This window comes from Lygodium microphyllum, chromosome 21 (genome assembly GCF_053477565.2).
Source record: "Lygodium microphyllum isolate KBCC chromosome 21, Lygodium_microphyllum_v1.1.10, whole genome shotgun sequence".
Lineage (NCBI taxonomy): Eukaryota > Viridiplantae > Streptophyta > Polypodiopsida > Schizaeales > Lygodiaceae > Lygodium > Lygodium microphyllum.
In genome coordinates this window covers 84,156,655-84,228,743 of record NC_141155.1, presented here as the reverse complement: position 1 = coordinate 84,228,743, position 72,089 = coordinate 84,156,655, and the positions used below count along the sequence as shown (strand labels likewise).

General features: G+C 40.3%; 1 protein-coding gene and 1 pseudogene across 2 annotated transcripts; one reads left to right on the top strand and one right to left on the bottom strand.

Annotated features, from left to right (window-relative positions):
- Positions 1-28,135: 28,135 nt before the first annotated feature.
- LOC148018226 (uncharacterized) lies at positions 28,136-56,269 on the bottom strand. Of its 2 annotated transcripts, XR_015687626.1 has the most exons (6): positions 56,136-56,269; positions 55,553-55,642; positions 55,326-55,410; positions 33,435-33,555; positions 33,250-33,323; positions 28,136-28,486 (listed from the first exon to the last, which is right to left on the bottom strand). XR_015687626.1 is itself a non-coding variant. In XM_087661198.1 (4 exons), exons 2-4 carry the CDS (start codon positions 55,639-55,641, stop codon positions 28,412-28,414), a joined length of 249 nt encoding a protein of 82 aa, XP_087517324.1. In that variant the 5' UTR covers position 55,642; positions 56,136-56,269; the 3' UTR covers positions 28,225-28,411. The 2 variants fall into 2 exon arrangements, 1 of the variants encoding a protein (XP_087517324.1); XM_087661198.1 differs by lacking the exons at positions 33,250-33,323; positions 33,435-33,555 and having other exon boundaries at positions 28,225-28,486.
- Positions 39,243-40,046, top strand: LOC148018227 (uncharacterized; annotated as a pseudogene).
- Positions 56,270-72,089: the final 15,820 nt, after the last annotated feature.

The following is a 72,089-nucleotide window of genomic DNA, read 5'->3' as shown; positions in this document are numbered from 1 at the left end:
CACATGTGCAAAATGTCGCTACTACACAATGTCCATTCTATACTATTGAGATTCGATATGTGCATAGACTCAAGGGTTCCATATTCTCAACCCCCCTTGGGCAATATGTACTTGAAGTCATAGAAAAAAACAAGGTTCTCTACGAGCTGCTTAGTTGTATGCCCCTCAAAGAGCAATCTACCAATTTTGAGGTGGTAACGCTTAAAAGAACATGTGAAACTCTCAACATTTTGCCACTCACAGCAATCCTAAGGGTATACTTCTGTAAATACGAGACAACTAGTTACATAAATATCATGAAATTCCTAATTCTCAATGAGTTGCAAATACACACTGTTTGCAATGTTTCGTTGAAAGGGCTCAGTGGGTGCAATATGTATTTGTTTTTGCATGAATACATGTTGTACAAACGCCTCTATTACAAGGTGAGAATCAACATTCCTTTGTCTAAGAACTAAAATTTTTCCCTTCCAATGCTTTGATACATCTGCAATTGCAGATGCTTTCACCATGAAAGCTCCCTTCATACTTGGATGCATATGTACCCAAGACGAGCAATGATATGTATCAATGATCCAATTTCCTTCTTCATCTTTATGTTACATATTTCTATCAAGAGAATGCTTATTCTTCTCTCAGGCATTATAACTTATGCATTAGATGTAAAGAAGTATGTATTAGCCCCTAAATAATAAGCATTTTTCAGTCTATCTAGTAATCACCAATATGCCATACAAATCAACATGGCATTAAGAGATGTTTACACTTTTGTAAACAGACACAAACATCAATATCGAAATGCATATGGATATGTACATCGACACAAACTATATATTCAATTTCAAGGCATCACTTTAATCATATCATTTACATGAAATATAATGAAAAGAATAGCACAAGAATACTCAGAGAATTTTGCCAAAATAAATTTTATTATAATGAATAGGAGTATGATTTGACTCAATACATTGTATGAAACTTGGGTATTCTAGAGTAGTTGTTACAAAGCCACATGGCATGCAAATCTTAATAGGCACATTGGATTGACACCTGAGATATTCTAAGACTCAACACATTGTGCATTATATGGATGATATGATACAAGATTTTTATGGATCATTGCCAATTGGCCTGGAGATCCGAATGGACACATAGGACCAATAAAGCAGAGGATTTTTGAACCATCAACTTCCAGCATATCCATATCATCCAACACAAAGGAATCACTCACCACATCAAAATAGTCGATTGAGAATTATGTGATTCACCTAAACCTTATACAATACCATGCATGCACAAAAAAATACCTGCATGAATCCCTTTTAACAAAAATACTTGCATGAATCTTTTTTAACAAAAAATATCTAGATAACTGCATGAATAGAAGCAATGCAAAATAGGGCCAATTTACCTATAAGCTGATCTGCTGAGACAATAAGATTGAATCGCTACTGATCAAAATCCATTGCACATGATGGACATAAGAAAACATCAATCCCATCAAACATAAAAGTTGCTAATTAAATGAATAAATTTTGGCACCACAAAATATGGTAGATTTACTGTAAATTGAGCTACAGAATCTCTGCTCTACCTTGTGTTAAGTGCTGCAACAACAATTGATCGTTAAGTTAGAACTAGCATCAAACTCTATTGTAAAGATAGTAGAAAAGGGATAATGCAGAGAGGAAGAAAGAGAGTGTGTGTGAGAACACAAGAGAGAGAAAGAAATGAGCACCTATCCAATCTTTCCCAAATTGATCTCTGCAAAAGACAATAGTAATAGTTAGTATTTACATGAAGGTATACTGAAAAAACAATAGAAAAGAGAAAACATAGAGAGAGAAAGAGAGAGGGAGAGAAAGATGAGCACTTATGCAATGTCACCCAAAATGATCTCTGCAATAAAACAACAAGGGTTAGAACTAACATCATGTTGTATTGAAAAGATATCAACAAAAAAACAAAAGAAACAGAGAGAGAGATTAACACCTTTGTCTCTTCCTCCAAATAGACTCTGCAAGAAAACAACAATTAGAACCAACATCAAATTCTATTGAAAACACAACATAAAAGAGAAACAACACATAGAGAGAGGGAGGGAAAGAAAGGAGAGAGAGAGAGAGAGAGAGAGAGATAAGCACATTTGCCTCCTACCCAAAACAACCTCTGTGTTAACCCCAACACAAAGAAAGCAAAAGGAAATAAAAAAGATGCAGGTCAAAGGCGGAAAAAAGGTAGCCCGACTGAAGAAAGAAGAGGAGAAAAGGCCAGAAGTGCAAGGGCAACCTTAAAAGTCCAAGGAAAATGCAAAAGGGGAAAGGCGCATTTTAAAATAAAAAGGCGCACCCTAAAATCTTGTAAAAGAGTGCCGAGCTCTCACCCGTGCAATTTGTAAATGTAGACGGGTGGTGGAAAGGAAGCTAGGAAGATAGAAGGACAATGGGGAAAATGGCCTAGGCTATGACCAGCCATGTAAAAAAGGGGAAAAGGGGATGACCGCCCAAAAGGGATTTAGGGTTTTGTATATAAAGTTGAAAAGTGAATGAGAAGGTCATTCTTGTGTGTGGCCAAAAGTAGCTCTCCTCTTCTTCTTCTTCTTCTTCTTCTTCTTCTTCTTCTTCTTCTCCTTCTTCTTCTTCTTGCTTACTTGAGCTTGTTCTTGAGAGAGGGAGTGTGAGAGTGTGAGGGAGTGAGTGTGTGAGGGTGAGGGACCGAGGAGGAGAAGCTCTCCATCGTCTCCTCTCTTCTTCTCTTCTCTTCTCTTCTCTTTTCTTGCTCGCGGCAATGGAGCTTGGAGCGTGGAGCTTGACGATGGAGCTTGCTTGAAGCTTGCACTTGGATCGTGGAGCTACCGAAGTGCGCAGGAGAGGAGGTAACTCGAACGGCATCAAGGTAAGCTCACTACACCTGTAAATATGGATGGCGTGTCGGCTATGTGAGAGGTAGCCATTAGTGCTCGGCTTGGAACGCTTGAAACAATAAGTAGTTCGAGGGTCTTGACGGTTGAGCGAAAGCTCCCACATTTTGGTTCCGTTTGCCAGGACCAACGGATTCAAGCCTTGAGCGCTTGCGTGCTTCGAATCGAGCATTGAAGTAGGGTTTTCCCCGAACTGGTGCTTGAGGTAGATAGGTAGGAAGCGAGGGGGTTGAAGATGGTATTCGATCTCCTTGGCAAGTAGGTGTTTTGCTTTCTTGAGATTTATGTTGTGGAATGGAGTAGTGTAGGTATTTAGTTTGTGATTTGGATGCATTTAGGATAGGAAAAAACAAAGAAAAAAAACAAGCAAACAGTACGGTTCTCTGTTGCTGTATAACAGGCTAAAACAGGGAAATAGGGGACCAGATTCAAGTTTCTGGGTGAGACAGGGATAGGGAACTAGCTGTAAGGTTCTGCAGTGCCGGGAAAGGACCTTAAGAGGCCTGGGAGGCGAGGATAGACCTCAGTTCCTTGGGTTCCCTTGTGTGTGAGAGAGGGAGAGAGAACTTCTGGTTCACAGCACGAGGAAGCGCTACCCCGATTTCTAGGTGCCGGCGATTCGTGCTGCTCTAGGTGAGTCTGGTGTTTTCCAACAAGTGCCCTAATCAGATCTAGAAAGTCTGTCGTGATCGTGTGCAGCAGACAGTGAGGAGGGGTCAAACGCGCGAGAATCGCGCCCGCCACCGACGCAGTCGGACTAACTCGCAGTGGTCCGATTCCTAGAATCGGACCACCCGAGTTCTAGAGTCGGACCACCCGATTCCCAGAATCGGACCACCCGAGTTCTAGAGTCGGACCGTCTGACTTCCAGAATCGGACCGCCCGACTGAGAATGAGTCGGACCAGTCTGGTCCGATTCCCAGAATCGGACTAGCCCGATCGGACGTGCCATGTGGCACTCAGACCACTCAGATTCGGACCAACCCGTCTGACTCGGACACTCGGACCACTTAGACCAACCCATCCGATTTTGAGAATCGGATGCTCGGACCAATCCATAATCGGACCAGGCCGTCTGAGTCCCAGAATCGAACCAGCTCAGAATCGAACCTGCCAGAATCGAACCACCCTGTCCGATCCGATTCCCAAAATCGGACCACTTTGAAAATCGGACCACTTCTTGATCCAACTCCTAGAATCGGACGTGACCAAAATCGGACCATTGGTCTGATCGGACCAACCCAAAATCGGACGTTCGATTCTGATAATCGGACTCCTGAAAATCGGACATCTTAGAATCGGACCAAAAACTGTCAAAATCGGACAGGTATCTTGAACACAAATTCTGACGCATCTAAACCCCAAAGTTGACCCAGGACCACGTAGAGCTAAAGGCACATCACCAATCCATCACTAGGCTGAAATTTAAAGCAAGTAGTTCAAAATTTGGCTATAAACGGTCCTCCAAATTATGTATGGCTTTTACCGTAATGGCCCTGTGGGCCGGGGGGGACTGCCCCCCCGAACCCCCGCAGAGGGGTCTCTACCCCCTCCGCACCTCCCTCAAGAAGGTTGGAGAGAAAACGCGCGCATTGACAGGTCTTCCAAATTGGACCCTAGTGAAGCAATGGCTCTGCACCAGCACATGGAGTCTCACTTACAATAGAGCAACCAAAAGCCCATACCCGAACAGAGAGAAATAGAGATCCTAGAACCTCAATGGGCCAATCTAGCCATCAAGGGCAAAAAGGCCACACCACAAGTACACATGTACATTGTGTTCAAACCGTGTTTAGTTAGAGCAAAATGCAACTTCAGCAAGCTACAAATGCGAAGATGACTAGACATGACACTCTTGACGAGAGATGTACCTTGAATAGCACTGCACTGACAATCCAAGACAGCAGTGGAGAATCCACATTTGGTCATGCAGTCGAGAACTCAAGGGCATTTGTCAGAAGGCTTAAATTTACAAGCCAGGACCCGGAAGATGAAGACATAGTACCACTTGCTTATCTTAGGGTCAAACTCACCACGAAAAGAGAGCATACTATCGATGCTCTGATTGATGAAGGAGCAGATTTTAACATCTTTACCTATGAATCATGGACCCTACTAGGCCAACCAGAGCTCACACCGACTAGTGCAACTCTTAGCCCTTATGGGGGACACCCACAAGCACTCATAGGGAAGTGCAAAATCCTTGCGACAATCGAAGTGGAAAGCTTGCCTATCCTATTTCATGTTCCTCCAAAAAGTGCTAGCTGCAGGAAAGAAACCCTCCTAGGAAGACCCTTCAAAAGGGCGACCAAATGTGAGGCTGACTATGTAGCACAGAGGATACACCTGACACTACCGGGGGTGAGGATAGTCACCACCTTTAGCAAGGGTGACCTCATCGAACCTCAAGGAAAAGGCAAGGAAGGTGATGACATAACAGTCAAGCCTACAAACGAGGGCAAGGACTTGTTGGAAGAGTTGATACAAGCACAGGTCGAACAACGAGAACCAGTGAGTGAGGCCATGCCCGAAACAAGAAGGTCAAGAGACAAGGCCAAGGACAGGGTTTGGACTCGCAAAAATCGTAGAAGACCACGAAAGAAGCCCAGGCCTTATAGGCAAAGGTATCGATGGAGAGCTAGCACAATGCCGCGATGGATATCCAAAACATTGCTTCGTGCTCAAGGGTATTATGCAAGCAACCAATGGATTTGGGTACCAAAACCCCCTGCTAAACCGCCTCTATCAACTGAAGGCCAGAGTGCATCAAAAGCACGGCACAGGAGGAAATCTAAGAAAAACTCTAGGTCTCAAGGCAAGGAACCAGACATGATTGTTCGAAGGAAAGAGCCCCAGCCTAGCATGCTAAATAGAGAGATGTCATACGTAGCCATTGAGCAGGCACAAAAATTGTTAGTGCCCAAGGAGCCTTTGCTTTCCCAAGGGGAGAGCAAGCATCATAGGCACAACATTGCTCAAGGCAAGGCTGATCGCTCAACAAAGCAAATGGCACAATCATCTAATAGCCTCGAGCAAATCATTCAGCCAGTGCCAAGTCCACCTAAGAGTCCTAGATCTCCTACATCCTCTTTTTCCAAACAGACACAGGAAGCACAACAGCGGTTGTCAAGGGAAACTGCTTGATTCCAATCTCTATCTCCATCTAAGCTTCAAAATGTCCAAGAGGTGGGACATGGCTCCATCTGTAGCTCTCGACCCAAGGGTATGCACGAGCAACCTAATGTGACCATATCAACTCATGCTCGATCTACACAGATGAGTGCTCAAAGGCCAACAAAAGACACAACCACTTCTGATCGCCCTAGGGACTTGACACCGCAATCCACCAAGGGTAGCCAGCCCACTAAACTAGCTACTACTACTTCCAATCAGGGACCACGGTAGCCGCAGCCCTTGGCTATGACAATGCCCCTTGTGGAACGTATCCTTAGTAGTTTACCTGTGGAGGAGGTGTCGCAACCAAATCCCTCGACAACTCCAGCACTTTCAAAGTGCCTAAAGCCTAGGACGGAGGAGTCAAACGCAAGGGAGTTGGTTGAAAAGCTAGACTCTCCGAAAAGAGCGGCAGTTGTGCCCTCACAACCGGGCAAGGCTATCCAGCAAACCATGGCTATGTCCCATAAGGACACACTAGAGAAGGGAAATGCTGAGGGCCGACCAAGCACATCAACGGTCGATATAGCCCAGGGTCCTGAGTCGTTGAGAGAGGCACCTTCATTGACCAAGAAAAAGAGGAGAAAGCAGAGAAAACAGCAACAGTTGCAGGTGGTTGTGGACCCCAAGAACATTGAGACGAAGGGCGCTGGAGAGCTGATGAATAAAGCATCGAGTCCATCCACCAATGAACCCACTGATGCGTCTCCTAATAGCGGTGAAACCTCAGACATATCCGTGTGTTCTGAAAAACCAAAGCAACCGTTGCCATCAACAGTTGCTTGCAACACTCTATCCACTGACAATAGAACTCACATTGATTAATCAAGAGTGGATACAATGTCATCACAACAAGGTGACAAATCTATACCAATCACATCCAAGAAGAACCATGACAAAATTGCAGCAAAACCTCAGGAGAAACGTGAGAACCCCAAGAGCATGAGAAATCCTAGTGTTGACCAGTCTTGCTCATCTAGGCCTGAGCCCCCAGCCATGCTAAAGCCTAAGGAAGCTCTTAGAACTTTGCATGAGATAGCAACCGAGCAAGCCCTCATTGAACATAAAAGTGTCGCAGAATGCTTAACTGAGTTGGAGGCTAAGCTCAAAGTGGTCGCACATGTCTACGTCCTTGCGAACATGGGCACGATCCCCAAGGAGCAACTTGGAGATTACTTGACCTTTCCTCTATCATGGGAAGAACAAGAACATCTTAATGGGCACTATGACAGGCTCATGCATGAATAGATGTGACTCATCCCTGACGAGGAGGCTAACAAACTACGCTTAACCGTCACGTTCAATGAAGTGCTCTGCCGACCGAATCTCGTAGACATAGAGCTACTAAAGCGACTGTCAGCAGGCTAGAGTCAATTTGAGCAGCGTTGGTGCGAAAGCCGCGTTGTAATGGCCGAACTAGGGGCTCAGATCATGATAGTCTCAGAAGAGCGATTGGCCAAATGGTGGTCTCAAAGAGACCCAACCTACGTGGCATCAACTTCCCTTCGAGTGCTCACTGACATTCGGGGTACGGACTTAGCTAGGACTAGGCTACAGGGCCCTTTGATTGATAAGGTTCTCACTGAGGAGGAATTACATATTGCCAATAGACTCGGTCAAGGTTCCATGCTACTCGACGTGGCAAAATATCTATCAGTATTAAGTCAGCTGCCACGAATACTAGATGCGTGTGCCACGCTCCAGTACAACCCCGAGTTCTACACTTGGTTCTTATCCTTGTAAAGTGACATGGATTCATAAATATGTATATAAATAAACAGTGCTTTTTGTGTCACCGTGTATAAACGATGTCAACACACACAAGTAATGATAGTCAAGCGCAGGGAGAAGAGTTGGTTCTAACAGGCTAACCTCCTCAAGTCCTCTTCTCATCACACATTTAAAAGTTGTGTGACCATTCCCACCTCCAAGTGAAGGGCATGCAACCCACGTTACCGCCATAGGAAGCCTTGACCAACAACACTGATGGTGTAGGCAGGGTGCAGCCCCTTTCTATACACCTTCTTCCCTTTTTGTTCTATCCTTCCGAGGATGTGCCCTATCCCACTCCATGACAACCGGTCCACACAACTTAGCATAAGCCAATATTGGCTAATGGCTGGAGGCAAAACGAACATCATCATGGGGGCCATCCCTTTACGACAAAACACTGCATGCCTCACCCCTCCCCTTCTTGTCATATGCGCTTCATAAACCACACTAAAATCCCTTCCATGCAAACAGTTGTATCATGTATCAAGGTCTAAACCCTTGGATTGCGTCTTCCAGGTTTCGTTTTGCGGAAAAACGCATGGAGAATCATGGAGATCTAGCATGCAAAGACGCTCTTCGCAAAAGGCGGGATCATGTGGCACGCGTCCCTCCACTGGAGCGCTATGTGCCCACCATCAAGAGGTTAACCAAGAAGCGAGGCCCTAAGCAACACTGCCCAAGGTGAAGGCCGAAGAATCCTCGAGTCAAGAAAGTCGAGACTCGAAACGAGCAACAGGTGGTAGCACTAGTGGCACAAACTCCCAGCTCCCGCTCGGGCCCCAGATGCTCAAAGGCAAAAAGGGCAGCTTGGAAAAGAGAAGAATTTAATGAATTATTTAAAGACATTCTGGAGACGGTAGCGGGCCGAAATTACACCATTCATGTCCCGACCGACATGTTCCCTGCTCACCCCCACGGAAGCCCCACACCAGCAGAGCCCCAATCACCCGGCCACCCAGACTCGCCCCGCCTCGTACAAATCAAGTAGCCCATGATGCATAAAGGGCTTATCAAATGATAATTGGCCATAACTTTTTGTTTTTAAATGGTTAAATGTTCCCGACTTGTTAAGTGTTGACATGTTCCCGAATTGTACGAACTTTTCATATCTGCGTTTAATATATTTCACGTCTTTAACAAAAGAAAAAGCTAATCAAGCGCAGGTGATAAATATCTAAGTCAACACCATAGAATTCCGATAAGTGATGTCTCCTTGCATTGCACTGGTTTATTATAGTTGCGGCATATACAATGCATGTACTCTCATGAAGCGACAAGTGGATGTAGGATAATACAGGTCGTGCGAAAATGTTCAATGCCCAATCACCGCAACACCAACAACCCCACAACAAGCCGCGGCAAAGCCATGCTGCCGAAAGCACCCTTGCCAACCGCCCCCATCGCATGGTCCAAAGCACATTCATGGGACACGCTCTCCTTCTGGGTAAAACTCTATAGTTGGCTCACGATAGTCGTTACCTCACTTGTACCAACATCGAGTGTGTCGCAAGGAGGTTTGCAAAATCTCAAGTGTATCTCTTCATCTCAACAACAGTTCCTCTAGCATCAAGGCTGGTGACACAATCATCTCTGTAATATCTATCCTTCATAGCCTTTGGATCCCAACATTTCTCAATCCAAATGAAAGGCTAACAGCCTTAATGTATGGCATTGATTGTATTCATTTTTTCCACCAAAAAAAAAAGAGAGAGAAAGAAAGAAAAAAAAAAGAGGGAGAAAAAAAGAAAAAGAAAAAAAGAGCACACACGATCACGGCACCGCACCTAGGGGTCCTCAAATTAGGTACCTCTAGTGACCTTGGTCAGCTGGCATCCGTCCCTAATCCCCTAGCCCTTTGTACATCCCCCACAATTGTTCACGGCACATTAAGGGCAGGACATACCTAGGGAGCTAGCCTCGCCTATGGTTAGACCTGTCACCCTGAACCACTTGCACAATTCTTTTGCACTAATCTCAATGCCATTACAATCCACAGTGGTAAGTAAGGCATGAAAGACAATGGAAAAGTACACCATACCTTTCACGCACTATAGGTAGTCCCTAGCTACCAAGCGCTAGACATCAAGGAGCTCACTTATGCTACATGGCCTTGACAAGACCATAATGATGTCTCAAGCAATCGTCAAGTGTACTCCCTGTCTTCATCGACAAATTTTTCCATCAAATTAGCCCCTTGCTTCACTGATTGCTATATAAGGAACTAAGCCGATAGTCTTCTAACTAAGTAATACCTAAATATGCACGTGTACACACTTAATATTCACACTATAACCTATACACGGTTTGGGTCCTCAAGTGCAGGACAATACTCTAGGCTTGCTTAGAGTTTGACCTATCTCCCAAACTAATCCAAATATGTCTTGTGCACGATAAGAAGACTAGCACTACCCCTTAAGGAGAGACCACATGCGAGGTTTTCCAATTGCATGTATAAGGTGTTGTTTGCTCTTCATCAAACTCTGACTACTTATCCCTTACCATCCGACAAGCCCGCAAAGAATCGTCATGTGCAGAATCCCCAACAATCTACCACTTGTGCTGGCCATCAATGCAATCCCCAACACAAAATAGCCCTACTGCCAACTCCAACAACCTTCCACCAACCACCTTGGCCACCACAGGCCCCCCGGACCTTCTACCACACCACCACCAACACTCCTCCACGAAAACCACCAGCGTCCTTGTCACCCACGTCTTCGGTGCATGCCACAGCCTGCTACCTACGACGGTGAGTGCCATGGGACTGGCACTCGTCTAGGAGGGGGGTAATGTTAACCCCAACACGAAGAAAGCAAAAGGAAATAAAAAAGATACAAGTCAAAGGCGGAAAAAAGGTAGCCAGACTGAAGAAAGAAGAGGAGAAAAGGCCAGAAGTGCAAGGGCAACCTTAAAAGTCCAAGGGAAATGCAAAAGGGGAAAGGCGCATTTTAAAATAGAAAGGCGCACCCTGAAATCTTGTAAAAGAGCACCGGGCTCTCACCCGTACAATTTGTAAATGTAGACGGGCGGTGGAAAGGAAGCTAGGAAGATAGAAGGACAATGGGGAAAAGGGCCTAGGCTATGGCCGGCCATGTAAAAAAGGGGAAAAGGGGATGACCGCCCAAAAGGGATTTAGGGTTTTGTATATAAAGTTGAAAAGTGAATGAGAAGCTCATTCTTGTGTGTGGCCAAAAGTAGCTCTCCTCTTCTTCTTCTTCTTCTTCTTCTTGCTTGCTTGAGCTTGTGCTTGAGAGAGGGAGTGTGAGAATGTGAGGGAGTGAGTGTGTAAGGGTGAGGGACTGAGGAGGAGAAGCTCTCCATCTTCTCCTCTCTTCTTCTCTTCTCTTCTCTTCTCTTCTCTTGCTCGCGGCAATGGAGCTTGGAGCTTGGAGCTTGAGGATGGAGCTTGCTTGAAGCTTGCACTTGGATCGTGGAGCCACCGGAGTGTGCAGGAGAGGAGGTAACTCGAATGGCACAGAGGTAAGCTCACTACACCCGTAGATATGGATGGTGCATCAGTTATGTGAGAGGTAGCCATTAGTGCTCGGCTTGGAACGCTTGAAACAATAAGCGGTCCGTGGGTCTTGGCGGTTGAGTGAAAGCTCCCATACTCTGCAATAAAACAACAATAACAGTAAGAAATGACATCAAACCCTATTAAATAAATAGCAAACAAGAGAAAATGCAAAGAGAGATGGGCACCTGTGTTTTGTCCAAAATCTATAGCTGCATGGAGAAGAAAGTGCAGAGGTAAGCAGAATGCTCAAAACCTCGATTACTCTCAGCAAGGAGCTTCAATGGATACAAGAATTCACGAGTATAGAGAAGAGAGGAAAAGTGATATGTTGCTCAACTTTTGGGTCAAACTGCTTTTGTGAGAGGAAAAAAAACCAAAATTGAAACTTCTCCAAAAAAGGGGGAAATACGAGGTGAGAGAAACTTAAATTTTGTGTACTATTCATTCTCCCTTTTTTTAATCCCCCACTATCCCTTTTTTAATAAAAACCCAAGATTTGGAGAGAGAAGATTCACCCTCCACGGATGTCAACATCTAGCCTTCCTATTGGACAATCCAAAAGGCCCACATCTTAAACTATATTATTTTTAAGGGCCTATTTGTGAGTTCATTTTTTTCCTAATGCCACTTGAATGGAGCATAGCAAGAAGAAGAAATTAATCAAAACCCACAAAAGGGAAGGGGCAACCAAGCTTGCAAAAGAAAGAAAGTAGCTAGTGAGGAAAAAGAAGAATGACAAGAAGTCCACTATCAGTGATAAATTAGAAAAAATCGAGGTCAAAGCTTCTCTAAAATAATCAAAGAAGGAAATCGAAGTAGAGGAAGAAGCACATGCCAATGAACATAAAGATATCTTAATGGCCATAAGAATGTCCCTTGAGGAAGACATGAGGTGACAAAGGAAATCACTAGCACTATAGCCAAAAGAAGAATCGTAGCCAAAGCTAGACAATGTGAAAATTCTAGCAAATGGAAGGAAAAGATAGTGGAAGAAACACCCCTATGAGTTGCATATGGTGATCTACAAAGATTACTAACAACCTTATGGGAGATATGGAAGGAGATGATTAAGATAAAAAAGAAGATAGCAATCGAAGCCATAACTACTTTTCAAGTTAGGAGATCCACTATATCAAATTTTGACTCTCAAGAAAAACCTATCATGATTTATTGCACACAAGGTAGTGTAACTATGCTGAACAACCTCCACAAATAGCTTAAACAAGATAAAACTAGAACCATCAAAGAGCAATAAGAACTCCAAATTCTATTAGATGAGGAGAGTAGAACATATCAATAATAAGTACATTCATTCACTAGAGAGATCTTAATAACATAGACCAAACTAGAAGAAAGAACCAATGAATTGGAAACCATGAGGAAACTACAGCAGTTACAAAAGAAACTATAGAGAGACTAGATATTCAATGGTAGAACACTCACAGTGCGAATGGAGTAGGAAAAAGCCAAAATTGCCACTCTAGATATAGGACTACAAGAAAATTGACAAGTCCATGAATAACTAAAGGTAGCCTTTATAGGGTTGCAAAATGTTGTGAGGATTTTTTGGGAGTTAAAGTTGGGCTAGAAATACCATAATGAACTCTATGTTGAGGAACTATCTATCAAGATGGTTTTGTGCTTTTGAAGCAATTATTATGGCAAGGTTTGAGTCCTTATGTGGTCTCCAAGGGCACCATATATTAGTGGATATGAGGGTATTCATTATGGATACCTTGAATCAGGTCTTTCCAATTAATATTAGATGTGCTCAATTGATGGAGGGATAAGAGTGTCTTTATGATTCACGAGGAGAAGAAGACATGTAATAGTATGTGCATATGAATATATGTTAGTGATTTAGTGTTTTGTGATGAAAAAGGATTATCCTTATTTTTTATAATTGGTACGGCATGAGTTATACCTAGCACATTTGGAAAAAGAAATGGGATGATGATATCACTCCAATTATAAAATTTGATGCCATCACCATGCACTATTTTTGGGAGCATGTGACTTGCAAGGCAATGCTCTAGTTTGAGGGATATGGGGATATCATGCAAGCTAATATCAACCTAGAAAAGAGATCGTGAAGGTAATCATGGTTGGATGGAAGAAAATCGTGACATATACTATTTTTGAGACAAGGCTAAGTTTGGGGGGGGGGGGGGGGGGGGGGTTGTATATATCATGGTTGGATGAAAGAAAATCATGACAAATACTATTTTTGAGCCATGAGGCTATAGATTAGAAAAGAGGTCATTGATTTGTAGATGCATATTGGGAGAAGAAATCTGTTATTTTAAAGGGATATAAAGAAGAGACATGGGGAAGAGAGTATCCTTGTAAAGGTGCTCCTTTGTTAGGCCTACATGGCTATTTTGCCAAGAATAGAACAATGAAGATGATGATGTGAAGAAAATTAATATTGATATTCCTATTTCAAGGGCATGTGACTTGATCAACATCAAAGTATACAAAGCCAATTTTCTAAGAAGAGGAAGAGTTCATGGTAATCAAGAGATAGAGGTATTATTGTTTGAAAGTCTAAGTTTATGTTCAATGGTTGGATGGTAACTATAGTTGTGGAATCAATGAGTCTTCCTCCACGTGTAGGATGTCTGCTCTATTAAATTCAAAGGATCCCTCTATTAGTTCACCAAAACTTAAGTCCATGCAGATTACACTCTAGTCTCCCCTCACATCAACACAATTGATGTTTACACATGCTCGCACCTGCTTGACTTGCCACATGGCCCCCTTGCCTTGTGATTTTTTTGAGTCTTAACTGTGCATTCTTCAAGTTGCATATTTCCTCACACATGAAGTTTGTGTCTCCTATCTCCCACACAAGGGGGGTCCCTAGGGTGTACACTATATTTTTGTCTACATAGCAAGTATGTGTAACATGATCTAGACAAACCACATCATCTATTCCTTTTGGCCACCCTTCCTTGGATGTTGACTTTTAGAGAGGAAGCTCAATGCCACCGCACTCAATGAAACATTTTGTAGTGTCTTGCCATATTTATTCTTTCCTCTAATCAATCACATACACTTTATTGTCATATTAGGTGGAGTCTTGCATATTTCCTGCAAAGCTAGATTGATGCTATGCTCTATAACTACAAATTCTTCCATCAAGGGAGTTGACACATCATTTTCTAGCACTATTTTGTGGTGCAAAGTTTGTTTATTCTTAGAGCCTCCACATGTACTATCACTCACCAAACATGTACTAATTGCTCCCACCCTATCAAAAGAAATTTTTTGAGAGTGGCCTTTTTGTTTTTTATATGTTGTTTCCATGACAAGGCTAGGCTTGTGAGAGAAAGTTCCTATTTATCTACCAACTTCCCTCTTCTTACGTTGCATAGTCCCCTTGTTGCCTTGTAGATTTGTGGGTTTCTAAAACATGGAAGTCTTGACTCCCTACCACCATCACTTCATGCATCCAATGAGTAACGTGGTGGGCTAGAGACATTCCTTGCTACAATGCACTTCAAAACTTCTTCCAAGCTTGGGCTATCATCAAGATACCTGCTAGTGGTATATGCATGCTAGCTTGCACACTTTGAAGCACAACATTGGCCATGTTAGACAAACAAGCATTATAGAGCAATACGAACTACAAGCCATAAATCTTTCATACTCTCTAATGGATTTTTTATTGGTGTCTAGATTATCTCCATGGAATTCCTTGATACCTACAAGTGTAAGTGATTGCAATGAAACTTATGGAACTCCTAAATAGCAATGAAAGAAATCACATGTACTAGAATTCATATAGTAGAAATGAGGTTTCCCCAATGGGAAATTCCATTATCCTACCAACTAAGCCAAATATCCATCGAAGCTATGTCACTTTCTTTCTTGTTTCCTTTCCACTACCACTTTCTTATCAACATTGCTTATGTTGTGGCATTGGCCTTTTTTTGCTCTAGCCTTCATTGCTCACATATGGAAAGTGCTTTTATTGCTTGCCCTTCTTAACAAACTTGCTTGTATGTTGCTGTAGTCTTTTCTTCTAGGGGAACATGCATGACCTCTCTCTCCCTTCAAATACATTTTTTGGGACCCCATTAAACACAGTATTAACCAGCAACCAATTTGTCCCTACCTCGTCAGCCAAGAACCCATAAAAATTAGCACATGGATATCCGCATTGTTGCATCACATGATTCAACCACTCCCCTTGGCTAATAGTATCCCCATTCATCTCGCATGTGGCTATGGTCATAGGTTCTTGCACACTAGAGAATATTACAACCAAGAGTGAGTCAAAAAGCCTTGCATCATATGTCATTGCACAATAAATGCAACAATTTTACCTTGACACATATATCTAACAAACCATTTTACCCCATCCATTGATCTAGCAGTTGTGATCAAATTGCACCTATGTGTTGCATAGATATCCATTGCTAGACAACCTTCTCGTGTGATTCACCAATTCTACATAAGAAGCAAGGCCTTTTGTACACATCCTAAATACAAAGAATTCGTCTCTTGTTGGTAGACCCTCGCCACCAAGGAAACAACTCTCATAAAAGAAGGTATAAATTTATCTCTACTTGAGAAGCAATATTTCATCATAGCACTTCCTTACAAGCATAGCACTCTTTCTCTCATGCTACACTATGCATTGGAATATGCAATACACTCAAAAAATCAATACTAAAAACCAATGTGGGTGATTAAAAGTACAAATTGTATGCCTTTGATTCTCAACAAGAGGTACCACCTCATCAAGGTATTTTATAAATCCACGGTCCCCCACAACATTGCTATCAGCAACTTGCCCCTATGCCATCAATGACTTCATTAGAAGATCCCTTGCTACGTCCATCTACACCTTCCATGGCCCTACACTCCTATCAATTCTCAAAATCTCCAACAACATCTTCTTTATTTTTTAAATCATTGATTTTGATGTGTTGTACCACATGACATTGCTTGCAAATAGGAAACATTATTGTAATATTGGCATCATGTGACATGACATAGTACACCACACATTTGCAAGTCTATGTGCAATTGGCCAACTTCTTGTGATAGTAATGGCATGCAATAGGAGTGTTGTCATCCTCAACATAGTGCTTAAGTTCTACTTTCTTTAGTAATACAGTTCAACTTCATCGGTGAGAATGGATTTTGGATTTTCATGACCATCATACACATCATCATGTTTGAAAAACAAGTTCTCATCAAGCAAAAGGATAGGCCTAAAGAAGGTCCTACTTGTTCAAAAAACATTAGCATACTCAAAAAGAGATTTTCCACTTTTATTTTCAAGGATGAAAAATATTCCATAAGAGGGGAGTAATGATAGGAAAAGGGTCCTAAGCAGCATGATCTAGAGGATAGCTCGACCATATTGATAATAGTAAGAAATGTGCCAATATGTTAAGTTGTTGTTGATAGGGTTAAGGGGTCAAGTGATAGCCTACGATAGGGCATGAGGGTATATGGATCAAAGGGTCAAAGGATGGTTGATCATTATGAATGGACTACTAAGGTCAATCTAAATATAGAGTCCATGGATCTACCCAAAGATACGAATGTAGTGCTAAAATAGGCTATTGTCTTGAGTGGTTGGTAGGTCAATTGAGCTTTTCCTAACTTTTGTGCTTGTTGAAGGCAAGGTATCCACTTGTCCTTGATAAACCATGTGATCATTACTCTTATCAACATGTCATCTCCTAAGCTAGTTGAAATTGAAGCCTTCCTTCTAGAAGAAGAGAAAATATTGAAGTCCTATTAAGAAGTCAATGCAACACCTAAGCATTAATCCCTCTACATCAAATCCAAATTCAAGGGAAAGCTATTGTAAAAAAGATGATCGTGCTACCTGAAGCTTTGTATGTCATGAGTTCAAAGGGTGTATTTAAATATCAAGTCCATGGCATGCATTGAGGGAATGGACAAGAGGCATGTGTTATATTTGATTATTTTATCAAATATTTATCATATGCTTTGTTTGTATCAATAAAGGGAGAGTCTCTCTATGCCATTGCACCATAGAAACCCACCTTTCACCTATCATCTCTACTTAATTCAGGGAATCTAGCAATAAACTACTTAGGTGAGATGGCACCTACCAAAACCATCTTGAAATACCACTAGGTGTAAAGTCTATATAAAGGTTCCCTATCTCTTTGTTAATATAGTTCATTTCCTTTTGTGCTTCAACTTTTCTACTCTTTTGTTGTGCCATCACTATCTCTCTCTTCTCTATCTATCTTTCAAATCTAACAATATAAATAAACAAGGTATACTTGTGTTAGCACTTTGGTTAATCTTGTAGGAGCTATACATCAAATTATTTTTGGAATTTAAGGAATTGAGGGTCCTTTTAGGATGAGGTGATTGTGAGTCTATAATCTTGTTTGGGAAGAGGATTATTCTAGTGAAGGAAAAGAAATGAAAGAAACAAGGTTGGAAAATGAGTTGTAATGGCTTAAGGTGAGATCAAGCACCTTTCTGATTGAATATATTAGGCTAGCTGAATAAACATGAATAGAATGGAAATTGGATTGAAATACTACCCTAAATCTTGTTGAGATGAGAACATCTCAATTTTTTCAAGGGAGAGGGGATCCAATGTACCCACATTTCTACCTTAAATGTTATGTTGAACATATTTGAGAAACCTACTTAAAGATCGGAGATATAGGATTTTAGAGCTCATTTCCATGAGGCCAATCCATTGTTCAAGTGTGAATTTGAGTTCCAAATCAAAAGTTATGGTCATTTGACTTTTTATCCCATGTGCAAAAATTACGTGTCCCATGCTAAATGAAAAAAGTGCAATCTTTGAATTTTTGGACTGTTTTGAAAGGCAAATGTCTTGATGTTCCTCCCTCTCACATCCCATGAGCTTTGTAAGCCTCGAATACATCCAATCCCAACAAATTGAAGTAAGAAAATTTGAATGAAGTGAACGACTCTTCCAATTTAATTATTATGAAAGATGTTTGAAAAATACCAATTCATGCATGGAATGGGAAGCATTCACCTTAACGATAGGGGAAGGATCTTCTCGAGCAGTTAATTCTGCTCGAGTTGAGGCAAAAGTTGAATCAAAAGAAATTTCTAGCCATCCTGGTACGAAACCCAAATTATCTGAGACTAGACAACTATCAGTAGATAAAGAAGAAGATCCTAAGGTACGTGAGGTACAAAAGGCCAAGAAGAAAATATTTCAGAGTTTTTGTCCCATTTTCAACTATGTTGTAGAAGCTCTATTGAAAATCTAGTGAAGTATTTATTTTCACACTAATCCAAGCAAGTTCAAGGGCAACACATGGCTAATTTTTATTGCTCGAGTCCTACAATGATGAGGGAAATAATCAAAAAGGACGTGGAAAATTTTAACATGAAGTTTGTCAACATCACTCCCATGGAAAGAATTATCAACATCCCTTGGCAAGCTTTGTGGAAAACTTTTACCACTCAAGAATCCCTACAAAATAACATAATGCAATTGCAAATTCATAAATTAACCCATAATAGAGAATGCAATGCACACTTCATATGACAAATTATATCTAACATTACTAATGCAGTAAGAAAGCTTGACGTTCTCAAGCCCAACAATAAGTATTGATGTTAGAAAATCAACAAACAATAACTAAGATACCTTAAAGGATGGTACACCCTTGGTGGAGTATATGTCATACATACTCTTCTATAAATTGTCAAACATTGATTTTGGATCCAAATGTGTGAATGCTCTAGCTCAAGTACTTAATGAAATTAAGAAAATAATGTTTGAATTTACCAATCAATAATATCACCATTCTAATGCAAAGGCATCAATCACATCCACATCAACCAATAAAGCATCAATAATTGTGTGATATCCAAACCCTGTGCAACAAAAACACTTAATCAATGAGGTCCAAATGAAGATATAGGTAAAATACCTTAGTAAAATGAAAACACACACACGTGTGTACCAAAAAGGTGCATGCACACATACATGTGTACCAAAAGGTGCGCACACACACGTGTACCAGAAAGGGGTGCCTAGTTGACTTATTTTTTACATGCATGGAGGAGTTTGACACAAAGGACTACCCCTATCAAGGTGTGCTCTCTTGCATGGCAATCTCAAGATTTCCCTTGCCTTTGCCTTATGCTTCACCATGCTATGTATATCAAACTCATCAGTCTTACTTAAATCCCATGAAGTCAAAATGATAGTCGAGATTGTAAAGACAATGAGAAGTTAAGATGTCACAATTTCCTATACTCTCAATATGACAAGAAAATAAAGGGAGATCATAGTTTCCTATGGTATCAATAAGATGCCAATAATAATAACAAATAAAGTGACATTTTCATATAGAAAGAGTCATGTCTCATAGAATTTTGTTAACAAAATCATTCTCAAAAAATATGGTGTCCACTACTCAGAAGCTCACATGCCAGTTATGGAGGATGATACCTGGAGATGCTCATGATGTATGGATGAAAGAGAAAATGAGTGTGTAGAGTGGAAGAGAGCCTAACACAAGCTAGATGCAATAGAGAATGATCTTCATTAGATTCAAAGTCTCAAATTGTTGAATGCAAAGAGAAGAAGCCTCTTATATAGGTTGATACAAGTTGCCTTAGTGACCTCATTGATGACCTCAAAGTGAGTTCACCTAACAGTCTCTCATAGGAGTAAATGAGTTCACTTGATCTCCTTTTTCCACTTAGATAGGGGATCATTCCTATGAGCCTCGTTGAGGAGTCTATTTTCGACAATCATACCCTTTGCCACATCCATCACCATCCCAACATTATATGCACCCTCCTTTCCAAGATTATGTACATTTGTCTTACTTGACTTTCTTAAAATATGTGAACCCTAGAAAAATATCAAAAAGTTGGAAAATTAAATTTTTCTAGACTATCAATTATCTCTAAGAGATAGACAAGTAAAATAATCATACAATTTTGCACCATCCTTTCAAACAGAGTCCAATTCCTTTAAGTTTGAGTAGTAATTCATATGATCCTTTGCAAGTCCTTTCAAGGACACTAAGATCTATCCCACGCTTTCCATAAAGAATACATGATCAAAGGATGATATTAACAAACTAGCACAACTGGTAGTATATGCCTAATAGCATTATATTTAACAAGTTGACACAAGGTCACAAAATGAGGCTCGAAAGCTCTCCTCGCAAAGAATGAGGCTAGCACATTTGACATTACACTAGACTTCAGAATGTCTCACAATATAAGCCATCTCTCTTGTTTTCTCTTTATCTTAATTTCATCATTGGCAATTTCTTATTCTTATTCTTATTCTTGAACTATTTGCAAATTTAATGACTTTTTTTGAATAATTTGTCCACCATTCGTTGTATTCAACCAAGCACTTGCAATTTTTTTTATAATATTATTTTTTTCTTATTGTGTTCTATCCTCCATACCCTCACCTTCAACAAAGCTACACCACTTTTTTTCGCATCCCTCACCTTCTAATAGGGCCTTTTAGAACGACACATAAGGATGCCTCTTATTCTGAGCCTTATAGTTAGATGCCTAAAACATTGGAAAAAGTGACATACTAGAAAAATAAATTGTTGTCACTTGTATTTCCATTGATTAAATAAGATGGATTAAGGTTTTTTTAATTACTTTCTTCATTATGCTTTTTAAATCACGTTCTTAATGTCTATATTGTAAATCCAAAACAGGTACCATGATGTCCCTTTGGCCTGACCTCTCCTTCCACCTCTTCAATCTATTGCCATTTGAAATGTACACTACAAGCACCAACCAAAATATTTTCAAACAATTAAGCCACAAAGACACTAAATGTAGTTTACTAATGATACTTCAAAACCTCTCTCTCTCTCTCTCTCTCTCTCTCTCTCTCTCTCTCTCTCTCTCTCTCTCTCTCTCTCTCTCTCTCTCTCTCTCTCTCTCTCTCTCTCTCTCTCTCTCTCTCTCTCTCTCTCTCTCTCTCTCTCTCTCTCTCTCTCTCTCTCTCTCTCTCTCTCTCTCTCTCTCTCTCTCTCTCTCTCTCTCTCTCTCTCTCTCTCTCTCTCTCAATCCTACCAATGGGGCTCCTTTGGAGACCTTACCTAGCAATGGGAGACATTGGCAAGTTTATGTCTGCTCCATGGAATGAAAAGGGGTCTCCCTTGGATCCCTTACCAAGAATTGGAAGGGTGTTTGTCCTTGCATGAATGCCTCTCGAGCCCAATAATAAACCTTCTTTGGAGATCCATTCCAACCATACCAAGGACCTCTCAAGACTACTTTTTTGCATTAAGATGGGTCTCATGTGGTAGCTAGAATAGCCAAAATAAGCCTAGTCTCAAGTGATAATGGATGGAAATGGTGAAGGTTTACTATTTAGTAGCTCCCAAATATTTGAGAACACACATCCATTCATAGCCCTCTTGCCAGGAGCTCACTTCCCCTTGTCACCAAGCCCACTTCCCACTTGCTTGTTGGTTTTTTATGTTTATACAAGGAGCCAAGGTGGCCATGAGTAGGTGTCCTTGGAAGGGGGCTCTTTTGGAGCCCCTATATAGTGATTCAAGGGTATCTGCACGTTCATAGATCCTTGAACCATTTAGAACCCTTACCAAGCATCAAAGGTGGGTGAGCTTACGCAAATGCCTCTTCGGCTTGACAAGGAGGCCCCTTTGAGTCCCATTTCAACCATGCAGGGGACCTCTCAAGGCTTCTACCATGCATGTGGATGGGTCTCGTGGAGATATCATGTCGTGGCCTTGGGTTTCCCTTAGACTATGGGGATGGTAGACATGCTCGCCCAAGTTTAAGAAATAGCCAGAATAGCCAAAATAAGCCCAATTTTAAGCGATAATGGAAGGGAATAGGGAAGGAAGACCATTTAGAAGACCCCAGTTTTTGCTTTTCTTTCCTAGTGCCCATAGAGTCATCTAATGGTTTGTGCACTTATAAGCACCCAAGAGCTCAAATTTTGATGAATTGAACATCATATGAATGACTATAAATACACTTGAACCAAATTGATAAATAGACTATGATTATCAAATTGATTCATAGTCATATTTATCAACTCAGTCTAAATATAGTCATGTTTACAATCATACTTACTATTTTGGGGCTTTGACCCATCAAACTTTGAACTCTCAAGAATGTACGTATTAGCAAACTATTGGAAACTCTATGAACATTACTTGAAGAAGACAAAATATTCTATCCTCCCAAAACTTGGACTAATGTTTACAATTGTCTTACCATTTTTGGGCCTTTTGCACTCAAAAAAAGTAAATTTCTAGAAATATCAACGATTTAAGAAATTCATATCCATCGTAGAGATGCACACGCATAACTTCTACATTGAACTATACATGCATTTGTGTCTATGCTCTCTTTACTTTATATATGTATTTAAACAAATATAATTTTAATCTCACTTCTATTTTTTTAATATAGTATCTCAAGAGCAATTTACAAAGAGTTTGGCATATTTATCTAGTTCCACTTATCCCTATGACTATATTTTGTTTTCATAAATTAACTAAATGATAAAATAGTGTATACTGAGGTAGACACATTTACCTATCCCTGCATGTCCCTATGGTTGTACCAATAATCATCTTTTTGGACAAAAAAATGATAATAGAATATTGATGAAATTGTGATAGGGGATTGTTGGTGCACTAGTTTGGAAATCTCGCAATAAGTTGTGTGGACACTAACAAAGTTTGTGTGCTTTTAGTTTTCCACTATCCATTAACTATTTTGGTCTATGTATGTATACATTCGCATAGACATGTGTCTTAAGATTCATACCATGTGCTCTACTTTATAAACTCTATTGATAAGTATATTTCTTAATTTAAATGTGAAAATTAAATAAGGGTCATCTCTCTCTCTCTCTCTCTCTCTCTCTCTCTCTCTCTCTCTCTCTCTCTCTCTCTCTCTCTCTCTCTCTCTCTCTCTCTCTCTCTCTCTCTCTCTCTCTCTCTCTCTCTCTCTCTCTCTCTCTCTCTCTCTCTCTCTCTCTCTCTCTCTCTCTCTCTCTCTCTCTCTCTCTCTCTCTCTCTCTCATTTTTGTGCTGTCAAAGCCTAATTCTTTCCTTATAGAAGGTTGTGGGAATGTTATGGCTTACATTAGGACATACTAGCAAGGGCCACTAATTCCCTTTACTCAATGATTGGTCTATTTTTGAATGTTTGCTTTGGATAAGTAGATAGATGGAGCAAAGGCTTTTTCTAACCAACATTCAATACTTTTCCACATGTGTTGCTATTGATGATAATGTAACTAACATTGGCAGACTTTCCGAGATTTGTAGTCTTACCATACAATAAACTAGATTCAACAATTGAACTATTATTATAGAAGAAAAATGCTACATGTGTCTACATTCTTTAACAATGTCATCCTACTCTTTTACAATGGTTTACAACAAAATCAATCATACCATTATCATCATCCCATCCTAATTATAATTTTCATTCCTCACACTCAATCAACTATCTTCATGCTGTCAAATATTACTCTTGGTAAATTTCCTCTACTTTGTTTTTTTATTTGCTTTGCACACCCATGAGAGAAACATGAGACATGCTTGAACCCCCCATAGCAAGCCTTGTAATAGTGGAAAACCATATCGATCTACAAATGAATGGGAAAGACAATTCATGTAGAGATGATGATGGCGATGCCCTTGGATTGACATTCTTGGTGGATGATTGATTTTAATTTGGAAATTTATTGCTTAATTTGGAGTTCCAAATGTTCATATATACCCTCAAAAGTTCCAGATTGTTGAACTCTATGCTTCCGAGAGAGAGAGAGAGAGAGAGAGAGAGAGAGAGAGAGAGAGAGAGAGAGAGAGAGAGAGAGAGATGAGAGAGATGTGTGACACTAGAGAGCATAGAGAAGGAGACCCAAATGTGGAACCCCATAAGTGTGTCAACTGAGCACATGAGATAGGATTATTAGAGGAGACCAAGGTGTTATATATACATACACTATATATAGCGCAACACCCCCGCTCAAATGAGTCACTAACTGTGGATTTAAAAACCCTTGGGAACTCCAGGGAAAAATGCATAGCCCCATATATACTTTCTTTTATAGTAACATTTCAAAAATAGAATTACAAAGCTTAAGGAGCCACATCACTCAAGAAATTACAATAGCCTGTATGAAGGCATTAAAGGAGCTACATCACTCTTGAATTTACAATAGCCTTTATGAGGGAATTTATGAAAGTGGATAAAAAACTCCAAGAATTGTAGACCATTGTCTTCAATATATCTTTTATCTTTGTTTGGATGCAAGCAGCATAGTCTACAACATTAGAAACTCAATGAGAACATTATGACATACAAGATATAACAACATAAATAGAATGTTATAAGACATGGTTACCTACACCACTCTATCGACAACATAATGAGGAATAAATACTTACATGTAGACAAAACATGGATAACATAAAAGACAAACGATTGCATACATATAGACACAAAACATGTCACATGTGCACACAAAGCCAATTGACAGATAACAAGGAACCCCAATAAATACTATACACATTAGCTCGACTCACAAATAAATCATTAGCTCATTACTTGGAAATGAAACATCAAAACATCAAAACATCAATTGGAATAATATACTGATAATAGCTCAAATAAAAACATCAAAACATCAAAACATCAAAACATCAAAACATCAATTGGAATAATATACTGATAATAGCTCAAATAAAAACATCGACTAGAATAAAGAAACATCAAATGTACGAACATTAGTTAGAATAATGAAACATCACTAACATTAACTGGAACAACAAACATCAACTGGAAGCAAAGTATCACAGCATCAACTGAAATAATGTATGAACATGAGCAAGAATAATGAACATCAAGTAGAATAAAAAAACATTAGCTGTACAAACATTTATTGGAATAACAAACATTGACTGGAAAAAAGACAAACATCACTTGGAAGAACAAAGCATCTAAATAACGTATAAATATCACTTGAAAGGATGAAACCAAACATTTGAAATAACAAACGAACATCACATTTGTAAATGCTAATATTTTTGAAGATAATAATCATTGCATAAGAACAATCCTTTAGAATCCTTCAAAATAAAATAATAATCCTATCCTTAAGACAATTTGATTTGTCATATGTCAATGTTGATGTGGAAAGAATACCTACATATCCTTAATTTAAGAGTACACGAGGTAGGAGATGACAATATGCATAATCTTTCATTCACAAATTGGAGGAAGACTAGATATGCCATCCTCCAATCTCTCTACCTAATAACATCACAAAATAGCAACATTCTAAATTTACTCTCAAGTCTCCTCAATAGGGGCGACTCAAACAAGGTACCAATGTTCTTTTCTACGTGTTCTCATAAAATCCATGTTAGTTAGGAGTTTAAGTTGCTTGAAGATGTTTTTGTGCAAACTTGAATCGCTCTTTTATGCAAACTTCAAATCCACAAAAGGCAACCAATCAATTAATTGGTTTTCCATTTCAAAAGTTGTACAATGGCCACACTAACATTTGACTTCAAACTTCCTCTAACACAACCTCAAAACTTAACCAAAAAATAAAAATCAAGGTAAATCAACATAAAGTATCTACTATTAGATGTTGAATTCAATTTCTTTGTCTTCTTGCTTTCTAATTCAACCATATTTCCTTGTCTTCTCGTTTTCTAATTCAACCATGTTTCAAAAGAGTTAAACCAAATTGAAGTCCCACTATACTAGGAACTTCAATTTCATCTTAGTAATACTTTACAAATCAATCCAACTTTTGCTAGCTTTTAACTACATGTGACAACTTCATGATAGTGTTACCAATACTAGAATCACATCTCCAAAAGAGATTCCTAATTTGACTATTAGACTTCCCACTTTTAATGCTACCATATACCCAAAGACCAAATTAAAGACCCATTAGCACAAGAAGGCTTCCAATCCATTATGGCATTAATTCACCAAAAAAAAACATAAGAATATGTAATGCTATTTTATTGACCCAATGATTCTTATCCTGAATGGTTGCACTTTGTAACACTAGAAATACTAACGTCTCAAGAAGATCTCAAAGGAACATTCATTTAGCTAGCCATCATCATCCATGACATCAACCAAAGGAATTACTACCCTCCTAGCTCAATCGATCACACATATAAAAAGCATTTGTAGCAAGTGAGTAAGCCAACTTAATCAGGGGATTCTCGGATAAACCATATCTAACAATGTGAAGCAATCTAAGATGGTTGGAATTTCAACTCCAAACACCACTATACAAACTACTTCTAACCCCTTGTTACAGTAAAATCACACAATAATATTTGAGTGTAAAAAGCATTTGTAGCAAGTTCATAAGCTGACTTACGAAGGGAATTCTAGGATAAGAAGCCATTTCTAGCAAGGTGAAGCAATCTAAGACGGTTGGGATTTCAATTCCAAACACCCATATGTAGACTACTCCTAACTCCCTTGTTGCAATAAAACCACACAATAGCATTGAGATTTGCACGACATGCTTTTCTACCAGGCACATCTTTCCCACCCTTACAATCAAGATACCAATATCAAGGATACTACTACTCCATCCTCTCTTCACTAGTTGACCATATTGCAAGCTTGGTGAAGATCCCCATTAAGGAAACTGTGATATTAACAAGTTATACTAGTGGGCATTGCATCCAACAATCCTAATCAAAAGTCAAATCAATTAACTTTCACCATTGCATCCAACAATCCTAATCCAAAGTCAAATCGATTAACTATCTTCTGGATAACAAAGAAACAAACCAAACCAAAGTGATTCATAAGCCATCCATGCCTTTTTGAAGCATCACTAGACAATTAACATCCCTCCACACACAAGCTCATGTTTGCATCATCATCCTTTTGCAAGGCCAATTGCACATAATTGTGTGGTATAATTTTAAAAGAAAACTCTTACCTTCTATTCACCACATAACTATCCAAGATACAAAAATCAATTTAAATGTAAACTGTCCTGATTTTGGATAAATGTGATTTCACAAAGGTTGCCAGTTTTATTGCCATTGCCAGTTAGGGCATGCTACTCAGCCTTAAATGTAAACTGTCCTGATTTTGGATAATTGTGATTTCACAAAGGTTGCCAGTTTTATTACCATTGCCAGTTAGGGCATGCTACTCAGCCTTAACCATCCTGCATTCACCTTCTTGCAAAGGGAAAAAAATGCATTGCCAGTTCTTAGCTGCCAGCAGCCCTGCAGCATGCATGACCTTTGCCACTGACGCCAAGCCGATAATACTGAAACTGGACAGCCTCAATTTGTACCTCCTCAAAACAGTCCAGCACATGTCCATACTTTTAACAGACATAACCTCAGCTCGAAATGGAGTGTGTTTTATGATGATTTTAGACCTTCAAACTTGCGAACAAGGTTCCAATAGCGCAGCTTTTTTGCATGCTTATGACTCTACTTCTTTCGTAAAACTTTGAATGTTTGCCCAAACAGCTTGCCATTAGAAACTCACATAATGCTTGGTCGAAAAAATGCTTCTGGCATGATTCAAAGAAAACTAATGAAGCATTAAAGTAGACAGAATACTCAATCTCATATTCTTAAATGTAAAATTAAAACCACCACTGACATAATGAGCTTGGGCCATGGCTGTGTTCCACCATGTATAAACTTCTACAAATACCACGTGAGGGAAGTTTAGGGAAGAGTGTTAGCTGGTTGACAGCCTGATTGACTCAATTTCTTTCTTTAACTACACGTTTTATTCATTCAAAAGACACATCACGCTACTCAAGCTAGATTGCATTTTACAGCAGAGAACTGGCAAACTCATTCTTTCAGATATAAACCAGTTGTTTTCTAAACATGTGATGGCCTGTCGCAATTCCTCAAGACAAACTTATTTAATTGCTTGTCTCAAAAATTAGCCAACAGTTGTAAATATGGACTGGATTGAACATATGTCATCAAAGCAAACAAAATGAAGTGAACCCAACTGAAGATGCATCATTTAGGTGGAGCATCTCCAAAGTTCTTGCACCACCGCTGAGAGGGTATGGGTCGAATTGGAGGGGTATGTTCCTGAAAATTATTTAGTCAAAAAGGTCAATTTCCAGAATTTCACCAAAGAAGAGCAACCATGGAAAAAGACAAATGTCAAATCCTTGTCCATCCTTGAGAATTCTAATAACTAACAAACATCAGAAAACATCAAGTAAAACGTTGTTTCACAAATTTAGTCATCAAAAAAAGAACCTGTTTTTCAATCCAACACAAACTAGTTCATGACCAATTCGCTGCTGCATCTAGAAAATTGTTCTTGTTTTCGGAGATGTCTGGCTGTCATGAAAGTAATTTTGAAGTACCTTGTTGAATAAGCATGCATTTTACTCCTCCAAGGGAAAAAATCTGATTTTTTACACCTCTCGGATTCAACCTCCCTGTTGGATGTGATCAGATTTGGCTTTGGTAGAACCAGGTAAAAGACTCCGCTATTTCAACAAGGCAGAAGGTTGTTGAACATGTATATGCACAAAGGTGAGCTTTTGGTGAACACAGATATGCACAAAGCAAAACTTGAACTAGAGTATGCAAAAAGCAGATGACTAAGAAGAGAAATGAGCCACTGCAACCCAAGAATGATAATCACATCTCATGATGACTGTTAGCTTTTATCCTCTATGTGTGAACACACATTAGTGTGTGTAAAAGTGTGTGTCTAGGTGTGAACACCTTTTACACCACTTATCATTCAATTGGAGTCAAAGGGTTGGATACACAGCTTTGCCTATATATTCAGACCATATCACTTGTACTTATCTCACATATCATTGTCAATCTAGTTCTTTCAGTTTGTGTGCATGCAAAACCTCTCTCTCTCTCTCTCTCAAATGGAGTTCCATCTGCCATAGCCTGCTGGTCACACGAGCTTCATACCCAATGGCAGTATCAAAGCAGGTAGGTACATGCGGTCCCTACCCACCTCAACCAGTCGACACCAATGCTGGCATCGCAGCTCTGCCATGTTCGCTTGCTATTGGTGAAGAAGAAGCTGAAGAATAAGAAGCTTAAGGGAGAGTAGGGGCTGTCCTAGCCATCATCACTGCCTGTGCTGCCACTGCCTCCGCCATAAGAAGAAAGAAGCAAAAGAAAAAACAGAAGATCACAGCAACACCAATATTCTGCCCTGAACGTTGAGCCGCAACAGTGCTCTGATTTGTTCTCGTCCAGCTCTAGCCTGAAGTGTCAACTGCTGTACCTGCGTCACGTCATCATCCTCAAGCGGACCCAGCTCCAGTATGTTGTGCAGCCACGATTCCTACCTACCATGCTTCATCAGTTGCTTGTTGTGCACCATGTGGCTCCTTTCAGGCGCTGACTTGCAAATCCTCCATCATGAGTCTGCCCCTATGACCTCAACTGCATCGGACCGGCCAATCCACCACATTATTCATGTGCACTTCATTTTTTTTGCCAGAGGATAAGGGCCTGTACCCCTCTTTCAAAACCTTAAAACTAAAAATCATTTGTCTCAAATTAGTGACACTTCACATGGTCCATTTTTTTATCCTTGTTCTTTCAATTCCCAGCACAAAATCCTTGAAATTTCTTCACACATTTGGGACCTTTCCAATCTGAGCCCAATTTCTTCAAAATGCTTCATCAAAATTTGGGGCTTTGCATGTTGGCCTCTACCTCCATCAAATTGAAGTCTCGGATAACATGTTGAAGACTACCCAAACACTCGCCTTTGACATTGGCTGAAAAAAGTGACCTGCCAAGCGTCTTGTACTTGCGACATCGTTGCAAGCGGTGAATGTTGACTGCATTGTCTTCAAGACCGAAATCAAGGAGGGATTTTAATCCCATTAAACTTTTTTTAATCTAAATAAAATCAAAATTAAAACAAATATAAAAAGTATGGTTGGAATTAGACATCGGCCATCCTCACGTCTCAGAAGTGGATGAAGTGATGGAAATGTGGAGAACTGCTGTAATAGACTGCTGAACACGATACAAAGGAGAGAGAAACACTACAAAAAAAAAGAACACTACACAAAGAACTCACTAGCAAGAAGATACTCCAGAAATGGAATCCATATACCAAGATATGAGACAATACAAATCCAACGTGAGTCACTAGCTGTGTAGGCACCAGCACTAGATCTCTCTCTCCACCAAAACCTGAGGAGGTGAATGACATGATGATGATGATGATGATGATGATGATGATGACTATGGAGTGCCTAATATATAGGCCAAATCAATGCGATAAATAGTGTCATGTTGGCCAGCAATAAATGCCCTAAACATCATGAAAATGACAAATATAAAATGAATGAAATATCTAGAATGTGCCCAACACTCTCTGGCATGCACAGACTCACATATGAATTGACATATCTGCTAACACCCTCTCTCAGATCATGGGTGATCTAGTACAATATAATGATACAATAATATGAACCCATCAAAGTCCAGACAACAATAAACACCAAAAGAGAACCATGGATATCTAGGTAGGAAGTGGCCAGCCCACCACCAAGATACTTCAAAGAGAATCTATGGAAATGTCGATCATACCAGCTCCTGAAAACACAAAGGAATCATAGCAACTCTCAATATTTGTCAACAATGTCTTGCAATAGCATACAAGACCATCCTATCAAAACAAACAAGGAGCCAATCCCGCTCTCTGTCTCATCATGAACCTAGATGTCAATCCCAACTATGGGATTTGAACCTGCCAAACTTCGATTGATGCATCATGAAAATCCCTCTCTGGAACCTATGCACCTGTATACCTGTATAGATTAGGTTCACCGATCCCATCTCACCACCCTCTCACACTCCCTCTCTAGCACCGGAGAGTTATGAGGGTTAACCACATCACCTATACTAGCAACTTAATGGGAGGCCCCTGCAGCCATCACCAAGGCCACAAATCTAGAGCCTAAACCTAGACCTGGAGATGAGGAAGACTCACTAAGAGAGCCATCACCCTTCATCACCATCCGCACCTACTCCTTCCGTAAAGTAGCTAATGTCCTGCAATCCTTCCGAAGGTGTTGCTTTTTGCTACAATAAAACACTAAGACTTCTTCTTTTTCTTCTATATGTCACTCCTCTCTGAAATTAGAGCATCTAAAGCACCAAGAGATAGCATCCTCATAGAAACCTAAAGTTAAACACAACAAGTCTCCAATATAGCACTTGTAGATGAGTTAAGAATGTCAGCATGCTAACCATCAAGAGGAGATACCAAAGAAGCCATGATGAGGGAGATACAAAGAAGATAAAGAAAGACAAGGGATCTTCAAGGAGAAAATTATGCCAAAAATATAGTTCAAAGTAGTAAAGAAAGCACATAGAGGAAAGAACAATAACGAAAACAAGTCTAAAATACTATCACCTGGCCTTGCACAAAAGCAAAATAGCAAAACTCAAAGGTTGATAAACACAGACAGTAGCTGCAGTAAATGCAGTCAACCTACAGGAAAACACGTCGCTTCAGCCTACTGTCCCCAGAACATAGATGTGGAAGGGTCAATAACAAGTCCCCAACCCAAGGTTGTCACATCTGATGGCATCCGATTAGTGCAGTCCGATACTAGTACAGTACTAATCAAACTAACAAATCTTGAATCAAAATCTAATGTTATGTCTGATGAAATAAAATATACATATAATTTCAAATCTATACTTAATGTTTGGACTTAAAATATAAACTTAAGAGATTTAAGTCAAAAGTAAGTACAAAAGAGAGTTAAAACAAGACTCAAGAGTCAAGACCCAAGAGTACAATATAATGAAACCAACAACTTTATTATGAGCCAAATATGTAATCTCATACAAAAAGATATACAAAAATGCATTGAGATAAAACCCATCATATGGCTCAATCTGAATCAAGGTACGTGATCAAATGACAAATCCATAGGTTTTAAGTGCTCATATCACTTTCGGTATCAAAGGTAAAAGCACCATTGTCACCACTTGAGGAGCCATCACCCTCCTTAAGAAAATCACCCTCACTAATGACATTGCCCTCATCATAATACTCGGGCTCTCTAAGCTCTACGTGAGAGGTAGTGATAGATATATCATCCTTGGCTGAACTAGTACTTCTCAAGCCACTTCCACGCCTCTTGTTGAAACCAACCTTCCTTCTTGAATAGGGTGGTAAATAACTTGATTAAGCAGTAATTACAACAAGCATAAAATTGACATAAACTGAAAATGCAAATATCTTCAACAACATTATTATGGACCTCTTCAGAGAGTGATAAAAGGATAGTGGACTTGCATAGTGCATCTAAATCAGCCCAACCATCATCATCCATGTCCTCGGACTTAATACCTTTGTTTCTTAGTGGCTTAATCTACAATTTCTGTACCAAAACCTGCCATATTTGAGACTTGTACTAGCCATAGTTTGTCCCATCCAACTTGGCAATGTTAAACAAAGCTGTATCTTTGAGATTACCAACCATAACGAGTCAAACAGAGGCAGACTATGTAGAAAACAACTTGCTGTAATTAGCAATAAACAGGCCAAAACCACTGCCAAAACAAGCTGAAAATAAGAGAAACTGCTAAAATGACCAACTGTCCACCAAATAGTACCAAAAGTAACATCAAAATGGCATGATTAAGCTCAGTAAATACATCACAGTCCGCATAAAACAGCTTCTATAATAAATCACAGTAGTGAGAAAAAGAGAGCAAACAATGAGCTAACAGTGATCTAAGGTTAAGTATGATTGCCAAGTCAGATCTTGCAAGAAGCAGGCATATAACAAACACTATAACAGCCAAGAACCATGAGCCAAACACCCAAATACCTGATAAAGGTCGGTGTATGCTCAAAGAGAAGATGGATCAAATGAGCCCAAAAGCATCCAATGCAAACAAGTATCTATCAAGAGCATAGACATGTAAGAGATCCCAATCTCATCTACTCAAGAAGCTCAACTGCATAAACCACAAGCTTTGTAATATCCAAAAATAGCATGAAGCTTCCACTGACAAAAAGATCGATAGCAAACGAGCAACCAAGCTCAAAGATAGCATGTGAATGCATGAGGCATCATGGAGCCAAGACCGTATATCAACGGAGCATCCAGAGCAAGGGATCGGTCAAGCATTACCTATAACATCCAAGATATCATGTAACAGTTAATGTCAAATCTCTAACAACTCAAATAAGCATCCAAGAGCTCCAAAGTATACAAATGAACACCCAACTGAAGCTCCAAGTGGCAATCAAACATAGACAATGTAAGGAGCATGCATTTTTGACATATGCATCAAAGCATGTACCAAAGGGTCAAGCATAGACCATAGGCATAATGATAGTCACAAAGCATGCCACTATAGACTAATGTCAATCAAATGCCAACCAAGACACGGAGCTTGATCGAAGCTCAAAAGGCATTCCGGAGCAATACAAGACATGTGACAACCTCTGTATACATCCGTGTAGTCATATGAGTCATCTGGAAAGCACCCGTGAGCAATAGGTAGAGCATACATTGACCAAATAGGCTTCAGCCCTGCTTATTATAGCAATAAATTCACTATCAAAACTGAGTAAATCGGTCCTCAAATCAAGCTCAAAGCCACTTTAAATCATGGGCATATGATATACCAATGTACTAGCATCAATGGTACACATCAAGAGTGCATATAGAACACCCGAATCATAGCCAAAAGCAACGGACATATAAAATCCTTGTTAAAAGAGATTCAGCCCTGTTGTATACAGCAGTGAATACACTGTCAAACCAGCTCTTTCAGTACCAAAATTAACTCCAAATCCAACCCATAGCACAGGCATAGCATTCCCATACATGTAGACATCACTTCAACATAACCGGGCATCATAAGACTAACAAAGCTGACCATAGAAGCATCAAATAGAGTGCTGCCCTGTATTTCCAGCCAGTAAACCTCAACCAAAACAGAGTAAATAAAGTGATTAAATCAGTCCAAAATCAACTCCAAGCAATGACATAGCATCCCCGAATATTTTAGCATCAACCGGGCATAACCAGACATCATCCAACCAATGGCAATGAGTGTAGGCATCAAAGGTAAGTGATGCCATGTCTTATGATAGTGTGGACTGTTATAACAGTCCAAAACTGAAGCTTAGCGCTCAAATGGAATACCGAGAGTGGAAGGATCAATGCCAAGCATCAAAACCAAGTGTATAAGTGCTTGTATAGCTGCCCAATGAAGAAGATATGCTGTAGGAGATTAAAAACGTGAGCTGCTACTAAAAAAGGGCCTATTCCACACAACGTGATGCTGCACCAGCAAGGTGAGGGCTATGGGGGCTGCTCCAACTTACTCAAGAAGGCTCAAAGAGTACCCAAGAGGAATGCAACCAATAGGAAGCTCGAACGGAGTGGCTATGGCTGCCAACAAAGAGATGACTGCTGTAGGTATCAAATGGAAGTTAAAAGTGTGCCGCACCAAGCTTGAGGGGAGATGAGCCCTGAAGTGGAAGCATGAGTGGAAACAAGATCTATGGTGGAAGGAACAAGAGCAAGAGAGAAAAAGAGACACAATGTGGAAACTCCAACAATCACAATGTGTGACCGGCCTTCCCCTTATTCAAATGTCACTGGAAAAATAAAGAATGAAGTGACACTGATGGACGCCCACCACCTACAGTGTGCAGGCACGGGTACTGTCAATGTAGTAATACACAGACGGCTAGGCAAAGGCACCTTAGCCCCCAACACCAATGCGCTTGAGCCTTTGCCAACTCCAACTTATCACTAGAAGAGAGTTTGGACTGGTCTCTCAATGAAGGACAGTGAATAACCTCCATAACCAGCTCCGCCAAATCATAGGACTCTAGAATGGCAAGCATCATAATATGCCAGATGTGGCCATCGAGCTTTTGACCTAATGGAAGAGTCGGCAAAATGAGCACCTTCTGGTCTATGATCACCTGAAACTCTGTCTTGGCCTCAGAAAACATCTTCACCTAAAACGCCAACAAAAACCACAAAAAGCAGCCCCCTCTAATTGTGAAAACACAACCTACTAGGGCTCGTCTCGCTCTTCCACCCGCTAGAGGCGATGAAAAGTTAAAATCTACACTTGAAGGCCCAAAACGCAGCCTTCTTCCTTCTCGAATAGCAAAAATCAGCAGTAGCTTCAGCAACATTGCTCCTTTCTCACACACCCACACTCACCTCAGCTTTGTTTTGATGCCCAGCCCTCCTGCCCACCCTCAAATGCTGGAAATGCAACCTTGTGTCGTGCTGAAATCTCCTCTTCAAGTAGGTCCAATCCTTCAATGCTCTAATACCATGTTAGAGTGTAGCGGTGCAGAAGCGTATGATCAAGATTGAGAGATAGAGTGAACACACACAGAGAGAGAGAGAGAGAGTAGAACACAGAAAATCTGCAATAAAGAATGTTGAATACGGAAGTAGACGTGTACACGAGAGTAGAGTATATGTTTGCATATGTCTCCACCTCAAATATCTCACAAGCTATGAACCTCAAAGTACATGTAGCAATCTCCACGATCAAAAATCTAGAATCCTACGGTCAAAATGTATCCACTTATGCACTAAAGGCAAGCAATTAATAGCCTGAAAATAAATGGCAAAAATATATTGTCAACTACATTCAAGGTAACCGTAAAACATGTTTCAGTGATGGTGAAACACGAAACTGCAAAACGTTTCATCATGGTGTGAAACCACCCAAACATTTCAATCCAAGGAAAAAAAAGGTGTTTCCTTAAAAGAAGATTTTGGTCGGATCTTTTTCATCAAGTTTAGTCAAACCATATATTAATAATCAATGGTTGAAAAGCAACGAACATTACGAACCAAGGAACGATTGGAACGTGTAAATCGTATCAATGTGAATTGCTGGTGTTTGTGAGCGTGGACTTAGACAACATCGATCGACGATATCACAACTTTGCAATTAGTTGGCTGCGTGCGTGGGGTGACTATTGACAGGTCACGACTCAATCCATAGGACAACGACTTGTCAATCAAGATTCCAACATCCACCAGCTCGTGCAATCAAGTTGGCCCAATTTCCAAATCTGTGTGTGTGTGTGTGTGTGTGTGTGTGCACGCGCGCACATAGTCTTGTTTCTTTCAGCTTAGTGACTTGTACAAATCAAGATTGTGGAATTGTGGAGACTCTCTCTCTCTCTCTCTCTCTCTCTCTCTCTCTCTCTCTCATTCTTCAAATCAGAAACTTAAACATTTTGCTCCAATTACACTAAAATCACCTCGACTCTAGTAAATCTAACTATAATTTGATAATTTTGCCCCAATTCTACCAATTTTTGTTCCAATTCTAGTAATTTTTGTCCCAAGTCTACATGATTATGCCCAATTTTACTCAAGTCTTGAATGAAAAAAAAAAATCCCAAATGTTGAAATATTGGCTTAATTCTTTTCTTTCGTGTGAAAATTGAACATTTTGCACCAATTTGAATGTTGCCCAATCTTATTTATTGGCCCAAAGTCTACCTAAAATTGCCCCAAATTTGAGAAATTTTACTCCAAATCTTTGAATTTATCCCATATGTGAAAACTTTTGCCCCAAATCTGAAATTTCATCTCAATTTCTTTCCAAATGCTGAAATTTTACCCCAATTCTTTCCTTAAGTCTCAAATTTGAACATTTTCCCCCAATTTGAATGTTGCCGAATCTAAATGTTGATCCAATTCTATCTAGATTTGCCCCAAATTTGTGAAACTTAGAAATGGAACCCAAATATAAACCAAATTTGGACTTTGAAAGTTTGCTCTAAATCTTAAGTTGATCCAAATTCCCAAATCTGAAAATTGTATCCCAAATCTGAGAACTGTACCTCAAAACATTCCCCATTCCAAAAACTGTATCACAAATCCGAATAATTCAGTTTGAGAATTATCTACAAGTTTATCATTTCTTAAATTCTATAGATGCTCAATGCTGGCACTCTTTTTAAATTGTAATTTGTCTCATAAATTTTCTATTATTTTCATCTTTTGTTTGCCAGTTAAACATGCTTAGGGGAACTACTCAAAGGGAATCAAGCAAATGGTGTCCAAGCCAATACTCCCGATGTTTGGCAAGAAGTAATTGTAATTAAAAGCTATCCCAGATCCAACTCTAGGAAGTGGGTATGCAAGCATTGCGGAGAGGTACTTGCAGGTGGTGTCACTCAAACAAAAGCCCATTTTACATGGGTAAGTGGTGAGGGAATAGGCGGACGCACAAGGGTCTCTAAAGCCATATTTTTGGCCTATGGTGGAGAACAATCAAGGGGGTTGAGAATTTTGGGAGAGCTAAAAGGTCCTATTGATTAGGACAAGCTCAACATGATAGTAGAGAGAGAGAATGCAATAGTGAGAGGCCAAGCTTCTCAAACTCAAACAAAAGCAAGTGGTGAGGCAGTAGCTACATCGACTCATGAGGTTCGCTCACCTAGCACTATGGATATGTCATCAGTTGGGGCCGATACTCCATGTGCTAGTGCTAGAGCACCATTAGTTACTAGCACCCCGTGTGCTAGTGTTGTGCCTAAAGCACCTCCAATACCTGCAGGACAAGGCCCTTCTAGTAAGCGGGCAGGTGTATTATCGCACCCAAACACATTGCAACAAAGTTAGGCACCTAGCTTGAAAAAAAAAGCTGAAATAGCAAAAGATATATTTTTTTATCAACATAACATTGCCTTTCATGTGGCTCACACAGGTGCCTATAAGAGATTAATCAATGTTGTTTCACCTGCGGCTGCTTGCACGAGCACCTATCACTCCTATTAGTTCAGAGGCTCTAAGGACCACCAAATTGACCCGTGAGATTGATCCGATTCACACAAGCTTGGAGGGTCATAAAGCATCATGGGAGAAATATGGATGCACAATTATCTCAGATGGATGGAAAGACACTCGCAAGCGCCACTTAATGAATATCTTGGTATCTTCTTGCACCGGAATGACATTTCTAAGATCTATAGATCTATCAAGCCGTGGCATGCGGATCACAAGTATCTTCTACTTCCAACTTGTAAGTACACTTCAGTTTTTGTTAATTTTGTATTTAGCCTAAATACTATTAAGTTATGCATAATGTAACAGGAGAGGTAATATTCAATCATATCAATGAAGCAATCAAGGAGATTGGGCCGGACCATGTTGTACAGGTTGTGACAGATAATGCAAGCAATTGCAAGAGTATGGGAGAGCTTTTGGAGACCCGATACCCACATATTGTATGGACACCATGCGCAGCCCACTCCACTAACTATATGATGGAGGACATTGGATTGATTCCATGGGTTCGATCTATTGTGGAGAAAGCTTTAGGCTGATCAACTTTGTTCTTCGAAAGTCATTTGTTCATAGTGTTTTTAGACATCATTGCCAATGGGAGCTTGTAAGACTAGCCAAATTAGATTATGTGCAAGCATGTGAGTTACAAATTGCATATGAGTTACAAATTTTGCTATATATTTTTAGTTTTGTGCAAGCATGTGAGTTACAAATTGGATTATGTGTCTTATCCTTATTACAAATTGCAAATTGTAATCATGATTTATAACTTACGACTATAATTTATGACATATTCCCTTAATAAACACATGGTTAACCTCAGGTTAGTGAAGTGCAAGGATGCATTGAGATGCATGGTAGTGAATCAGGAGTAGCTCGATTGGTCAGAATGCTCTACTCTGGATGCCTTAAATATTATGCACACAATCTACAACATTGAGTTTTGGAGAGATGCAAATGGACTCCAATGTGCACTACTTCCTATAGTATCAATGTTGCGAATGTGTAATAGTGAAGAAGCTACCATGGGCCTTCTATATGAGTTTATAGAAATGCTTCGTAATAGTATCCGTAATTGCACTGTATTGTCAACTGACAAGTAAGGAAATATGAGTTGTTCTTTAATTCTATAACATACGTCGTAAACTATCTCTTTAGTTTAAAAATTGAGACTTTATTCAAGTCTTGACTCTTGAGTCTTCCATCTTCTGACTATATGTACAAGGTCTCCCAAATGACTCAAATCTTTGAGCATAGATGGGATTGGTTTCGACATCCCATCCATTCTGCTGCACATATTCTCCACCCTATGTGGAGAAAAGACTCTCAAAGTACAAATCCAACATTAATGTTAGATAGCCCACGGCATTGTTTGTTCAAGCTTCATACAACCATTGTATTTGTGAATCGTGATGCTACAACTTACACTTGGCTACTCTTTATAGAACTCCTTATACTTTGTATTTTGCTTCAGGGGATTTTCCAATGTGTTATTAATAGATTTTTATTTTCTTAGGGAAAAAAAACATTAATCTTAGGGTGGACGCAATACTTGGAGAGAGTGGATCCAACATCTACTATACCAAATAGCATTGAGGATGACCACCTAACATATAGGGGGAATGCAAATACGCAATTTGCAAGACAAATAGCAAAGGATGAGGATAATCTTGCTCTTCCAGTATCTTGGTGGGAGAAGTTTGGAGGTTTAACTTCAACCCTTCAAACGGTGGCTTTGCGAGTATTATCACAACCAGTTAGTTCTTCAGTTAGCAGATCGTCTTTGGAGCATTATGGGTGATATTCACACCAAAGACTGCAATAGATAATGGTAAATATAAAGCTTTGGAATGACGTAGTAACTTACGAAGTATCATAAACATTATAATTTATATGTATGTCATTTGTGTTTGCAGACTTAGCACTAGCCAATTGAATAAGTTGGCATATGTAAATGCCAACCTTCAAGTGCTTGAGAAAATAGGAGCGTTGGATGGGGAGGGATCGGCAAGTTGGACACCGCATCAGCTTGACCCTAGAAAGATTGTTGTGTGAGCAATAGATGTGACTACGTTGCAACCCTGAATCCCTAGAGATGGTATCTATGACTTCATCCATGAGGACATTGAGAGGATGAGGCACCAGACCCTCTACACATCGGGGTCATGAAGCTGCGAAGTCATCTGCTACACCTGCTTCTCCTATTCCTCATCACCGTGCACAGAGAGGCCAGGAGCCTTTGAGATTAACTCCAAGTTCATCCGAGTGTGATATTGAAAGTGATAGAGGTTCTAGTGAGAGTACTAGAGAGTAGTGCTTTTGAGATCTGAGAACTTGAAATTAGGATTTTTAAACCATTCATTTTTTAAGAGATGTATGCATTGTATTTTGTATTTGATCATGATTTTACATTCTCACAGACTCTCCGAGTCTCAAGTCTTAGCTTGGAAGTCGAAACTATTGTTTATGATTTGTATTCTTTGAGCCTTTGATTAATTAAATCCATGGTGCATGTGAAGTTTGAACTTATCAGTTGCTTGATTCTTCAACTAACCGATTTAATGTCTAGACTCTTGACTCTCAACTCTTTAGCTTATGATTGTAGTTTATTAAAATTTAAATGTTGTTTATAAGTGTAAATTGGACACTTGCATGCCATGATTCTCAAGTCTTAGTACTTGTATAGAATACTATAGAGTGACTCATGAGTAGTGATATTTATAAGAAATATATCTTATATATACTATTCAGCTATTTCAATTCGCATCTCACTTGGGACCTTCTTAGAAGTGAAACATTTAGGGGTGAAACTCAACGTTTCAAGGGTGAAACGTTTCGCAGTTACCCTAACTACATTTAATGCAACCAACTATACCAACCTGCTGTCCAACTATAAGGACAACATGTCTGACTACACAAGAGGGCTGACATGGCATCACATGTGTAACCTGTCCCAGCGTTGCCACGTGGCATACTTGCAATAAATGCAACTCATTGTACGGACTGTACAAAACAACCACGTGTCTCCCATCACACACACAATTGATGAAACTACTCTTGTATGCCTGACTGACAAGAAATGCATATATACACAACCTATCTCTGAAGAATGCCTATCCAAGGAATAACAATCTCTAACACATTGGCCCCAAAATTTATGTCCCTTGTTGTATTTCTTTATCTTATATTGCAAATGGAAGGAGTACAACTAAGATCATTTGATCTCCTTCACTAATCCAAGTGCCTCTTGCTGTCAAAACTAACTAGCAGGCCTCCAAACCAAATTGCCCCTTGCTTTGCTTGGGGATTGGCCTTCACCACCTTGCTCCTTGAAAGACAAATTCAGCCCTAAATCTAATATTAATTGACTGACCTCTTAAATCTCCCTAAACTTGGAGGGCTCCAAATTGCTGTCATTTGCTATGGGACTAGTCCATGGTGGCTGCAAATTACGTGAGCAGCCCTTCTTGCTCTCTAACAATCTCCTTCTCTCTCGCAATGGTTAGAATACACTCCGCCAGCCCCTAACTAAAAACGTTTTTTCCACTTGCATGGGCAAGTTTTCCCAAGTACCAACCTTTTAATCCCATTTTTCAATATTATTCAACTTATTAAATTAATTTTAAAATTTAATTTAATAAATATTCTAGTGCTCAAAAAATTAATTTCATTAGCTAATAATTAAATTAGCTAGACCAATTTGTCTTCCAAGTATTCCTGAGCAATTTTTATTGATCCTTAGACCGGTATTAATTTAATTATTTTATGCCTAGTCTCTAATATCACCACCGACATTAGTGGCCAAGTATCTGTCCTAGGGTCAAAACTAACACCAACTGACCCCCAAAGCTCAACTCCATAACCTATCACAACTTTTGCCTTTGACACCCACTACATCCTCAAGGTCCTCGGCTTGTTACCATGAAATAACTGCCATGTGCATTACATGTGCTAAACAACCTTGCATATTTAATTAATAGCTTAATCAAACATTATCGATAAGATTAAAGCATCTCAAAATTTCACGTCCCTATGACAAGTGTAGCATCTAAGGGTCCCAAGAGCATCAGGGCAACCGATGTGGATGCCAGAGTGAAAGCTCCATCACTACATATGCGAGGATGAATAACAACACAAGCTCAGTGTACACAAGTGCGAGAGACCCACATGTCTATCTCCTTGAGCTACAAATAAAGCCACCTAAACCACGTGAAGAGAAAGTAAGTTTAAACTTCAAACTTGCAAGTTGTAACTAAAATCAAATTTCAAAAAATAAGAGATTTTCAAACCTGTGCAAGAATACATAACGCCACTCTTTGGAAATGGGACAACTGGTAGCCAAATGACTCCCACTAAAAATAGGGCTTCACCAACAATTGCTACTTCCAACAAATGGTAGATGTGAAAGCGGTGCCCCTTTGATTACTATAATTGATGAGCTCTTGGAGGAAGACACCACCGTGCTCTTCTCCCAAAGCTTTTGGAAGAACGACATTGCAATCGACAAGTACATTGGCATCCATGAAGAGAGAGGGGTTTTTTGAAGGCGAGATGCAAGTGTCGCGAACCCATGGATAGGTCGCTTCATCCACTCCCATCTCTTCTTTGTCAAAAAGAGAATATCATCTCTTTTAGAAGTAGTATCTAAGATATCACTACAATAGGTGTGTAAGAATAGAGATTTAGAGGGAGATTTAGAGGTGAAATTTGAAAAGAAAGAGAGTGAAACAATGTGAATTATAAATTCTAAAACTAAAAGAAACATGAATTGCTTTTTTTTTAAAAATAAATAAAAAGAATACCATGAAGAAGAGGCATTCCCATCCAAGATGGTCGATGATTGTATCTCCATTGCATCTGCCATATGATAGAAGATGGCTAATAGTAGCCCCCTCCATGTCCATCATGCGAAGCCCCTTGTAGATGGGAGTGACGACAATGGCAATGCCTCTCACATCCATCCAAAATTCCTCCTTTAAGCAAAGCCTTTCAAACTGCCTTTGCTTTCACTTGGCTTGATGTGGACTCTCTTTCAAGCCACTCCTTAAACTTATCCAGTGCGACCGTTTTTTCTAGCTTATTGCGAATATCATAGAGATACTCAAAAAGAAGCCACAAGGCTACAAACCGAGCCTGTGGTTCTTCTTTCCCTTGTGTTTGCATCCATCACTCCTAGGAAATATATACCAAGCAAGCAAGAGACAATATTGATGATCCCTCTTTTTTTGTGGTTGCTCCATCCATCGAATGGAATAGAGCATCTATATTTCACCCAACTGACATGCACAGGCTCAAGGGACTTGTCAATTTCTCTCTCCTCATTGAGTTTCTTAGTATACATGTCATTGTATGTGGCATTATATCATTCCTTGCATGAACTAACGGAAACAATGGCTTTCACCATCTGCTTCCATCAATCCACTTTGAGAATATGAAAAGAGAGATTGCACTCAATTATGGTACGTACAATCTATATTTCCACTTGCCTTTGCCTCTTCTTGAGAAAGAAGAGAGGACCAAAAACTTACCCCATTGTTTGGGCAAAAGTGGCTTGTCTCTTAGGCATAGATGCACCACTCAAATGGCTTTTTCTAGATGGAATAGAAAAAGCCCTTCCAATGGAGAAAACCGAGAAGGTTGGAGAGGGATCTTCTTCCGTATCCAAGACCTCATAATCAAGAGAGACCGCCTCCTTACTTGCCCTTGAAAGGCCTTTGTGCCACTTCAATGGCAAGTATTTCCAACGACAATCTTCATAAACATCATCAAGAATATTGAGACATGATATGGCCTCCTCTCCTAATTTGCAAAGGTAGATGAGAATACCAGCGACAGATGAGATTTAGAGCCTTTGGCAATACTTGCATTGCCACTTCCAAGTGTTAGATTTCTCCTTCACTCATTCGAAGTAGATACGATACAAGCAAAAGGCCTCATGAAGAGGGGATGCCATTGATGATGTATAAAGAGGGGGCCATGGGTGGAGGGTGAGATGATTGAAGAAAGGAGTGGAAAGGATAGAGAGCTTAGAGAGTAGAGAGCAGCTAAAGCTTGATGGAGAGAAAGTTGAAAGGGTTGAGAAGTTAAGGGAGCAGAGAACTTGAGAGAGGAGGAGGGATGGAGGGCTTGGAAGGAGAAGAGTAGAGAACTTGAAAGGATGAATGAGATGGAGGGAGAAAGATTTCTATAGAAAGGGAGAGTGCTTTAGGATTTAGGGTTGGGGAAGAAGAGAGAGAGAAAGAGGAGTTTTCAAAATTTGAAATTTGAATGGTAGCCCATAGGAGAGGATGGTTGCATAGTGCCATTTTGTGTATATGAGAGAGAGAGAGAGAGAGAGAGGGATGAATCATTTGTTAGAATTTGCAGATTCTATGGGCAGCGCCCAATGTAATTTGTGCAGTGTAGACACTTATTAAAGTGTCAAAGCAAGGTGTGTACACCTAGTGTCTTAAAAACTTAAAGTAGTGGCACTAGGCTCTAGAGTAAAATAAACCTAACTCTAGTTAGTTGGTGGAAGGCTGGTTAGGTCAACCCTTGACCTAAACATAAGTTGTACTTTCACTCTATCTTTCATTCTAGCAAGTACACTCTTCTCTTTTTGCTTCAGCTCAACCTCTTGCTGTCATTGTCTCTCCTCTCTCTCTCCATAGCTGGCTGCCATTTTCCAACATTTGGTATCAGGGCAGCTCGTACACGCGGATTCCATTCAGCCACCGTCAGCCGGTGCCATCCCGCCCAAGGTCCTACTGCTGCCAGCTTGGTTCTCAGCTCGAGAAAGAGTTTTCTGCTATGAGGCTGAAGTGGAGGAGAAGCTGTAGCTGAGCCGTCCCGTCTACTCCAAATCTGTCCAGTTCAGCCATCAGCTCTAAGTCTGTCCATTTGCTCTAGACGAGAAAGAGTTTTCTGCTATGAGGCTGAAGTGGAGGAGAAGCTGTAGCTGAGCCGTCTCGTCTACTCCAAATCTGTCCAGTTCAGCCATCAGCTCTAAGTCTGTCCATTTGCTCTAGATCTGTCCAGCTCAATCATCTGCTCCAAATCTGCTGTTTTCAGCCTGCACGCAGTCCCACACGCAGTCCTGCACGCAACCCTAGGAGTTGCTGTTTCAGAAGAGCTGTTGTTGTTTTCAGCTCTGCCCGTCATTTTCTCAGCTCTACCCACCATTTTCTCAATCCTTCCTGCCAATTTCTGCAAACCCTAGAAAGTGCAGAAACCCTAATTTTCAGATTTGGGGTTTTCTCGAAATTTCTAGAATTTCTAGTCTATTTCAGCCATCTCTTCTCGAATCTCAGCTCGTGCTGCCCAAAAATTTGGGGCTTTTGCTGATTTTTGCTCCCGAAGTTTGAATTGACAACCAATTCAAAGAAATTTCTCAATTTCTTGGACATTCCCACCAAAAATTTGGGGCTTTGCCCAATTGGAGGCCCTTTGCGCAAATTGTTACCAAACTCATAGAGATTGCACAATCTCTTCCACATTGGCTCAAGAAAATTTGGGGCTTTTCAGTTTTTTTGGATCCGCATGCATCACGAGGCAAATTTCAGCTGCTGTTCAGTGCTGACATGCATCACGATGTGACATTTCTGCAGTAATTCCAGCTATAAGGTACAAATTTCTTCAATTTCTTTGAAATTTCAGAAAGAAACTTGGGGCCTTTGCCCGACACGCACTCGAAGGCAAGCAACAAAGCAGTACAGCAACATTTAATTACTGTTATAGTCAGATTGGGAAGAATTTCAGGAAAATTCAATAAATTTTGGTAAGTGTCAACATTAAGTAGTTGTATTTTGTACTATTGTGGGCACACATTTTGAGGGGAGTGTGGTACAGTAGTATAGTGCTGTAATTTACAGGCTCAGTGCTGATTTGAGTGGCATTGTGCACACTTTGGCATTTGAGTGACAGTTTGGTACTTGTTTCTTAATCCCGTGGGGGATTTTGGTACTCTGAGGAGTATACTCTATACTTTAGCATTGAAGTATTTGACCGCAAATTCTTATCTATCATTGACAACATGGCATGTCAGGGGAATAATGATCAGAGCAACATTCTTGGTGTCCTCACTCAGGAGGACAAACTTGATGGCTCAAACTAAACACTATGGAGTTTTATGGTCCGTAACCTTCTTGTGGTGAAGGACTTGTGGGACTATGTTACAGGTGATTTGCAATGACCAGGAGGTCTTGCACCTCAGACACCTTAGCGTAACGCTGGAGGACAGGTTGCTGGTGGTATTGGTGCTGCTACTACTGCTGCCCCTCCTCTCCCTCCTACCAAGGATCAGAGGAAATGGGCCTCAAAAGATGCATAGGCACTTTCTTTGATTGCCTTCTCAGTGAAAAGGAAATTATTCCGCACATTCGGTCTTGTAAGACCTCAAAATCAGCATGGGATGTACTTGAGCGTATGTTTGCAGCACACAATGAGGCCAAGATATCCTATCTCCATAGAGAGTTGGTCAATGTGACCATGGATGAAGGTGACAGCATGGCAGAGCACCTTACTCATATACAAGATCTGCGTAAGCAGCTACTCAATGTTGATGAGGTCATTCAGGATGTTAAATTGGTAAACATCACACTGAACTCTCTTTCAGAGTTATATCTTAATTTCCACACCTCTTTGATGTTGTCTTCGTGGGGGGGGGGGGGGGGGGCGGCGGGCAGCAACCCCTTACATTTGTGAAGTTGGAAGGCCTCTTGCTGCAAGAGAAACAAGCTCGGAGAAATGTGGCATTGCCTTCAGGTGATGTGGCTATGCTTTCCAAGTTCAAAGGCAAAGGAAAAGTCAAGCAAAATGTAAAAAATCAGCAAAAGGGTATTGTAAGAAGCCCGATCACTACATCGATGAATGCAAAAAGAGATTGGCGAAAGAGAAGAAAAAGAACTCCGATTTGGCTGTTCAAGAAACATCAGCCAGCAAATCTACTAATGATGATACTTCAGCCAACTTTGTGGAGGAGGACTGTGCATTTCTCAAATGCAGTTATGATTCTTCAACGGCTGATTCAACATTTAATGCTGCTGAAATGCAGCAAACATGGTATTTTGACAATGGGGCGTCAAAGCGCATCACTTCCAGGAAGTGTTTGTTTACCTCTTTGCATTCAGCCCCTGTTGGGAAGCGTGTTACGTGTGCAAATAGTAGCAATTATGATGTATGTGGCATTGGGACAATCACTATTACTACTACAGATGGTTGTGATTTCATGCTTCTAGATGTCTTGTTTGTACCTGGCATTACAAAGAACTTGTTGTCTATCTCCGCTTTTAATAAGCATGGCTTTCAAGTCATCTTTGAGGATGACAAATGCATTGTTAGAGACAAAGAGATAGATTATGCACTTAGGCTGTCCGGCACCCTGCATAAGGGTCTATTTTTGTTGGATACATATGACGGACAGTCTCATGATGCTTTAGCAGTCACTACTCTTTTGCCCACTATGCAAAATGTGGAGCTATGGTATGCCCGCTATGGACACATGAGCTTTGGGAGTTTGATGACCCTTCAGAGGTGTCATATGGTAGATGCATTGCCTCTAGTAGAGACTCCACCTCCTCATGCATGTGAGGGATGTATTTTGGGCAAGATGCATAGGTTTGCCTTCAAAAAGGATGGTGCAATGTGTGCTGTCCAAAAAATGCAGCTTATTCACTCTAATGTTTGTGGTCCCATGAGGACACATGCACTTGGAGGTCATCAATACTTTGTTACATTTATTGATGCCTGCTCTCGATATACATGGGTGTATGGGCTAAAGGCAAAATCCAATGTGTTCATGCATTTCAAACATCTTGTTGCAAAGCTTGAAGCTGAAACTGACTTAAAAGTGTAGACACTTCGCACAAATAGAGGGGAAGAGTACATGTCTCATGCTTTTGAGACATATTTGCTTGATCATGGCATTACGCATCAAGCCACAGTTAGAATAACTCCTCAGCAAAATGGTGTTGCTGAAAGGAAGAATCGGACTCTTATGGAGTTGACTCGTTGTATGCTAAAAAGCAAGGGGCTGCCTCATAAATTTTGGCTAGAAGGCCTACAGTGTGTAAATCATGTGTTGAATCGTACACCCACTAAAGTACAACTTGTGCTCAATTAGGCTTTCGACTTTCCAATCAATATCATATCATGCACAAACAAATTTTTAACACTATGCAATGTGGTCTCTATTTTTGAATTTACCACCATTGTGGGTCTAATCTTTGGGTTAGACAGAGTAGTTAAGCTGGTAGCAAGACTCTATTGCCACTAACTCTACATGGGATCTTGTGGATTTACCACCTGGCAAGAAGGCCATTGGCACAAAATGGGTTTTTAAACTTAATCGCAAGGCTAATGGTACAATTGACAGGTACAAAGCACAGTTGGTAGCAAAAGGCTATGCACAAAAGGAGGGTATATATTATGAAAAAACTTTTGCTCCTACATCCCGAATAGGTACAGTGAGATGTGTGATTGCTATGGCTGCAAATTATGGTTGGAAAGTACATCAATTGGACATTAAGACAACATTCTTGAATGGGGATTTGCATGAGGATGTTTATGTATCGCAACCTCCAAGGTTTATGGTTAAAGGGAAAGAGCACATGGTATGTAAGCTGCATAAAGCTCTTTATGGTCTCAAACATGCTCCTCGTGCATGGTACTCCAAAATTGATACTAATTTGACTAGCAAAGGGTTCAAAAATAGTCCAACTGCTCCCAATCTATACATTAAGAATGAGGGGGGGGACTTGCTGATTATCATTCTTTATGTAGATGACTTGCTACTCACTGGACCTATAGAAGAAAAATTTGTGGATTTTAAGGTTGAATTAAAACATGCATTTACTATATCAGATATGGGCTACCTACACTATTTGGGGATTTAATTCACCCAAAATTAGCATGGTATTATCATGTCACAGTCACAATATGCGGATAAGCTATAGATAGGTTTAGTATGCAAGATTTGTCAGAAGTGAAGCAGCGGTGGAAGCATAAACATGTGCTGAAATAAACTGCTGAAACACAAGACAAAAAGAGAAAAGAAAAGAACACGATACAGATGAGAACTCAGATGTATGCACGGGAAACGGAATCCATATATCTGAACACGAGACAGTCGCATACAACAGTGAGTCACTGGCTGCGTGGGCACTGGCACTGGTGAAAATGATGATGATAACTGAGGAGGAGCCACTGAGTATATATAGACTGAAAAAGTGGGGAGCAATAATGCTGGTCGGATAGCATTAATGCTGGCCGACTGGTGCATAAAATGCCACACCAGAAAAAAACCTAAAATACCTAATAAAAATGCTCAGCCCAGATCAAGCTCAGACTCACACATGAGCTGACAAATACTCTGCTAACACCCTCTCTCAGATCATGAGTGATCTGATACAATACAATAGTACAATGAAAAGGGATCAGAAACTATACAACATAGAACCACCAAGTAGAACCATGGATATCCAAGCAGTGGGTGATCAAGCCACCACCAAGGTGCCTCGGAGAGAACCGGATGTCGATGTCAATCGTACCAAATACCTGAAAATAGAGAAGATCATAGCATATCTCTGTGTCCATACCAATGTCTCGCAGTAGCATACAAGACCATCCTGTCAAAAATGCCTCTGAACATAGGTGACCATGGAGTCCCTGCCTTTGGCCAAACCGCCAAAGTGTCCCCTTATGTGAGCTCCAGACGAAAGCCTCCCGCTCTCTGTCAGATAACCAGCTCAGCATGAACCTGGATGTCAATCCCAGCTCCAGGATTTGATTCCGCCAGACGGAAGTCGATGCGTCAGGGACGTCCCTCTCTGGAACCTGTGCACCTGTATAAAAGTATAGATGAGGCGCGGCTGCCCCATCTGAACACCCGCTCACACTCCCTCTCTGGCACAAGAGAGTCGTGAGGGATGACCTCATCACCACCACTAGAAAGCAGCCGAGGAAGGGGCCACCAAGCCCTTCCCGCAATCCAAAGAAGAGGATCCCTTCCGCGCCTTGGACTTCACCTTGGTCGGAGGATCGGAGTCAAAGTCTGATGAAGGAGAGGACTCATCGGTAGAGTCAATATCCCGCTTCGTCTTCTGCTCCTTCTTCCTAGAAGCCGCTAACTTCTTGCAGTCCTTCCGCAAATGTCCCTTCTTGCCACAGTGGTAACACTGGGCCTTCGACTTCTTCTTCCCGTCACCCCTCTCTGAAGCTACATAAGCCTCACCTCCATAATGTGCCGGAAGCCGCCCCTGTAATCTCAAGGATGCCTCATGCTCAAGAAGCATCGAGGTCATATGTGTAAAACTGACAGGAGTCGATGATGTCTGCGCCCCGAGCATTGGCCACTCCATCAAACTCCAGGGGGAGCTTGTAGAGGACCGTCCCGACAAGATGCACCTCGGGAAGAGCAGATTGCATGTGCCGAAGCTGGTCCTATACCTACGTAACATGAAGAAGAAAAGACTGAATAGTATCTTTCAGCTCAAACTTCATCTGCTGGAGCTGGCCATAAAGTGTGACGGCCCGCATGGTGGAAGGTGCCTCGTACATCTGCTGCAACTTCTGCCATACTTCAAGAGACGTCCTACAGGAGGTAACCGCCAGTAAGACCGCTTTAGAAATACACCGAAGCAACGCCGAGTAAGCACGGGCATCGTCCGAGTCCCATGTGAGCACCGCTTCCTCATGGTTGTCCTCATCAAAATCTTCACGAAGAGGAAAAGGACGGAGAGGTCGAGCAATAGCTCCACAAACGATGTACCATAACCGCTTCTGCACAAACCAAGCTTTCATGACAGCACTCCATGTGAGATAATCAGGTCCATGTAACTTATCATCAGTGGAAGTGCATGGAGGAGCCATATGGAGAGGATAAGAAGAGAAGTAGAGAAGAGATGGAATGTAGAGAGGAAACACAGCCAAAACACAAGCACAGACTACAGAAAATGAGAATTCACATGCAATATAACCCAAAATCTGATCAATAGAAGACAAAATCTGCTGCAGAAAGTTAAAAAATCAGTCAAAAACTGCCAAAAACAGTAAAAACGGCCTGAATTAACAATCACCCAGCCACGAGAGACGCTGAATCAGCAAAATGCACGCTGTAAACAGGAGAAAAAACAGGTAGAAAACTGTCGCCAGCAGCTGCAGATAAAAAAACGCAAGCAGCAGAGGGTGCGTAGGCAGCAGGTGATGGCAAAACTGCAAAAAACGCAGGCTGAAAACAGCCCCAAAACAGGTCGCCTGGCTGCGACAGTAGTCGTCTGATCAGCAGGGGTACAAAACAGTCCTGAAATCAGCAAGAAAACACAGCAAGAAACACAAATCCTGAAAACTGATACCATGTCAGAAGTGGAGCAGCGGTGGAAGCATAAACATGTGCTGAAATAAACTGCTGAAACACAAGACAAAAGAGAAAAGAAAAGAACACGATACAGATGAGAACTCAGATGTATGCACGGAAAATGGAATCCATATATCTGAACACGAGACAGTCGCATACAACAGTGAGTCATCACTGGTTGCGTGGGCACTGGCACTGGCTCCTCTCTCCACAGAGTCTGCAGATGGTGAAAATGATGATGATAACTAAGGAGGAGCCACTGAGTATATATAGACTGAAAAAGTGGGGAGCAATAATGCTGGTCGGACAGCATTAATGCTGGCCGACTGGTGCATAAAATGCTCCACTGGCATAAAATGCCACACCAAAAAAAAACCTAAAATACCTAATAAAAATGCTCAGCCCAGATCAAGCTCAGACTCACACATGAGCTGACAAATACTCTGCTAACAAGATTGCAAACCTATATGCACTCCTATGGAGCCAGGCTTAAAGCAGAATGCTATTGCAGTAGCAAGAAATATTGTGTTTCATGCTCGCACGAAACACATAGAGGTGCATTACCATTATGTCAAAGAGAGATGCTATACACGAGAGATCAGCTTGATGTATGTATCCACACAGAAAAATATTGTAGACATTTTTACCAAGGCACTACCATGCGAGAAGTTTGAGGCTTTTCGAATGTCCTTAAACTTATAACCCTTTGGTGATTGATCATCCTTGTACTTCATCACATTGGCACTGCAAGGGGGTGTTAGAATTTGCCAATTCTATGGGCAATACCCAATGTAATTTGTGTGATGTGAACACTTAATTAAAATGTCAATGTAAGATGTGTACACCTAGTGTCTTAGAAACGTAAAGTAGTGACACTAGGCTCTAGAGTAAAATAAACCTAACTCTAGTTAGTTGGTCGAAGGCTGGTTAGTCAACCCTTGACCTAAACATAAGTTGTACTTTCACTCTATCTTTCATTCTAGCAAGTACACTCTTCTCTTTTTGATTCAGCTCACTCTCTTGCTGTCATTCTCTCCTCTCTCTCTCCATAGCTAGCTGCCATTTTCCAACATCATGAGAGAGGGAGAGGGAAGGGGGGAGAATTTTTAAAATTGTTAGCTTAATTTTTAAACTTTTCTAGAGTCTTTGTGTGAGAGAGAAAAGATATAGAGAAAGAAAAGAATAGAGAAGAGAGAAAAAAAAAAAGGGAAAGAAAAAAAAGGAAAAAAAAGCAAGAGAAGAAAGCGCAAAAATAGGGAGCAAAAACGGCCACTTGCCATGGTACAATCGAGTGGGGAAGAGGTCAGAGGGAGCGGATGGGACTAGACGAGTCAGACGAGTTGACCCGTCAATTGGACATGGCCAACCCTGTCCCATCCCTGAAAAAGCCTCAAAAAACTATATATGCAGATGGCGAGCTGCAAAACATTGGGAAAAATAGTAAAAAATAGGTCGAAAATGAGCAATGGATGGTCGTCCAAACTATAAATCAGTTGCACAAGGTAGAACAAGTCCAAACAATGGACGAAAAGTCAAAACACAAACCTGCATCAGCAAATAACAGCAGCAAGAACCTAGATCCTACAATCCAATACCATGTTAGAAGTGGATGCAATGATGGAAGGATGGAAAACTGTTGTAATAGACTATTGAACACGAGACAAAGGAACGAGAAACACTGCAAAAGAAAAGAACATTGCACAAAGAACACAATAGCAAGGGGATGCTTGAGAAATAAAATCCATATGCCAATATACGAGAGCACAATCCAACGTAAGTCACTGGTTGTGTAGGCACCAACACCGGCTTCCTCTCTCCACCAGAACCTAAGGAGGTGAATGACATGATGACGATGATGATGATGATGACTGTGCAAGAGGAGTGCCTAGAATATAGGCCAAATCAATGTCATAAATGATGTCACGTCAACCAGCAAAAGCCCTAAACACCATGAAAATGACAAATATTAAATGCCTAAAATATCTAGAATGTGCAATAACAGCCAACAAACTCTATGTTAGTAGTCCGGGGTCTGGAGTCTTCTCCAACATCCTTGTACCCGGAGGACTACCTTGCACTCCCTCCTTGGCAGCCCACATGATTAACATCCCCAATAAACTGCTGTTGATGCATTTTGGGATCCATCATGAGTACAGACACACACTATGACACAATCCAACACCATACTCAGCTCAACTCTAAAAGGTCCTCCAGAAAAAGAGGTCTGAGGCCCCTCAATGTCGAACATCAAGATGGTCTTGGCATCAGCTGCCATCACAAATGGCCAGTTTATCGAATGGTTATGAAGTCATACTTCCTGAATGATGATCTTCATGAGGAGACTTATGTAGAGCAACTACCATGGTTCTACGTCCTGCAATCAAAGGATTAAGTTTGCTGTTTATAGAAGACCCTCTAGAGTCTATGGCCTAAAATAGGCACCCTGAGCTAGGTATCAATGGATTGACCACTTCTTCTTAACCATGGCTTTCGGTAGTCAAATTATGATCCCAACCTCTACTTCAAATTGTCAAATGAACGGTGACCTTTATCATTCTTTATGTGGATGGCTTGATCATTACAAAGAATTGCACTGAAGTCTGAGCACATTTCTCACACTCGAGATGTTGAGGGCAAAGTTTGAGATGACAAATCTTGGTCGCCTTCACTTTTTCCTTAGGCTATGCCCACTTGCATTCTCACAATAGAGAGATGTGACTGAGTTGTTGACATCTTTTTGCATCATTTCTGCAAACCAATTTCGTGCCCATGGACTTGAGGTCCAAGTTGTCCTATTGTTTCTTCCACACAATTTACATGCGCATATGAAAACAAATGTGCAAGTACCATACATGGCCCTTAAAAAATCATTGTTTCAAGGTGCTGACCTAGTTTCTAAATCACTGGGCATTGCAAGTTTGTACAGTTTCATGGTTGTTGGAAGTATAGTGTTCAGCCCAAATGAGTGCACAAACCACAAACAGCAAAACAAAAACCAAATCATTACTATTAGTTAACTTGTCATCTGTTCCTGGCATGTACATTAACACTTAAGCTGCTGGGCAGCCAAGCAGACCGCAAACCCACACAGCATACCAGAGCCAGCAGGGCCAGCAATGGCAGACAGTGGTGCAAGCAATACAAGACAGGTCAGGCAGATTTCCCAGTCAGCCAAGGCAGCCAACCTGCAAGGCAGTTGGACCTACCACCTGGGCCCCCATAACAGGAGGCAAAGAGGAGGCTTCCCATTCTAGTGTGCAGCAGTGCAAACAACCAGACTTCCTCCCACTCCTAATGCACTGGGCATGTGAAATGCAGCTTGCCCACTAGAAGGGCTGAGATAAGGGGAAGCACATAAGATGAAGTTACTTGAGTGCTGTCTCAGGACTGGATAGCTGTGCAGCAGGTCTACTAGCACTTGTTGTAGAAGTGTACAAGTGCACTATTCCCACTTGGATTAGCAGTGATTTGTATCTTGCAGCTCACCATTAATGTTTCTTAAGTTTAAGGACTCACTTTGGCCTTTGACTTCTCTTCCTCTTTTCTTGAGTTAGGTTTGAGTGGAGTAGGGCAAATAAATTGCAGTGTTTTTTCAGTCTAATAATAGCAGTAAATTGCCAGTTTGGGTCTGATGGCCAGTCTGAAGGAGTTGCACAGTCACTTGCTGCATTGAACAGTTACCTGAAATATCTCTGCCCAATGTTCTGTGATCTGAACGGTGCTGATTATAAATATCAACTTGTACATATGATTAAATTATAAGCTGGTGAATTTTTACCTCCAATTCTGCAGATTTTACTGCAACAAAAGCCGAAGCAATGAAGATGCCTGCCATTGCAATGGCAGTGTTGCGACGCCAATGTCTGTGTAACATATTGCAAACATTCTTGGTTGGATACAGGGCAAACAAATATACAAAAAGATGTAGGTATTACTAAAAGATGTAGGTATTGTTATCGACACTAAACACAGGCACAATTCAAATCATATTACTGATTGTGATACCTTGGATTGCAATAAGGACCTCCAGTCATACTCCAAACATTTTTGTAACCTGGCTGCCCCCCAGGTTCATGCAGAGTGCCACCACCCATCCTGTGTACAATTCGTTGTTCACACAAGTAACAGTCGGCTTCATAAGACATGGCAGCTCAGTAGAAAACAAAACATGAAAAATGCAAGATACAAATCAATCAAGAGTCTAGACTGATTGAAGCAAATTTATGTTGCCTGTGGTTATCTTCTCCAGTTGAGCTGTAAGCCCTTCACTCTAAACTCTAAACACAAAGCCTGAGATCCTTCACTAGGTTCAAAAAATAGGTCATGTACGACAAGACTAGAATTGTCCGGAGACGCCTTGGAAGACATGCCACAGCTCTGGACTTGAACACACACAAGCATTTGAGACTGTCGGATGATTAGCAGACTGTGCAGAGCCCTTAGACAAGAGCATTAACAGATGGCTGGTTGTAAAGATTGCAGGCAAAAGCAGGCAAACACTTTGACAGAAAACGGATCGTCTTCTTCCATGTGCAGATCAATAGCACACAACAAAACAGCAGCAGCGACAAAGAGCATGAAAACCGACCTGAGGCAATGTTCGATTAGGCCTGCAACAATTCGATGATACCGTCCTTCGGTTCTTCAGGGCCCTTATCGGCGTTCGCACAAAATGTCAAAGGAATTGCAAACTTTCACAAAAACAAAGCCTTCCAAGTTCCCTCAAATTTTAGAGACAAATTTTCCGTTATAAAAATGGCAAATACATATGATTTTAGTTTATTTAAAAACCCCTCCAAAATATTAACTTAAAGGATTTTGTATCTACTACTAAACATTTTCAGTTATAAAAATGGCAAACACATGTAATCTCATTTTACTTAAAAATCCCTAGGATTTTATATCTACTACTAAAAATCTTTTTCATGAATATTGGCCTTTATATTGCACTTTTATGTGGAGAAATTTATTAAATTGTATCTATACATGTAACAATTTGGACAAAAACTTAAGAAACTTTTCATATTTCCTTAACTAAGTTTCAAGTAAACTGGTTTTAAGTCTAGCACAATCAATCAAATATTATTCCCTATTAGTGTTAATGATTTTGGCTAATAGATAGGCATGCCCTGCTTTACCTTAGGATTCAAAAGTGTGTGTAAGTTCTATAAAGGGGTAGATATCTTTCAAGTATTGACAATCTATGAAACGGTTAGCCCCTTTTGCCCATGTAGCAAGTTGACATCCAAATGTAGCAATCTATGAAAGGGTTAGCCCCTTTTGCCAATGTAGCAAGATGACATCCAAATTAGAGTTTTCTCAAGCATGTTTTAAGTAGAGGTGAGGAGTGTTTTGTTAAATAATACGTGATCTTGCATTCATAATGTAAAAAGAGTTATAGCATCATATAAATGCAACTTGCCTCATGGCATGTTACTTAGCTTCTTCTGAAAAAGCTTGTAAATCAAGAGTTTGCCCCTAAGGGGTCCCAAAATAGTCAGTAGTTCTTGCTTTAGATGGGAAACTATTATGTTAGGTTTTCCCCTCCCACGAGTCACAAAAACATACAAATTTCTGATGTACTAGATGTATCTCAACAATGTTCCACTAATTAAACAAACTAAATGCCAACTAGCTTCATCCAAGGTCCCCTAGTTAGCAAAGAATGCCATCCTAAAGCCAAACTCATAGTGCCAGTTTGAGGCTCTCAACCATCTTTTCATTGCTTTCCGCAAGGGAGTCACCACTCAACAATCCCAAAATAAATGCTTCACATTCTCTTCTACCCTATTGCATATTGGACACATAGGGGAGATTCTATTCCACCTAGCTAAGCATGCCCTTACTGGGAGTTTCTTCAACATCACCCTCCACCGTAGCACATTAATCTTGAAAGACGAGGTTGCTTTCCAAACCGTCTTGCTCTTCTCTTTCACGTGGTGGTTTTAGCCATTGGACATTGCTTGGCCCATCTTTCTTTAATCCTCGTCAGCACGCTAGGGGAGGCCGCCTTGTAGTCTTTGGCCCTCCTGCAATTCCAAAGCGATTTGCCCCCTTGAACTTATTATATCCTTAAGGATAGAGTTGCATGACTTAATAGGTGACATTAGCCAAGGATCTTTCAATTATTACGTGGTCGCCACCAAAAAGTTTTCCCCCTTCTCAATCAATTGAAACCGAACTACTCTTTGCTCTATCGACTTCCAATTACTGCTCTGTGCATCCCATAGCTCAAACCAAGTACTGAGACCCTTCTTATACATAGCTTTGGCTAATAGTGGTTTCCTATGGGGACAAGGGCCATTTCCAAGTCATATGCATATGGAGAGATCCATGTGCTCCTACTCAATGCTATGTCACCCTTCATTCCTCCTCTTGAGGTCCAAGGAGTAGTGCTAATTACTCTTTGCCAACTTGTTACCATTGCATGTGCTGCATCAAACTAAGGTAACCTAATGGAACACTAAGGCCAGGTAAAAACATCTTGCCAGTTGACCATATCCCAAATTGTCCATTTGATTCTTGCAGAGGTTAGCCAACTCTTTAGGATGACCATCCATGGTTGTCTCTCATCCATTCTCTTGAGCAAAGACATGTGTAGGTTGCAAGCCTAATCCCCTAGTCCCTTCAAGCCTACCCCTCCCCACTCTTTGGGTTCTGTAAGATTGTCCCATCCAATCTGTGCTAGGGACTATTTGTCTTTATAGGCCCACAAGAACCTTCTCAAGAGTTTCTCTAGCTTTTCATAGGCCGAGTAACTAAATGCCAAAAGTGGGGCCATGTACACCACTATAGAGATACACATAGTCTTGATGACAATTATTCTTCTAGAAAGTGTGCATGCCTTGGAAGTCCACTCCTTCATTTTGTTTAGGGATTTAACACAGGACCATTGGAACCTTTGGGATAATGTCACTTCAACCCCTATATGGGCTCCTAAGTATCTCACCATCTCCCTCCCATAACATTGAAACCAAGGTTAATCACCCATTGTTGAGCCTCCTTCTAAGAGAGTAGGAAGAGTTCAGTTTTGTTGTGATTGCCCTTTGAAGATGATAGATGAGAAAACTCAGTGTATATCTCCAGCAATTTGGTCATTGACTCTTGAGTAGCCTCCACAATTGATGCATTATCACCGGTAATGAACTACTTGTGAACCCTCCTTCCAAGGGAAATTCCTTTGATAGTTTCCCTTTGCAAGTGGCCAAGTAAATTCTACATAGCAAAGGATCTGTGATGAGTGCAAAAAGCAGTGGAGCCAATGGGCATCCCTATCATATGGACCTATGAAGGAAAAAGGAGGAAGACAAAGATATGTTAATGTTAATAGAAACTGAAGCACCTCTGAAAAGCAAGGCTGTAAGATTGATGAATACTAGCCCAAATCTCCATGACCCCTAGGATGAAGGCCCAACTTACTCGATCATAATCCTTATCCAATCCATATTAATAAGAAGAAAGTCCAAACTCTTTGCTAAGGCATAGTCCATTGAGTAGATGACATTTAACATTACATCCTAGATTTTCCTACCATGAATGAATACATACTATTTACTATGCACTATTTAAGCCATTAGGCATTTCACCCTAACAACCAATGCCTTAGCTAGAGCATTGTAGGAAAAATTCAGCATGGTCAAAGCCCTCCAATTGGAGGCTTTTGTTCTATCCTAAGTTTTAGGGATTAGCTTGATTAATCCTTGATTTATTATTTTTGTTGGCATCTGCCCCTCCTTTCTTGCGTGATTGAGGATAGCAACCAAATCCCCTCCGCACACTAGCCAAAGCTTTTGGAAGACTTTTGCCGAAATCCTATTAGGACCAAGTGACTTAGATGGCTTAAAGCTAAATATCACCTCCTTGATTTCTTCAAGAGTGAAGTGTCTCTTCAGCACCAGGGCGTCATCCAAAGATGTGGGTTCCATTGCATTTGCAAGGAACGAGTGAAGTCTTTCTTCACAATCTTCTATCACCAAGGGTTTCGCTCCTACTATTGAAGAAATGTGATTTTTAAAGACCTTAGCTATAACATCTTGTTCATGAACAAGGACTCCATTCTTATCCTCCATTGAGGCTATTGTCTTTTTCTTTTTCTTCACCTGCAACTTTGGGAAGAGAAAAGCATTTGGGGTGTCTCCTTGGACTTTCCACTAGCCTTTTAATTGCACTCTAATGGTGCTGACTACCTACAAATCCTATTCCTTGAGAAAATCTTATATGATTACCAGACATCTTTGCATTGTTCTACAGCATGGCATCTAGTGGGTCAATTACTAGAGTGGCTTGAATTGCTACCCTGGCTTGTACAGCCCTTTCATGCTCTTGTCTTCTTATCTATGCTCTTTTGTTGCCAAAACACTTGGCTACCTATGTGATGGCATCCCGATAGTTAAGCCATCTAAAGTCAAGTGATAGAGTATGGGGTCCCTAGCCTACTCCTAAGCTACTATAAGATCTTGCACAAAGGTGTTGTTCTCCAAGAATGATGTGTTAAGCAGAACAAAGAAGGACCTTCTTCCCTTCCAAACATCAATGTCATCCTAAAAGTTGTTAGAATGGGGGTATAATATAATGCCACTGCCTCCTCAAGCAGCTTGCATAAATGTGGTCTAATCTTATTGCCCTCTTGGTTGGGCTCGAGTGTCGATTATGCCATGTAAATTTATTGTGCTCCTCCCTCCCTACAAGAACATCCATATTCTCTGAATCACATGCAGTGGTGAGTGTTTCCAGCACATCCTTCTCAGTTGTGATAATCACATTCAAGCCATGTAATCGATCCCCTTCTCTACATGTCATATTCGAATCACCCCCTAGGATGGTGCTTGCATCCTAGATCCTAAGGTGCAAGGTTTCCCATTGAATGGCTTTGGTCGCCGAGCAATTTGAGGCATAAACAAAGTAGAGTAGAAGTTCTTCATTGCCCACTCTAAGCTTGACCCCTAGAACAAACCCTTCCTCTTCTATGAAGGCCAGCTATGAGGCTTATATTCCTCCTTAACACAAAGCTAATGCCTCCCCTTACTCCCATTGCTATGCAAAAAAATGTAACACACCCTTCTATTTCGAAGGCCTAACATTCATATTGTCTAAGCTTAACTTCTTATAGCTCGATGAAGTGAGGCTTATGATTCCTAACTAGATCATAGATGATTTGCTTTGTATGGTTTGATGAGAGTCCTCTAACATCCTAGGAACAATATTTCAACCTCCTTGAGACTAAGGCCCTCTTTGCACTTCTAATATTGTTCATCCAACACTTCTTGCCCATTGATAAGAGCATAAAAAATCTGATCAACAAGTGGATTCCTTGCAAGTTTTTTGAGAGAGGGGGATTTACCAAATTTTTTTAAATTGCCTTTGATCCACTTTGCATGTGGCTCCAAGTTCTCTTTGTTGTGTTAATTACTTCCCTACGTGTAGTTATCTTTCCCATTTTAGCTCCCTCCTTTCGTTGTCTAAGTTGGCACCCCTTGTTTATCCTCTTTGCCATTTTGTTTGGTCTACATCTCAACATTTTGTTGTTATTCCTTCTTTTGTTGCTTAATTGCTTCCTTTTGCTGGTTACCTTGCTTCTATTTTGCCTTCTTTGCACCAAAATTAGCGCCCTCGTTCATCTTATGTTCCCCAACCTTGACCAAACAATTCCTTGTAAAATGCCAATTGGCTTGATAGTGGTAGCAAACGTCAAGGAAGGGAGAGAATAAAACATTGAGGACAACCTCCAATCCACCAAGAGCCTAAAGCTAGAGAAATTTAAGCGACTCGTTCCTTCTGTCCCAGCCGTGTTTGCCATTTGAGAGTACTAAATCCTTTGTAGTCTAGTAAGGTCCTATGGCTTCTTCAAAGCAAGGTGGAAATGTCCTCTCCTTTGCCATCAAGCATTTGTCAGAGTGCTATAAGTCACTTGGAAATTCAACTATCATGGTTGATGAATCTTAGCCAAGCTCGAAGTGGATATTGCCTGAAATTGGTGCTTCACATATCTATGGGGAAAATGGAATTTTCAAATTCAAGGGTTCGACTATGTACATCGAGGACCAAGGTATTCTCAGAGTTGGAGACTCTCTTTCTCAGGATCAACATGTTAATCTTCTATCTTTGGTTTATCCTAAGATTCAGAAACATCAAAACAAAAAGGATTACCCTTATATTCACCTAGGCTACATAGCAATAGGGATAATTCCTCTCTTAAGACAAGGTTTGAATGCCTCTTGTATGACAGTTATACTTGACAGTCGCCATATAAACCTGCATGATATGATTGTAGGAGTAGCTGTTTCACCACTTTCAAATGGCCCTATTTTCTTTGAACTACAACCAAACTATGTCATAGCAATAGATGACCCATGTCTACCAGAACATCTGATGCTTCATATTCGAACTATGGGATTAGAAATGAAAGCTTCATCTACTCACTTAGCTATTCAATACAGAATGGTTTTTAGATGCATGTCCTTAGCCATACCTAGAGTTGTCGAAGGAGTAAACTCCTCCCAAGATAAAGGTCAAACAATAATTATGAAGTTTGACGAAACAACACAAAGCTTCCTACCTGATTGTGTTAAATAACTGGTCAGAATTAGAATTACCTAATGAGTGGCAATTAGATATTTCATCTATCAGAAAAAAGGAGCTACTACCACCAAAAGTCATTAAGGTGCAAAACATAAAAGGGAAAACAATGTTTCTTCCTCAAAAGCATGCAGAGCCCTGTCCTAGAACAATCTGTGCAGAAACCAACTATGCAACAACCACAGTTACAAATATCTCCCTCACAGAAGGCTAGCACTCTGAAGTTTCATACTCAGCCGTGTTCCCATACTCAAATCATACAAGGTGTCTGTCACTATCGAAAACTTATTGAAAATGCAATCCTCATCCTCCAGTGTGCTCAACACTATACAAGAATTCAAACATGAGAACAACCAGTATAAAGCAACCCCCTATCTACGTCCGCAAGATAACTCCTCTTGGACGGCAAAAATCTAGGCCATGAACTGGACCAATTTGGCCCTTATAGGTTTGATAGAAAAAGCAGAATCCTTACAACGAGTAGCTAACCAATTTCTTAGTTTGTGCCAGCAATTGCCGAAAACCACTATTCAAAGGCCAACTCTAGTGCTAACCACTCATGCTGCGTCTTCAACGGTACCTTCATCAAATGCAGTCCTGATTGGACAAAATTTTCTAATAAAATATTACAAAAAGAATGGACTTCACATTTTTCCTCTCCCACTCCAAGAACATTGAATGTCCACCACATCATCTCCTCTAAAGGCAAAGAAAAGGAAATCATTCCTAAAGGTGAAGGAACTTCACATAATGCCACCACAGATCAACCAGATAAAGACCTATACTACTATGAAGATGCTAGCTCAAATGAAATAGATGATCTTGAAGAAATCCTTATCAAAGAAGTACAACACATTTATTGTCCAATGATGAATGACAGATTTGCACAAAGAAGCTATTGACACAACTCCAAGTTATTTTCGGAAACCATTACAATAAGGAAACACATGCACAGATTTGTCCAAGTATCTAGAATTCATGTTTCCAAACTGGACAGATAATGATTGTAGAATAGCTTTTGATCAGATTGATGATTTGGATCTTGAAAGGATCCATAGACAAAGAGAAGCAAACCAAGTGTTAGATCAAATGCCCTTATGCATTGATCCTACAGAAAAGGACAGTGATGAACTCACTCGCCACATCCACAAAAGACTTGATTGTAGAATCATGGGAGAAAGTATAGAGCAGAATCCGCCAAATCAACCTTCCTCAGAACTATTGGCATGGTACTACCATGATCAAGCAGCATTTAGCTTATCTTCATCTAATGAAGATGGGGATAGTGTGATTGAAGAAACTTTTGTCCCAATCAATCCACATCTCCAACAATCGTCCCCTACTTCAATTTTTCAGGCTCAAATGAATATGCATTCTTCTTCTGTAAGTAAACACTTATCTTCTCTTGTAAATATGGCAATGTCTGTTAATGCTACGGCCTCTACTTCCACAAGAAAACCATCATATAACAATTTTTGCAAAAAAAATAGGAGTCCTAAAAAAGGATCCTTTCCTATTTGGTCCATTGATGGAAAATCATCCGAAGAAATCAAACTTTTCATTTATATGATGTATGCTTATGTCGGCCAAAAGATGGTTGACAAGCCATAGACCAATAGGATAGACATTCTTGATGCAATGGCACATGGGTTTGTCGGTGACTTAAAACAATGATGGGTATCCATACACCCACAAGTCAAATTAGCCATAGCACAACATGCAAACCCAATATAGATATTTTTTGAACTACTACTTGGACAGCTAGTAGGTAACAAGTTCGATGATGTCTTGGAAGCAAGTGAAGCATTCTTCAAATCAAAACATTGTGACCCCAGGCTATACAAAGAATATTTGGTGTATATGAGAGACCTAATGTATGAAGGTCTTGGTGCCCATGATAATTCAATGAAGGAACGTTTGGTTTGTTCTTTTCCACAACCTATACCCTCTTATTGCAAACAAAAAATGAAGAATGACAACCGTGATTTCTATGACAGTGTCGGTCAAATCATCCAGACAATTGAACAAATCATAAAGGAAGTGTGCCACCATCAGAAAATGACACATCTGAATTAGAAATTCCCACAATCTGGTTGTAAGCGTGCCTCTAAATTTGATGCAGACTTTGGATGTAAAAAGTGTAGTTGTGAAAATTCATATAGCAACAAATATTATAGCAGCAGATATAATAGTAAAAGGAGACACCATCGGAGACATCATTGACCACATTCTTACCACAGGGGTTATTTTAACAACCAACAAGATTATGGTAATGGATCTTTTCGACATTCTAGAAGACACAAGAGAGATAAATCTCATCATAAATCTTATTCTGGAAATGCAAAAAATAAAGAATATTAAAATGGTTCTAAATTGAAAGGCTTGAAATGCTTTATTTGTGGAAGCTCTTCATATTTGGCCAACAAATGTCCCAAAAAGGTAAAGACCAATTAAAGGTCAACATGCACTATTAACATCACTATGACTATGATAGTTGTTATTCTTATGATATCTATTCAGAAAACTCTTACTCCTATGATAGTGAGTATGATAGCGACAACAATGATAGTGACAACAATGACCATGATACAAAAGGCACTGGCACTGAATCTGACACGTCTTCTATTTCTGAAGTATCTTCTACTAGCCAAACTTCTTGGCATACAACAGATAACTTCACGGATGCAACAGATGAAACACCTTCAGATGTGACAGAAGAATCAAATCTCGATGTCATTCATCAAAGCAACTTTCAAGCAATCAACACTCATGAAGCTCACTTCCCATAAAAAAGAGATAAGTTCATGAGTAATGATTTTCCCTCTACATCTTATTCCTCATGAAAACAAAAGGAAAGTAGATAAAGGACAGCTCATCAGAATCTTCAGAATCTGATAGCTCGAATACATCTTCCTCTAAACACAAAAAACATTTTAAAAAAAATCAGACATGAATTTTTCTCCAATCCCTACAACTTGCCTAAACTAGGTACTCTTGGCCCAGAAAACAAAGGACAAGCATATATGTTTATTCCACACAAATTGGAAAACCTTCATCAACCAAGAACAACATCCCAGCTTCTCCAAACAATTTCTTCAGGAACTCAACAAGCTGGCCATGACATGACTACTGCATTTCTCCAAATGCAGCAGGAACTTCATTCTTTGTGCAAAGTGTACAAAAGGATCTTAATTAGTCAGAAAGAAATACTCCAAGGAACTTTAGCCATACTTCATGAATTGCAGTCCTTAACAATAGCAACTGACCAAGTTAGACCAGTAAACTAGGTATGATTATCACAACCCAGAGTACATAAGATTAATGCTCTAGACAGAGGTGGATCAATTCCAATGGTCTGTGTACATGTTAAGAATATGCCACAATTCTTCACTCTATGTAGATGCATTATTAGATAATGGCTCTAGCTTAACCATAGCTCCATATGAGCTTTTTCCCAAGAAATGTATAAAGGTTACTACTCCCATCATTGTAGAACTATCAAATAATAAAATAATCACATTGATCCATATGACACGAGCATTCTTGCATCTTGGATCAATCAAGGTGCCTATTGAAATCCAACTTATGAAACAAATGAGGTATGATTTGCTATTGGGAATAGATATATTACAACATTTGGTGCCCTACACTTTCTGGTCAAAACATCTCACATTTTCTTATAAGGGAAAACAAGCAGATCTATCACTACTTCCTAAGATAGGAAGAACTATCTGCTCTATCTTTGAAGTTGATACACAAGCAAAGGAGATATCCAGGAATCATTGGCTCAAGATAGAAATGAAGAAACATGAAAAGGAAATTCATCACATTCAGAATCAGATAAAGAAATTCATGCATGAAGACCCAATGATGTTCAAGGAGAAAAGAGAAACATTTTCCATTAGCCTGCCCATCCAACCAAATGCCATCACGACAAAAACCATTCACCCAAGAATGAAGGATGAAGACTTGACACTCTGTCAAGAAGAGATTCAATCTCTCCTTGAGAAAGGATTGATAGAACCCACAAACTCACCATGGACGTGTCAAGCTTTCTATGTGAATAAGCATTCAGAACAGAAAAGGGGTAAGAAGTGGATGGTCATCAATTATAAACCTTTAAATAAATATTTAATTTGGCATGGCCACCCAATTCCACTAAAGGATATTGTCTTGAAAAGGTTGAAAAGGGCTAATATATTTAGCAAGTTTGATTTTAAATCGGGCTTCTGGCAATTCCCTATCAAACAAGAAGATAGATACAAGACAACTTTTTGTGTCCCAAAAGGACATTATTAGTGGACTATTCTATCCTTTGGAATTAAATTTGCCCCCACCAAATTTCAAAAATGGACAAACTCTATCTTTAGCAATTTCCCTTTTTGTCTTACATATATAGATGATATCCTTGTATTCTCAAAAACTGTACATGAACACTCGGAGCATCTTTCCAAAATTTCCCAAGCTGTAAAAGATGCAAGCATAGTACTGTCACCTACTAAATCACTACTATTCCACATCGATGGAGTTTCTCGGCATTGAAATCAACCAAGGACACATCAAACTCTAAGACCATGTGTTGACTAAAATACTTGACATGCCTGACACAATGACGCCTGTTAAACGACTACAACAATTTCTCAACTATTTAAATTGGGTTAATTCCTCCACACCTAATATAGCCCATTACTCCAAAAATCTTTACCCATTACTCCATAATGATCATTTCAGGTGGCAATCTATTCACATATTAGCAATCCAGAATATCAAATGTGTAATTAAAAATCTTCCCCTTTTACGCATGCTAATCGGCCTTCTGTGAAAAGCTGCGGATCTAGAGCATGATACAAGCTATGGTGGATGAAAGATGAAGACCAAACTCATAATGATATGAACAAGCAGAGACAAACTATTACACAAGTGAATTAGGTTCCAAGATAGATTAGCTTCGACTCATAAACACAATCTTGTGTAAGATCAACAATGACACTACAAGTACAGAGAATCATGACATTGTATTCATTTTATATTCAAGTACAATGCTTTATAGAGTTTGGGTTGCTCCACTTTCCTCATTGTGCATATGGGATTCAAGACAGCTCTTCCTGGAGCATACATCATTTGTCTATTTTTCAACACCCTCCCTCAAATGATGAGTCCCTACACTTGCTAGCTTTTGCCCCCCCCCCACCCCCCCCCTTCATGATAACCTGGCCCGGAAGACTAGCTCATAGGCAGCCTAGTCAAGTTAAAGCTTGAGACTTTACATCTTTGGCAAGGGTTTTACAAATCAAATCCACTAAGGGAACCATAGAGATCCACTATGGGAACAAATTCCTTAGAACAACCTATCAGAGTTGTTGATGGTAGCGGAAGTATCTTTTTCTTCTTTTTCATTCATAAATTGACTTTGGTGATGGTCATTTTGCATCTGTTGTGCTCTTTTCTTGTGGAAGCATTCACTGAAAATATGGCTAGTTTTACCACAATAATGACATGTCATCCAACTTCTGTTGTCAGTGTTGAATCCTCGATCTCTTCCTTTGGGTCCAGTAGCTCCTCTAGTGTATAAGAGGTTTTCCCTTGAGCTGGTCTCTTTTACATCTTTGCTTTTAAATTTGCTTTCTCCATCAAGCAGTGAGTGCTCAATATCTTTGAGTGAGAGACTCGGAACATTACTTAGAGTGGACACAAGGTTCTCATATGGATCCTTGTTTACACTTGCAAGTAGTACAACTATTGCTTCATCTTCATCAATATTCTTCTTAAGAGTTGCAAGCTGGGTTTTTAGGCTCTTGAACTTGTTAATGTAAATGGTCATAGAAGCACTGTCTTTGATATCTAGTTTATAAAACTGCATGAGTAATTTTACCTTTGAGTTTTTTGCTTGGGTACCAAACATTCTGTCAAGTTTCTCCCAAGCGGTTCTAGCATTTCTAATGCCAGATATATGATGTAGCACATCATCACTTAGTCCCCAGGCAATGATGCCTAGTGCCTTGTTATTCATCTTCTTCCATTCTTTGGTTTTGAACTGGTCTTCTTCAATGAACCCGTCTTCATCATCTTCCTTCTTGTTATCTGCATCATCTTCAAATAGGTCCCATAAGTCCTTTTGCATCAGGTGATACATGGTCTTTTCCTTCCAGGCATGAAATCCTTCACTGTTGAATTTAGCTATTTGCTCAATCTCTGCCATGTTGCTAAACTTCAGTTAACCAACAGAAGATTATATTTCAATGTGTCAAGAGACACAAGAGAATCGGTGTCAAATTAACACCAGTTGAGTGTTAATGGATACTAGTTGGTACTTGATCTGCTTTCTCTCAAGAACTTCATGGATGGCTTCTGAGCGTCCTTAGGCACTTCCAATATAGTAATGAACTTCAAAGAGTATTGCTTAGTGATTAAAATCACTGTTGATGATGGTAGTGAGAAAAGGAACAAGGTTGCCAAGCTTTTCAAATTTCTAGATATGGCTTCCTCTAGGGTTTCAGACATCCGACTGTTCTTTCAGTTCGTGTAGCTCAACGAGTTGACCATTGCCCAAGATATTTCATGGGGAGTAGGCTTGCACAGTGAGCTTCAAAAGCCCTATGCTCACAGGATCGATCGCGAATTGTATGTTTGCCGATAGCAGTATGACTGTGGACAGGCGCAGACAGGACAACGTGTTTCGATTTTTGCAATGCTAGAGCTGGGAAGCAGTAATCTTGTTGAGTGAGGTGCCAGGATGAAGCGTCTTGAGCAGAGGAAGATAGCTCCAGAAGGAATCACTTGAAGATATGGCCTGTAGAGAGAGATCCAAAAGCTCCAAGGTGGGTAGGTGCAATCTGCTAGGCTATGGCTGCCACAAGGCCCGCCACAAGGTCCAACTAAGATTTGAAGTTGAAACTGGAGATATGAGCTAAATGTGAGCTGGTTAGAGATCAATAATACCATGTGAAAAGCTGCGGATCTAGAGCATGACACAAGCTATGGTGGATGAAAGATGAAGACCAAACTCATAATGACATGAACAAGTAGAGACAAATTGTTACACAAGTGAATTAGGTTCCAAGATAGATTAGCTTGGACTCATAAACACAATCTTGTGTAAGATCAACAATGAAAGTATACTTAGTTGAAAGTACAAAGCATCATGACATTGTATTCATTTCATATTCAAGTACAATGCTTTATAGAGTTTGGGTTGTTCCACATTCCTCACTGTGCATATGGGATTCAGGACATCTCTTCTTGGAGCATACATCATTTGTCTATTTTTCAACACCTTCCTCTCATCTTGTACATAGATGCTTCTGACAGCGTATGGGGTGCCTGCCTATGTAAAGAAGAATCTTCCCAATTACACCCGTGCTAATATGCCTCAGGCATATTTTCCACTACACAAAGAAATTACCCATCATACCAAAGGGAAATCTTGGCCATGATTGAGGCCATAAAAGCCTTTAGATTTTTTATCGAATTCATTCCCTTTACCATTCTCATTGACCTCAAGCATGTGCTGGGTTACCTTACCAAAAAAGCACCCAACGAGATAAAAAATAAAAGATTGCTTCGCTGGTCACTATTCTTTGATGCTCTTGAGGCGACTTTTGAACATGTGGCTAGAATCCAAAACACTGTAGCAAATATCTTATCTCGAAAGCCACCATGATCTTTCAAAAGAAAAAGGCCATGTACAATATTCTATTCTTTCTTCCTTTGTAAAAGTAATTCCCACCTAAAGGCACTAAAGCATCTTCCTCTTGATCTCATACTGCACTCAAAGATGCCTCCTTATCTCTTTATGTGGCGAAGCCCTTCTATGGAGAACTGAATTCTATAAATACCACTTAAGGTCTCATTTGTAACATACCTACCTACATATCTACTCAGAGAGAAGAGAAATACAAGAGCAAGCCTTGTCTCCTCAACCTTTAGTCTCTCTTACCCCCTTGAGTCTCTTGCACTCTATAAGTCTTATGCACTATGTTTTCTCACATCTTTTCAGTTTTGTAATTTGAGCTTGAGCTATCCCACGAATGTTCTGTTGTTCTATGATCTTTCTTTAACGCTTCCTGTGACCCATGCTTTCGTATCCGCTAATGCTATGATCAACATCACTCCCTCAACCAACCATGCTAGTAAATTTGGGAACTCGATCCACACTAGGCATTCATGTGCCAGGATTCCTTCTGGTGAGAACAAAGATGACTAGGGGAGGGCATACACCAATTTGCCATGTATCCAATAGTAGATGCCAGCACCCAATCTCTTTTGGCCTTGGAGCCAAGGAGCATAAGGAAGAATCCTTTTCTAGTAAATTTGTATTGCATGAGGTTGATCTTACCTTGATATGTAGACATGAACTGTGTTGAGCTCGTCTTTACTAGGAGGCTACCCCAAAAAATACAAAAATACACCCACTGCCACCAATGTTGCATAATGCTCCCTAACTCTTTCCATTGTGAGAGAAGTTGTAGCTTTGTGTACTCGCGCCCCCAACCTTTCCATTATGCCACCTAGTGTTGCTTAATTCTCCCTAACTCTTTCCATTGTGAGAGAAGTTGTAGCTTTGTGTACTCGTGCCCCCAATCTTGCAGTAAGCATTGTGCCCCTCTTGATAAGTTGTCAACACCTTTTTGAGTTCTCCCATGTTATACTTTGTGCTCTTGGGTGCATGCTTGAAGTCAAGGGTGCCACTCTGTTGCATTGCATTCTCCTTCTTGGACCATTAGTGCTTGTTGGTAGCAAGCATCATGCATGTCTCTCCTCCATGTGTCACACTTGCTACTCTTGAATGCACCGCCTGAACCAGCCACAATGCTTTGTTAGCACATCTTAACTCCACGTTTGCTTGTCCAAGTTCTGGCTCAGCTCACTCTCTACCCCCAACAAACTTAAGTTTGTATAGGTGAGGAGTTCATGTCGAATCATTTTGATGACAATTGACTCATTCTCAAGTATGCTTTAAGTGGAGGCATGGAGGTTATGTCAAATGCTTTTGGTGACTACCAATGTTTTATGTGGCACATCATCTACAGATATCTGTCATTAGTTTCTGTCCATTCTCATTTATGATGGGATTTACCAAGGCTAAGATTATCATCTAGTCTCAAGTGTACACTAGGAGTGATATCAATTATTATCTATATACTAAGAAGACTAGGGATGGTAGCTCGATGATCTTGATTCTTAATTAGGATGACATACTGATGTGGCTGGAAAGTTCATTATGGATGTGGATGCTTTGAAGATCTTTGACATTAAGGGCTTGGTCACATTGCATATTATGTGAAGTTAAGATAAAAAGATACTTTATTTGTCTCAAAAGCAATACATTGGGTAGATATTGGAGCATTTCAATATAGAGAGAGGGAAGGCTATCACTATTCCATTGCATCTATTTTTGAAACTTAGCTAACATGATAATTATTGTTGCTTATCAAGTCAATTGTTTCAAGTGAGTGGTTGTTAATTCCAAATCGAGATGGCCCCAGGTCGAGATGGCGGAAAAAGGAAGAAAAAAATAGAAAAAAACATGGAAAAATAGCAAAAACACGCAGGCAACCTCCAAAACCAAGCCAGCAAAAAGTGCAATTTTAAATGAAGGGTGCCTCAAAAAACTTGGAAAACTCTTGTAAAAGAGCGCCAAGCTCCCTCCTGTGCCAATTGTAAAATACTAGACGGGTGTAGGCTAGAGGCATAAGACTAGAATAGGGAAATGGAAAAAAGACCTTGCCACAAGGGCCGATCATGTAAAAAAGGGATGGGTGCCCATGAGATTTTAGGGTTTGTATACATAAAGTTCAAAAAAGTGAATGAGAGCTCATTTTTTGGTGTGTGGCAACAAGAGTCTTCTTCTTCTTCTCTTCTCCTCATCTTCTTGCTTGTGTGTACTCTTGAGAGAGGGAGTGTGAGAGTGTGAGGGAGTGAGTGTGTGAGAGTGAGGGATCAAGAGGGTGAAGCTCTTCACCATCTC

Coding starts and splice junctions, on each gene's coding strand:
- LOC148018226 (XM_087661198.1), bottom strand. CDS start 55,641: ATGGGTGGTGGCACTCTGCATGAACCTGGGGGGCAGCCAGGTTACAAA. Junction 55,411..55,552: donor GGTCCTTATTGCAATCCAAG/GTATCACAATCA, acceptor TATGTTACACAG/ACATTGGCGTCGCAACACTG. Junction 28,487..55,325: donor TAAAATCTGCAGAATTGGAG/GTAAAAATTCAC, acceptor AATAATTTTCAG/GAACATACCCCTCCAATTCG.